At 39.7% G+C, this 72089-nt stretch overlaps 1 protein-coding gene across 1 annotated transcript; it reads right to left on the reverse strand.

Moving 5' to 3' along the window:
- Positions 1 to 21498: 21498 nt before the first annotated feature.
- On the reverse strand, positions 21499 to 58811 carry LOC124711775 (biogenesis of lysosome-related organelles complex 1 subunit 2). The gene is made up of 5 exons (XM_047241990.1): positions 58633 to 58811; positions 58426 to 58556; positions 58154 to 58265; positions 42733 to 42865; positions 21499 to 22020 (listed from the first exon to the last, which is right to left on the reverse strand). Exons 1-5 carry the CDS (start codon positions 58679 to 58681, stop codon positions 22017 to 22019), a joined length of 429 nt encoding a protein of 142 aa, XP_047097946.1. The 5' UTR covers positions 58682 to 58811; the 3' UTR covers positions 21499 to 22016.
- Between the last annotated feature and the right edge of the window lie 13278 nt (positions 58812 to 72089).

The following is a 72089-nucleotide window of genomic DNA, read 5'->3' on the forward strand; positions in this document are numbered from 1 at the left end:
TAGACATAAATTGAAATACATGCTACCTTGTCACCAACTCACAGTATATGAAAATACTCCATATTACATGGCTCTGAAGATCAGAAATACGATAAGATCAATATTTGGGGAATCCACATTGGAGACCATTGGCACAAACCTAAAAAGCAAATGTTATTATAGTCTAGAAGAATTTCTAAATGAATAAAAAGCAATGTTATAGTTTAGAAGAATTTATAAATAGGAATAGGGAGTAAAGATGAAGGTACAAATGGTATACTTTCGAAACCATATAGATACAAAGTATACACGTTCACTGTATATTCATGTTTATATATAGAATTACAGGGCGGTTTGTATCCTGTTCAGTACATCCCTACTTCATATAGGTGTGTGAAGGCTATAGTAATGATTCAATGAGTTACAAAAAGATTTAAAATATAATGTTGTATTTTTATTATAATAAGCAATGTATGTATGACATATTTCCTGTAGTATAAAAAAAAATACTGTAACAACTTAGGTTAAAGACTGACGAGTCACTAATGTTCTCAATCGAATGATTGTATAAAAACATGTTATGTGACAATAAAGTATCTTATCTTATCTTATCTTATTTACCTCTACACTTTTTGTTCCTACACTTCCCTCCATTACCAGACTGACTACTGTTTGATGCCATGTAATGTGTCCTATGAGGCTATCCTTTCTTTTCGTCAAGTTGTGCCGCAAAAATATTTTTTCCCCAGTCCAGTTAAGTATCTCCTCATTAATTAGCTGAGCTAACCATTTAATCATCGTCAGCATTTCTCTGCAGTATCGCGTATCAAAAGCTTCTATTCTCTACTCTGAACTGCTTATCGTCCACTCGTCCACATTTCACTGCCTTATAAGGCTACACTCCAAACAAGTATCTAAAAGAAAAAAAAAGAAAAGGTTCTAACACTTAAGTTTATATTATATTTTAACAAATTCTTCATTTGCAGAAATGCTTTTCTTGCTACTACTAATCCGCATTCAATATCATCTTCACTTTGTCCATGTTCAGTTATGTTGCTGCAGCAAAACTCATCTACAATTTTTAGTATCTCATTTCCTAATCTAATTCCCTCAGCTCATCTGATTTAATTCGACTGCATTCTGTTGCCCTTGTGTTACTTCTGTTGATGCTCATCTTATAATCATTTTACAAGACACTATCCCTTCTATCCAACTGCTCTTCAAAGTTAAACAATGCAAAATCAGGCATGGAATGTAACAGTATTATGAGAAGAAAAGTTGCTACTCACCATACAGCAGAGTTGCTGAGTAGCAACTTTCCTTCTGATAACATTGTTACATTCCATCCTGGATTTCCCATTGTCTGATTTTTGCCTGACGGCTTTTCTTCAATTCTAACCCAGTGCTGTTTCCTCTGTTACTATTTTCTAATGAATCATTATGCTATTCAAAGTTCTTTGATAGAATTACAATGTCATCAACAAGCTTCATATTTTTATTTCTTCTCCCTCAATTTTAACCCCATTTAAAAATTTCTTCCTGGTTTCCTTCACCCATTGCTCAGTGTAGAGACCGAATAATATCAGGGATAGGCTACAACTCTGTCGCATGGCCTTCTCAACTAGTGTTCCCCTATCGTAACTACAGTCTGGTTTCTATAAAAGTTGTAATGAACCTTTCATTCCCAGTATTTTATTCCTGCTACCTTCAGAAATTCGAGTGTACTCCAGTCAACATTCTCAATAGCTTTCTCAACTTTTCGAATGCTACAAATGTAGGTTTGCCTTTCCTTGACCTATCTTCTAAGCTAAGTCATAGTGTCAATATTGCCTTCTGTATTGCTACATTTCTCCAGAACCCAAATGAATCTTCCTCAAGGTCAGCTACTACCAGTTTTCCCACTGTTCAGTAAATATTTTGTGCTAGTATTTTGGAAGTATGACTTATTAAACTGATAGTTCAGCAATATTAACATCTGTCAGCACCTGCCTTCTTTGAAATTGGAATTATTACATTCTTCTTGAAGTCTGGGGGTATTTCTTTCACCTGTCTCATATATGCTGGAAATCAGGTGAAATAGTTTTGTCATGGCTGGTTCTCCCAAGGATCTCAATGGTGCTGAGGGAATATTGTGTACTCCAGGGACATCGTTTCAACTTACATTTTCATTGCTCTGTCAAATTCTTTTCTCAAAGACTCGTATCTCCCATCTTATCTTCATATACTTCTGCCGGGGGGGGGGCGGGGGGGGGGGGGGGGGGGGTGGGGGGGGGGGGGGGGGGGGGGGGGGGGGGGCATCTAAAAATAGACTAATCAGAAAATGAAAGATGTAGGAAATTAAAATGGAATAAAATGGAATGAAGAAAGGAGTAGTTACTGTGAAAAAATGCTGTGACAGAAAGAATTAATGTAAATTAAGACCAGGTGGGTGGCGAGAACCAAGAAAATGTTGTAATGTTAGTTTGTACCTGCAGAATTGTGAGAAACTGGAAGAATCCAGATGGTGCATGTGGTGAAATGGGCACTGAGGCCATGACTGTCATGTTGTACAGTGTGTTCTCCAACACGATGTGTGTTGCCTGTATACACCATCTCCCTATGACCATTCATCCTAACTGATCACTGGGTGTAGTCATGCTGATGTAGAAGGCCAAACAGTGTTTACATAACAGCTGGTATATAACATGTGTCGTTTCACAGGTGGCTAGCTCTCTCTTTGATAGTATATGTTTTGCAGTTACAGGGCAGGAATAGGTGGTGGTAGGAGGACGCATAGCGCAAGTCTTACAGCGGGGATGGTCACAGGGGTAGGAGCCATAGGGTAGGGAGATGGGTGCAGAAGGAGCATAGGGTCTGACAAGGATGTTGCAGAGTTTGGGAGGGTGATGAAAAGCTAGTCTAGCTGTGGTGGGCAAAATCTCAGACAGAATGGATCTCATTTCAGGTCATGAAACAGCTGATTGATACATTCAGGATCGGAATAATACTGGGTGACAGGTGGTGTGCTCCAAAGTTGTTTTTTGGATGGATCAGCAGTACCAGGATTGGATGTGATGGCCCGGGAAATCTGCTTTTGAACTAGGCTCTTGGGATAATTATGCCCACATTATGTTTCTTGAAACCTGCTTGTCCCTTGGAGTTACTCACAAAGGCATAACATTGAAAATCCCTGTTTCTGGATGTAATCCTACTCTACACCAGCTTCTTTTACGGTTTCAAATACAGCAATCTCCTACACTTGTCCGACTAACCTGTGACCTACATGCCTCATCTGCCAGTTTTCACTCCACCAGACTTCTCTCCTCCTACAAATTCATACAGTTATCTGCCCCCCGTGTTTCCTTGGATGCAACAACATGGCAAACTTCACCCCTAAAAGCCATCCTACCTTCTCCTGCCTCCCAGCTCATAATCAGTCACAACAGTATAGTGTTCTCAATCTCTCATCCAAAGCGCCCCCCCCTGCCCCCCTGAATTATCTGTATTATCCATGGGTCTCATTTTCAGCAGTAAACCTGCATTTAACCATGCTGCTTTGGTGAAGGACCTCCTTTCCTTTACATGTAATGTCAACTGGAAATATCCCTTTGCAACCCAATCCCAAAACCTTTCCAACAGCAAACCTGACATTGAACCATGCCTTGAACAGTTCTGACCATGATCCCGACTTCATCCACCACCAGTACCTCAGAATCATCCCTTACAAGCCTTCCAAGAATTCCTCACATCCAGCCCCTCATAAGGACTTACACCTCAATCCACAGAACATCTTACAACCCCCCCCCCCCCCCACCTTTACCTAAGGTCCACAAAACGTATCATCCTGGCCATCCTACAGTTGCTGGCTTCAAAGCACCAACCGAACATATATCTGCCTCAGTTGATCAACACCTTCAACCCAAGGTGCAAAGACTTCCCTCCTATATTAAAAATACCAACCATATCCTTGATCATCTGAAATCCATGCATCCCACTCCCACCACACACCTTGCTTGTCACCATTGATGCCATCTCCCTCTATACTAACATTCCCCAAGTACATGGTCTATCTGCTGCTAAACTTTTCCTCAGTCAACACCCACCTGATTACAAGGCTACGACATCCTTCCTGTTCACCTTAATCAACTTCATACTTACCAACAATTACTTTGCCTTTGAAGAGCATACGTACAAACAGATTAGTGGTACGGCCATGGGAACCAGGATGGCTCCTTCCTATGCCAACATTTTCATGGGTCAGTGGGAGGGGGCTTTCCTGGGATCCATAAATCTTCAGCCCCTTGTTTGGTTTGGATACATTGATAACATCTTTACCGAACGGACTCGTGGCGAGGCTGACCTGTTAAAATTCCTGGAATCTCAAAATCTCTCTCTCTCTCTCTATTCGTTTAGTCGGTTCCGACTCTTCGTGACCCCATGAACCAAATCACGCCACTTTTTCCTGTCTTGCACTTTCTCCCGTAGACCTTCCAGGTTGGAACACATTGCTTCTGTGATTCCATCGATCCATCTCATCCTCTGACGTCCTCTTCTTCTAGTTCCTTCAATCTTCCCCAGCATTAATGTTGTTTCCAGCGAGGCATGCCTTCGCATAGTGTGTCCAAAGTAGGTCAGGTTTTGTTTTAACATTAGACCTTCCAGGGAGAAATCTGGTTTTCTTAGTAAAACCAACTGACTTGTATATAAGTATAACATAACTTCTGCACAATTTCAGTGCAGTAATGTGTTCATTGAAAATTTGTGTGTGTGTGTGCGTGTGTGTGTGTGTGTGTGTGTGTGTGTGTGTGTGTGTGTGAGTGTAATCCAACTTCTGCACCATTTCAGTGCAGTAATGTGTTCATTGTAAATAAGTATTACAGTAGTTGTATTACATGTTTATTACCTTATAAATAAATAAAAAACTTTTTTATTTTAAATTCAGTGCATTAGTATTTGTAAAATGACTCTTAGTGTTCATTAAAAAATGATGATTATTCCACTTGGGGCCAGTGGAATGGTACATTAGCGTACTTGTTTTAGTTGTAAATATTTGTCGTGTATTGATGTTTTTCTGACATGTTCCACATCCTGGAGGACCTCCTCACTATGGATCAATTGGAATGAAAGTAAATATAATCTAATCTAATCTTTACTTGCTCCAATATTGATCTGTTGGTTCTCTTTGCAGTCCATGGAACTCTAAGAAGTTTCCTTCAACACCACAATTCGAAGGAGTCAATTCTTCGCCGTTCAGCCTTTCTAATGGTCCAGGTCTCACATCCATACATCACACCTGGAAAGACCATAGCCCTCAAAATATGGATCTTTGTTGCTAGTGTTATATCTCTGGACCTTATAACCTTGTCAAGGTTTGAAATCGCCTGTCTACCGAGCAACAGGCATCTCCGGATTTCATGGCTGCAGTCGCCATCAGCAGAGATCTGGGAACCGAGATAACTGAATGTGGTCACTACCTCCATGGTTTCTCCTGCTATATCCCATGAATTGGTAGATGTAGTTGCCATAATTTTCGTTTTCTTCACATTCAGCATAAGACCGGCCTTTTCACTTTCGTCTTTCACCTTCAGTAAGTGTGTTCTCAATTCTTCTTCACTTTCTGCCAACAGGATCGTATCATCCACGTACCTGAGGTTGTTTACATTTATTCCAGCTATTTTAATTCCTGTTTTTCCTTCATCTAGCCTTGCATTCCTCATAACATGTTCTGCATACAGATTGAATAAGTACGGTGACAGTATGCAGCCTTGCCGGACCCCTTTCTGAATCTTTATCCATGTTGTTGTTCCATACATAGTTCTCACCGTGGCTTCTTGGTCAAGCGAATCTCAAAATACCTTCTCGCAATTAAATTTCACATGGTCCTATTCTGAATCTCATGCCACTTACCTCAATGTTGATCTCATCCTAACCAAAGACCAGCTACACACTTCTGCCCACATCAAATCTACTAACAAACAACAGTACTTACATTTTGACAGTTGTCATCCTTTCCATGTCAAACATTCTCCCCCATACAGCCTTGGCATTCGAGGCAAACGAATTTGTTCAGATGCAGACTCTTTATAGCAATACACTGCGTGTAATTATCCCAACAGCCTAGTTCAAAAGCAGATTTCCCGGGCCATCACATCCAATCCTGGTACTGCTGATACCTCCAAAAAACAACTTTGGACCACACCACTTGTCACCCAGTATTATCCTGGTCTTGAATGAATCAATCAGTTATTTCAACAAGGCCATGACTTCCTAAAATGAGATCCATTCTGTCTGTGATTTTGCCCACCACACCTAGGCCAGCTTTTCGTCAACCCCCCATCCCACCCCAATCTCTGCAACACCCTTGTCAGACCCTCAGACACTATGCTCCTTCTGCACCCATCTCCCTACCCTATGGTTCCTACCCCTGTGACTGTCCCTGCTGCAAGACTTGCCCTATGTGTCCTCCTACCACCACCTATTCCAGCTCTGTAACTGGCAAAACATATACTATCAAAGCGAGAGCCACCTGTGAAACTACACATTGTATACCACCTGTTATGTAAACACTGTTCGGCCTTTTACATCAGCATGACTATGACCTAGTGATCAGTCAGGATGAATGGTCATAGGCAGAGGGTGTATACAGACAACACACATGCTGTTGCAGAGCACACTGTGTAACATGACAATCATGACCTCGGTGCTCCTTTCACCACATGCGCCATCTGGATTCCTACCCCAGACACCAGTTTCTCAGAACTCTGCAGGTGGGAACTAGCACTACAACATGTCCTTGGTTCTCGCCACCCACCTGGCCTTAATTTACATTAATCCCTTCCGTCACAGCATTTTTTCACAGTAACTACTCCTTTCTTCTTTCCATTTTAATTTCCTACAGCTTTCATTTTCTGACTAGTCTATTTTTCACTGCCCCCTCCCCCCCCCCATCTCCTCTCTGTTACATACAATGCACTTAGCTTTTTACTCATATTAACTAGTGCACAATGTTTTAGCAGTAATCTCTGTCTTGCATATTACCCTGTCTTCCACCTTTAAGCTCCCGGTTTTCAAATCTCACCCAGTGCAGTCCCCGGCAATGTCTCTCCTTCTCATCCCGTCCAAACCTCTCCTGTCCTTTTCCTTCACCCCTCTTCCTTCCACTTCATCTCATCTGCCAGAAGAAGTAGCCACTGGCTCCGAAAGCTTGTAATAGTTATATCCTTTTGTGTGTGTGTTCCCCTGCCACTGCTTAGTGAGTAGATTTTTTAATATAAAAAAAGGAAGGTTACATTTTCCTCTCTGGCTACACTGACCTGGTGCTGCAGCATGATTATAGTTAGGGGTTGTGCTGAGCAGAGTGGGTGAGGTGAGAAAGGAGGTGGAGAGGAGGAAGAGGAGGAGGGGGGGGGGGGTTGTAAAGGAGAGGCTGTGTGGGAACAGTAGGGAACAGGCAGGGGGAGTAGCGTGTGGCACAGGAAATGGAGAAGTAAGTTAGACAGTGAGATAGAAAATAGGAAGAGAATACTGTAGAAATGAAAATACACTCCTGGAAATTGAAATAAGAACACCGTGAATTCATTGTCCCAGGAAGGGGAAACTTTATTGACACATTCCTGGGGTCAGATACATCACATGATCACACTGACAGAACCACAGGCACATAGACACAGGCAACAGAGCATGCACAATGTCGGCACTAGTACAGTGTATATCCACCTTTCGCAGCAATGCAGGCTGCTATTCTCCCATGGAGACGATCGTAGAGATGCTGGATGTAGTCCTGTGGAACGGCTTGCCATGCCATTTCCACCTGGCGCCTCAGTTGGACCAGCGTTCGTGCTGGACGTGCAGACCGCGTGAGACGACGCTTCATCCAGTCCCAAACATGCTCAATGGGGGACAGATCCGGAGATCTTACTGGCCAGGGTAGTTGACTTACACCTTCTAGAGCACGTTGGGTGGCACGGGATACATGCGGACGTGCATTGTCCTGTTGGAACAGCAAGTTCCCTTGCCGGTCTAGGAATGGTAGAACGATGGGTTCGATGACGGTTTGGATGTACCGTGCACTATTCAGTGTCCCCTCGATGATCACCAGTGGTGTACAGCCAGTGTAGGAGATCGCTCCCCACACCATGATGCCGGGTGTTGGCCCTGTGTGCCTCGGTCGTATGCAGTCCTGATTGTGGCGCTCACCTGCACGGCGCCAAACACGCATACGACCATCATTGGCACCAAGGCAGAAGCAACTCTCATCGCTGAAGACGACACGTCTCCATTCGTCCCTCCATTCACGCCTGTCGCGACACCACTGGAGGCGGGCTGCACGATGTTGGGGCGTGAGCGGAAGACGGCCTAACGGTGTGCGGGACCGTAGCCCAGCTTCATGGAGACGGTTGCGAATGGTCCTCGCCGATACCCCAGGAGCAACAGTGTCCCTAATTTGCTGGGAAGTGGCGGTGCGGTCCCCTACGGCACTGCGTAGGATCCTACGGTCTTGGCGTTCATCCGTGCGTCGCTGCGGTCCGGTCCCAGGTCGACGGGCACGTGCACCTTCCGCCGACCACTGGCGACAACATCGATGTACTGTGGAGACCTCACGCCCCACGTGTTGAGCAATTCGGCGGTACGTCCACCCGGCCTCCCGCATGCCCACTATACGCCCTCGCTCAAAGTCCGTCAACTGCACATACGGTTCACGTCCACGCTGTCGCGGCATGCTACCAGTGTTAAAGACTGCGATGGAGCTCCGTATGCCACGGCAAACTGGCTGACACTGACGGCGGCGGTGCACAAATGCTGCGCAGCTAGCGCCATTCGACGGCCAACACCGCGGTTCCTGGTGTGTCCGCTGTGCCGTGCATGTGATCATTGCTTGTACAGCCCTCTCGCAGTGCCCGGAGCAAGTATGGCGGGTCTGACACACCGGTGTCAATGTGTTCTTTTTTCCATTTCCAGGAGTGTATGAATGTCTGTTGTGGGCTAAAGTGGCAGGCATGGCGAGAGAGGTGGAGACAGTTGTGGAACGAGGGAATGACTGCACAACTGAAGAATGCGTTGCAAGATGATTTCCATCTATGTACTCCTGAGATGCTGGTATGGGTGACTGGTCCAGATGGCATGTTTTGTGAAGCTCTCATTGAAATTGAGTACGTTGTGATCAGTGACACGAGGTTGCCTACTTTGCTCTAGGCCATAGTTTGGTGGTGGCCTTTAATTCATGTGAACTTTGTGCAGGTTGTTATGCCCATATAAATGGCTGTCAAAACAATAGCACCGTTATGCACCATGACAGCTTTCACAGGTGGCCCTGCTGCTGACAAAGTCCAATGTACTGAGAGGTTGCATAAGACAGATTGCACCTGGGTTTTCCAAGGGGAAATGACCCGTGTTGTAAAGGATTGGGAGAAGGTTTGGATTAGATTAGATTAATACAAGTTCCATGGATCATGAATACGATATTTCGTAATGATGTGGAACGAGTCAAATTTTCCAATTCATGACATAATTAAGTTAATTTTTTTTTCTTTCCTTAATTTATATCTCAAAATTCCTCTATGGAGTAGGAGTAGTTGTCATTCAGAAATTCTTTTAATTTCTTCTTAAATACTTGTTGGTTATCTGTCAGACTTTTGATACTATTTGGTAAGTGACCAAAGACTTTAGTGGCAGTATAATTCACCCCTTTCTGTGCCAAAGTTAGATTTAATCTTGAATAGTGAAGATCATCCTTTCTCCTAGTATTGTAGTTATGCACACTGCTATTACTTTTGAATTTGATTTGGTTGTTAATAACAAATTTCATAAGACAGTATATATACTGAGAAGCTACTGTGAATATCCCTAGATCCTTAAATAGATGTCTGCAGGATGATCTTGGGTGGACTCCAGCTATTATTCTGATTACATGCTTTTGTGCAATAAATACTTTATTCCTCAGTGATGAATTACCCTAAAATATGATGCCATACGCAAGCAATGAGTGAAAATAGGCGTAGTAAGCTAATTTACTAAGATGTTTATCACCAAAATTTGCAATGACCCTTATTGCATAAGTAGCTGAACTCAAACATTTCAGCAGATCGTCAATGATGGAAGTATGGATGAAGATATTTTGTAGGTTAGGTGGGCAGCGGAACACTACTCTCTGAGAGCAGTGAAAGGACTGAAGGATTATGGGAAGGATGTTCAACACTTCTGGACATGACAGTAGATGACCTCCTGGCAAAGAAAGCACAAAAATTGTTGGAAACAGTGCTCCTTTGCAGCTGATTGGTGGAGATGGTTGGAGAATTCAGGGCATGTGTGACTATGGCACTGGGGCTCTGTTTGCAGACCTGATTTGGTGGATAGTGCCCATCTGTGATGGCCTTTGTAACATCTTCAGCTTACTGGGCAAATGATAGCTAATCATTTCATATTGAGCATTCTTTGTAGGTCAAACTTTTTACTTTTGAAGCGATGGGAGCTATCAGACGGAGTTCTGTTGACATTTGGTGGGCTTAACATGGAGGCCATTGTCCAGGCTTTGGGTTGAGGAGGACCAGATGAAGTAAATAGGAAAGAAGGTTGAGGCTGTCGAGGAATGAGAATCAGAATCTTGGTCCTGAGACCCGATCATAAGGGTATCTTTAATGAACCTAAACCACACCAGTGGTTTTGGATCTTGGGTGGCTAGGAATGCTTCCTCCATTACCTTCATTTCTCTCCTATTCACAGTTTGATGGTCATTTCTCCCTATGTGCAAGTAGTTTGGCAGCAACAAAATATACAAGCATTCAGAGGAGAAAGTTGGTGATTGAAATTTCAAACAAAAGTCTTACCACAATAAACACACCTTTGTTTTAATGACTGCCATCCTAAGTTACTTATCATATCTGTGATACTCCCTCCCCTATTTTGTGTTTTGTGATAGTAAAAAGTGAGCTGCACTTCTTTGAATTATACACACCCGAAACAGGTGGTGTGTATACAAGGTGAACCCAAACTCCATGGAGAAAATTTCGAAGTTTGTTCAGCATTATTTTCTGAGTATTTTTGTACAAGGGACTTATGGTCTCAGGTGGCTCATTAAGCAGTAACTGCATTTTGTTTTGCTTCTTACCTGACTTTTATCTTAAAATGCACTGAAAATGTCTGCATAACACTTTAAATTCCAACATTATGTGCTGTCTATCTTGTTTTGATACATGCTTGTTCTCTTCACTCAAAATCATGCCTGACTGAAGTGAGTAGCAGTCTCAAGTGGGGGTACACAAGGTACATGAGGAGGCAGAGTAGGAGTGGGGGTGGGGGACAAGAGGCTGTAGTGCTGCCTGTGGTTGAGTGCAGGGATCAGGGTTATGGCAGGGTTAGTCACAGCATTGGGAGAACTGTGCTGGGAGAGGGAGGGGGTAGGAGAGAGGGAGGCAAGGTGAGAAGCTTGCTGGTGTGTCAGAGGGGAGGGAGGGAGGGAGGGGGAGAGAGGGAGGGAGGGAGGGAGGGAGGGAGGGGAGAGAGAGGGAGGGAGGGGGGAGAGAGAGGGAAAGGGGGAGAGAGAGAGAGAGAGAGAGAGAGAGAGAGAGAGAGAGAGAGAGAGCATGTGTGAGGCCGGAGTGGGATCAGGGAAGGACACAGAGGCAGGTGGAGGACAGGGACTAGCATACATTGAAAACAGAGGGCTTACAGGAACAAAGGATATGCCACAGGGAAAGTTCTCATATACACAGTTCAGAAAAGCTGGTGGTGTTGGGAAGAATCCAGATGACAGAGGCTGTGAAGTAGCCAAGTTAAAGACACCATGATGAGCAGCGAACTCGAAAACTGAGCTGTCCAGCTGTCTTTTGGCTACAGTTAAGCATTGGTTACTTGTGTGGACAGACAGCTTGTTAATGGTCATGATCATGCAGAATGTTCACAGTGGCCAGTAGACTATATGGTTGCTTTCACAGATGGCCCTGCCTCCGATGTAGGAAATGCTTGTGACAGGAATAGAGTAGGTGATACCAGGAGGATGTATGAGAGAGGTCTTCCATCTAGTTTGTGTACAGGAATATGAGCCATGGGGTAAGGGGTAAGAAGCTGGGGTAGAATAGGGACAGATATATTGCATAAATTGGGTAAAGATTGGGTAAGCAGTGGTGGACTACCACTGTGGGAGTAATGAGGAGGAAAGTAAGGAGAATCAGACAACAGATAGAGGTCAGATTTTTATGTGCCTAAGAGTATTTGATTTTCGTGTGTGTGTGTGTGTGTGTGTGTGTGTGTGTGTGTGTGTGTGTGTGTGTGTGTGTTTGTGTGTGTGCGCGCGCAGCGTGTGCGTGTGTGTGTACTATCAGTTGTTTTCAGTCCCATCTGTGTGTATCAAGTGCATCAAATTTAATGTGAATGATATGTATATTTATTTTTTCAGTATAACATAAAAATTTTAATTAAGTAAAATAAAGAACAAAAGGTTTAATAAAACACCTAAACAGACCATGAAATGAAATTACTTTTTTCTTATCTCCACTTGACTGGTTGCAATCTATGATTACACCACCATGAACCTGAAACCAATTGACATACCAGTATTTCTTATCTCCTGATGACAGTTTCTCCATTGATATGAACAGGTATTTCACATTTGAGAACCATTTCCCCAAATTTTAATATTATTGGGTGAATACCTAATGTAGCATGCTTTAAGTCATTGCCTCTTGTACTTGGAGGTATCTAAAGTTGTACAGAATGGTTGCCTGTAATGCATGAACAGTGTTTTGCTTAGGAATGACAAAGATCGAAACTGGAAAATAAGATAAAGAAATTTGCAGCCCAGAGCAGAAAATGAGGGTGTGGATCCTTGTATAAAGAAAACATTCAAACAATTTGACCTTCAGTAACATGCAAAAACAATTTTTTGGCTTTCTTTGTTAACCACAGTAACACTTAATCAAAGCTATATCACAACAAAGACTCTTAGATCTACAAACATTTAACAACTTAATCAGTTATATCTCATCTCATACACAAATCTTTTCAAATGTAGATGGTTTTAAAACATTACAAAAAGAAGCACTCTCTGTATTCCATGAAGCTTTGGGATTGCAGCCGTATTACGTTGACTTGACAACCATATAGCCATCTACAGGTGAATGTGCTGCACTGGAGATTACTAATTCACATCGCTAACTTTATACCAAAAACTGGCTTGGAGATGCACGCTCAAAGGCACCCGTTACATGAGTGACCTGTCAAGTTTCACACCCTCTCTGCTCTTCCTCCATTTGTGGTGCGCAGACACATGAATACTGCTAATACTGCATGCGTGTACTCTGTTGGACTGCACACACATGGACTTAAAATTCAGATGTCAAAATTAATAAAGTTAACAGTGCTGGACATGTCATTGGTCATAAAATGTTTTCTTTCTGAATAAATTAAAGAAATCACCAGATCCCACACCTGATATAGTTGAAAGCTGTCATCACAATTAATAAGATCTTCTGCTAAATGTATCCCCATTGATTCCTTAATAATTGACTTCCAGAAAGATCTTGTCAAGGCCAAGATTCCATGGCAGAATAATCCGTGGAATGCCCTGCGAGATACAATGCTCGGCTACGGCTAACTTACTGGGCTGCAAAAGACAAGTGTAGCAATCATGCTCAATGCATCTTTCATGCACTATGAGCATTGTTTGATTAATGTAGGCTTTAATACACTGGTGAGGTATTCTGTAGGTTCCAGCCCTCTGCAACCCCATCCTTTGTAGAATAGAGGGGAGCACCAGTCTTTTAAGGTGCAAATGGAGAAAGGCAGCTGTCTGCCACTTCTGGATATCTTAGTCAGTCAGAAAGTGGATGGATCATTGAGGTGTCCCAGTTTCTGTAAGCCCACACATACAGACTTGCATTTTCAGGCATCTAGCTGCCACCAGCCACCATAAGCTATGGGTGTCCTTCGAATGTTGGTGAGCCTTGCACATTTTGTGTCTGATAGAGACGGCCTTACAAAGGAGCTGAATCACCTGAATCAGTTTTCAAAGATAATGGATACTCATCACATCAGATCAGCACAGCTTTAAGGAAAAAGACACATAACCACCCACAATACCAAGAAGAGAGAGGACAGTGCAAATCCAAGGCATTCCTTCCATACATTTGCAATATTTCATCAAAATTAGACAGAATCATAAGGACGTGTTATGTTAAAGAAATATGCTGCCTACCTACAAAGACTTACGCTCTTCTCAGTTCGGCAAAAGGTGACTTGGGATTGAGGATGGCTGGAATCTACAGAATGCCTTGTCAGTGTGGCAAAGTTTACATTGGTCCAACAACATGCACAGTGCATGTTAGATACATCGGACATGATCACCACACTTGCCTTTTGCCCTGAAAGTCAGCCATAGCTGAACATTGTTCCTCCAGAGGCTGTTCCATGGATTATTCTGCCATGGAAAGCTTGGCCTTGATGTGGTGTTTCTGGGATTCAATAATTAAGGAATTCATGGAAATGCATTCTAGAAGGAGAACTTACCAATTGTGGCGATGGTTTTCAACAGGATAAGGCATGGGATTGTGTGATTTCTTTAATTTCTTCAGAAAAAAAATATGACCAGTGACATGTCCAGCACTGTTACTTTATAATTTTGACATCCGAATTTTAACTCCTTGAGTGTGCATGCACATAGTACCACCATTAAGCATGTTCCTGCTGACCACAAATGGAGTCACAGATCACGGTAGGGGTCACATGCAGGTGGGCTGTGACATCACGGTGAACCATGTCACACTGCATTGAAGCCTGTAGACACATGCCACACATATGTTTAACTCATATGCAGGTATGAAATCAGTTATACTATTTTTTCTGTGGTTGGTGAAAGGCTATTGTAAAGCCTCTGAAGGTCATCAATGAATGGTTCATTTCTGAGCAAACTACCAGTTTTTAGTTGACAACATTCACCAAGCAGATTACTTTAAGGCATGAGACACATCACAAATAACCCATACTTTACTGCTTTGACTTGATGGATTTTCAAATCCTGCGTTATCAAATATAGCCTTTGGACTCCCTGTAAGTTTTCTGTTTGATGGCCCCTAATCACACACATACACACACTTTATATTCAACATTTTCTATTACATGAATTGTTTCAGCCAACAGATTTTTAGAATAAACTGTATCAAAGTTATAATAAATGGGCTGCTTCCATTTTTGTAACAAATTTCTGATTAACATTACTTGAGTATTATTGTGTGTCTTTTAAATAACCACCTCTGGTCAAAACATAAACCAATTCTTACTTTCATTTCATCAAAGCTAACAACTACGTCTTTTTCAAATTTTGTTGATAACTTTGATTGCATTTCCAGAACACTAAGCCTTAAATCAACAAAACCTGGTGGAACAAGTGTGGCAGTCATGCTTTATCTGAAACCAAGTCCTATTTTAATAATGACTTCACTAGGAAGAGGATATTTCAATAGGTCCCTAACAAAAGATAACACTTTATAAGATAAGCAATGCAGAATCGTAGATTTTGGAGTACGTTGAGTCAGAAGAGACCCTTGAAACACATTTCGAACATGTTTTAATTTCAGTACCTCAGGTCTACATCCAGAGAGACAATCCTGTAAATCTGCATTCTGTTGTACAAGATTTTATTCCTGTTTCCATAGTTTCTAATTGTTGGCTTAAGCAAGCATAGTCACATTCACAGCTTTGTTTGTTTTCAAGATGAGCACTATGTCTAGTAGTAATCTCTTTATTAATCTGTAATATATTTACCTGTAAAATATCTTTTACATCTTTACAGCAGCTTCATTTTTGTGTCAAACATTTCTTTCATTATTAGAATGTCCACTACACCATAATCGGCACCGGAGGATGGTACATTTAGAGTTTGAACAGTATCAGTCTTCAGCTTGTGTTTTGAAGGAATATTCAACAGCTTATTTTTCAAATCCCTTACATAACCCAAGTCAGTAGAATGTGTTGAGCACACAAGCATTTTCAACTGAAAACAAATCTACACGTTTACAAGCATTTACCTATTTCCATTTTGTCTCATTGTTTTAGGAAATATATGAAAATTAATTCCTAACTTACTTCACTGCTGTGGTTAGTACAACTGGAAATTGCATACGAAACCATTATTTTTCACTTAAAAAAGTTACTCTGAAAAATCTCTCAACACATTGATAATTATGGTGTACCTCTGTACTCAATCGAAAGTCACCAATAAAAATTCATGCTGCCATAAACGACGTTGTTTGTGCTCATAAACACGATTACAACACATTATTCAATTGAGACTGACCTGGTAAAGGTAGCTTCAGCAACAAGACATACTGGTGTTGGGCTTCTGTCTGTTCTGTGGCGCCATGACCGGCCTCATTTAACCTCTTCTGTTAGGCGAGTTAATTTAGAGGTGGAACGGCTGCTTGGATCAGGTATGGGGTCTCATATCAGTGTGGTTCCTGTTGACTATCAGCAGGTGGGACTATACTAGACATGGCCTTCACCTCAACAGGAAAAGGGAAGGGAAAACTGTCTGGGCTAATAGCAAATATCTAAGGGAGGGGCACTGTCACAAGTGGTAAAGTACCAGTGGTTATAAGTGACAGTTCTGCAGTTTTTTTAGGGTAGGGGGGGCCAGAAACAAAAGATGTTCAGAGACAGGGTGAAAATGAGATTCACATTGATAAAACAAGCAGCCAGAAAGCAAATATTAATGTTCACAATTCATGCAGACAGCCTCGGATTGAAATTAGACACACTCAAAAATTGACAGAAAAATTAGGTTCATCCAGTTGTAATTCAGCCAGTGCACAGAACTGGCTATCCTTAATTGCATCAGAATATCTGAGAACCACAGGGTACGCTTAACGATTGCTTATTTGTGTTGAAGAATTAGAGTTGAGCAAACCAGTTGATATAATCTAATGCCCTGAACATCATGTGACTATTGGTATAGATACGATGGGTGTTTGAAAAGTCCTTGCAAAAATAAAAACTACATAGTGTTTGGGGTAAACCTTTTTTTATTTTTCAACATAGTCTCCTTTTAGACTTATACACTTTGTCAACACTGTTCTAATTTGTTGATCCCTTCCGAATAATAGGAATTGTCCAAGTCTGCAAAATAGCTATTAGTTGCTGCAATCACCTCCTTGTTTGAATAAAATCTTTGTCCCGCCAGCCATGTTCCATCCACAGTGACAAAACAACACTTAAAGTGCTGGGGATTCTTCCTGAACAGCTGCAAACCATCCTTGCAACACTTCAAACCATTCCACTTTTGGTCAAGCGTCAACAATCGCAGAACCCATCTTGCGGATAGCTTTCTCATGTCCAAATGTTTATGTAAAATATTATGTACGCATTCGTTTGAGATGCCCACAGCACTAGCAATCTCATGCACCTTAACTCTTCTGTCATCCATCACTATATAATGGATTTTATCAATGATTTCTGGGCATCCAGAATGTTCAGCATCACTCGTGCCCATATGGCCACTCCGAAAATTTTGAAACCACTTATAAACTGTTCTAATCGAAGGTGCAGAGTCACTGTAATGTTTATCAAGCTTCTCTTTAGTCTCCTGAGGCGTTTTGCCTTTCTCAAAGTAATGTTTAATCACCACATGAAATTCTTTTTCGTCCATTTTTTGACAATCACTCGACTTCCTTGATTTGCACGAATGCCAAACACAAAGGTGTGGTTCTTTCCAAAGATGCTAATAACTAAAAATGACCTAGATACGCACTGGTGATGCCATCTCTCGGACTTTGCACGGACTTTTCAAACGCCCCTCGTATGTTAAAGGTTACAGGATTCAAGTTTGCTTCTTACTTCTGTAGAGAAAATCTGGAGGAAGGAGGAGTGGTCACATTTGTCAGAAACTGTTCTGATTTCAAGAATATTGATATTAATAAATTTTGCTCAGAGCAGTACTTAGAAGCTTGTGCAACAGAAGAAGTGTTTCATAATAAGTCCTTTATAATAGTAGGTATATACAGATCACCTTCAGGAAATTTTAACTTCTTCATAAAAAATTTGGAAGCTCTGCTGTCCCATCTCATAGTAAAAATCAAGGAAATAGTGGTTGCTGGGGACTTTAATGTGGATTTATTGAAAAGCACTGTCAGTGAACAATTATTGCAGCCAGTAACACTATCACTCAATTTAGTTCCTACTGTGAACTTTGCTACTAGGACATGTAAATGCTCTGAGACTGCTATTGATAATATCTTTGTAGACAAATCTAGGGAAAAGAACCATATCACAAAACCAATAGTAAATGGGCTATCTGATCATGACATGCAGCATCTTGAGTTAAATGTTGAAACTCGCCAGGATTAAAAAAACTATTAAATCTGAGTACAGGAGGGTAATAAATAAATCAAAAAATGAGAAATTCAGGAAATTGCTCAAAGACATGAACTGGATAGATGTTTACCATACTTCTGACTCAAATGGAAAACACAAAGTATTCATTAATAAGGTTACCTTCACTTTTGAAATGTGTTTTCCCCTAAAGGTAACTGAGATTACACAGAAGTAAAAAAAAATAAACTGTGGATTACACAAGGAATAAAGATATCATGGGGGACAAAAAGGAGACTGTCTAGTATCTAGGAACAGCTCTGATGTAAAATTGTAATGCATTACAATGAATACTGCAAAATATTGAAGCAATTAATATAGAAATCAAAGCAGCTTTATTATGCAACAAAGATAATTACATCAGGCAACCAAATAAAAACTGTATGGGATATGGTGAAGACAGAGATAGGTGGAGCCAAAAAGGAAGAGGAACAGATAGCTCTAAAAATAAATGAGACTTTGGTAACAAGTACATGTAATGTTGCAAACCTCTTGAACAAGTACTTCATTTCTGTTACTGAGAGCTTGGGGTTATCAGGTTCAGTGAACAGTGCAATGGAGTATCTGAGACCAGTCTTTAAAAATAGCTTGAGTAAAATGCAAATGACACTCACGTCTCCCAGAGAAGTAGCATCCATTATAAAATCCTTAAAATCTAAGTATTTGAGTGGGTATGATAACATATCAACTAAGTTAATCGGAGAGTGCTCATGCGAGTTGAGTTCTATCTGAAGTTATTTGTGTAATCAATCTCTTATCAGCAGAACAATTCCAGACTGGCTAAATTATGCTGAAGTTAAGCCTCTTTACAACAAGGGGGATAAAGAGATACCATCAAACTATCGGCCAATTTCACTTTTGCTGGCTTTCTCAATATTATTTGTAAAGGTTGTGTTCAAGTGTCTCCTTAAGCATCTGACTGCAAATAATATATTGTCCAAGTAACAGTTTGGATTTATTAAGGGTTCTATTTACCCTTAGAGTGAGAATGTACTTTATTTATTAGATAATAAATTAGAGGCTACAGGCATTTTCGGTGACCTGTCAAAAAGCCTTTGATTGTGTGAATCACAGCATACTCTAGCAATGCACTCACCTAAAGATGGGTGAATGACATTCAGATGAAATATCTTGGCAAGAAGTTGATGTAAGCTGGATGCAATCCTGAAACTTCATGGAATACTCTTTACGCCATGAAAATTTGAAGAACCACTCTCGGTATTTTTCAGCTTCTCATGAAATAATTCAAAAGATTGGTTTTCTGTTTGTGTTTTCATCATTTTTGCAACTGTTTATAATTGATCAATTGCTTCACTATAAGTTTCATATACAAAAGTACAATTGAACATAGTAACTTTTAGGAGAAATTGAAATATAAAAACTGTTATTCTAAATAACCTAGTGAGAAAACAGTTTAATAATGAATGACAGGAGTAGATAATTTCAGTGGATGTTCAAGATTCACTGAACATAAGAATAACATGATTAAATTTCTTAAGATTTTTACATTACTTCAATAATTTAACATATCTTTGTTTACTGTAAACATGTAATTTTGTACACAAGACAAAATGTGAAACAAATACTTCTGATGATGCTATCACCATTCCACATTGTTTAAAAAAATGAAGAGAAATTTTATTATTTAGCAAAAATATTTACTATTTGAGAAACCTTTCTTTCAGGGCAACAGAAACTCTTCGTTATTTGGTCCACACAGACGAACGCTACCATTTAACGGGGCCATTACCATTCAGCAGGCACAACAAGCCAATATATTATTTACATTTGTAAGGATATTAATGTTAATTTAGAATCAGCACATAAATGAAAAATAAGTTTGAAATATATTTAGTAAGCTAAGAAAATAATTTTTGCTACTACTTAAGAAATATTCTGCTCATATAAGAAATAATCAATTTTATGATCACAGGCAAGCTGATAATCTATTAAGAAGAAATCCATAATTAAAGCCAAATGATTATATGTAATGTTAAAACAATAATAAATAGTATGATTAACAATAGTTTAGACTTGCAACAATATTATTACAAAGCTTTCATCATCAAACTCATCTCTAAGAGGGCATCATCTATGACAATGCTGATCTGTCACGCTCTGTTCCAAATATCCTGCACTACCAACAAAGGCCTGTAAAATTTATGTGACATAAAATAGTCAAATTGAAGAAAAAGAACATCTTGCGCCTCACTACAAAATTTTACTAGGCAGTCATGAATCAATAGTTGTAATTCCAGTACGTCCAATAAAGATAAATATCACTTCCAAAAAAGTATATGAACTTCACTTTCACAAAAGTGTATGAAATTTTACATTTGAAATACTGAAACTGATAATTTGCAAGATTCGACAATTATTATACCATTAACAGCTTGCATAAGCAGAAACAAAATTATGGTTCAAAAACAGCCAATCTTAATACAGCCTTTGCCATTAGTTTCTGATTAATACTACTCACTATATATTCAATTGCCCCAAATCTCTAATGGCTTTCCTTTGTAGTAGTACCTACAAAACTGATGAATTAATGTAAGAACGAATAAAAATCTCAGTTATCCCAAAAAATCAGCAGTTTTTAAGCCATGCATGTAAACAGCATATTGTCATGAATGAAACTATCTTAAAAGAGCTATACAGATGGTAGAGAAGGCTAATTTCATTTCTTATGTTACTGACGTATTTCAAATTTAAACATAAAATGTACAGAAAGAAGGAACCAAGTCAATAACAACTGATTGGGACAGTTACAAACATACAAAATATGAAGGGTAAATACCACAATACAAACAAATCACACAATGTAACATAAGATTGTTCTCATTTGTTGCAAAATTATCATACCTTTAATTCATCACAAAATTTTTAACAAAAATTTAATATGTGAAATAAAAGCAGAATGTGGTTTTTATAGTTGCAACAGGTATGCATATTCTTTCAGATGACACATCTACTTTTAAAAAAATTGGAAAGGTAAAAATCTCATCACATGAGATATTAAAACAAGAGTACAGGACAATTACTACAAAACACTTCGCAACAAAACAAAAGACTTACTAGAAACCCGTTAACTGAAATAATCAAAACAGTCATGCAAGTAATTTAATAATGGCATATATTCGGAGGTAAAAAGTGTGTGTGTGTGTGTGTGTGTGTGTGTGTGTGTGTGTGTGTGTGGCAGGGGGGGGGAGGGGGGGGGGGGGGAAGAAGCAAGGAATGCTAGTCGATAAAGTTCACTTTTCACTTCTGCCTTTTTCTGTAGTTCACTTCTGTATTCTACTGTGAGTAAATGTAACGGCCCACTTGTTGGGAAAAGTGACTAGAAATATTCATCTACTGCAGAAATTAGACTTATCTCAACTTCCTTCCAATAAATACAAATACTGAATATCAGCATAATCTGAATATCAGTGCTAAATGTCTTTGCGTACTTTATGCATCACAACAACAGATAGCCCCATTCTACACAGAACACATAAATAAGGTTACTACAGGGGCAATAATAATTTCAAACTTCATTAGTTCTACACAACTCATAATTCCATACAGTCACTGCAGAATTAATATTATACCATGTATCATGGTAGGTAATAGAACAGCACAAGTATCATGAACTGTATTCTGACAAGTAATTTTCACTGCCGTTTCTACTTCTCTGCTGCACTATTCATTTGAGTTATGCCACATTACCTGAAAAAAATTAAATATCAAAACTTTTACCCCAAAGTAAGAATTAGTGAGGATACATTTTTCAAATGCAAGGAAGAATAGAAACCAACAAACACAATCTACAGTGATTCTGATAACTTATGAAACACAAGATTACCACATGCAACAAATATTACACTAAAAATTCCACATACAACAGTTATCAATGATACATCACTCCATTACAAATGAAACAATTTTAATATGTAATGTTCCCCTTTATATGGTATACATACATTCAAGTTAACGAAAGTGTCTTTTTTCTTTAGTACCAAAATATATAAGTTACTACAGATTCATTCAAATATTACTATTAAAAATTACATATTAAGGCATTGATTTAAGATCTCAGTAGCTGTTCTCTCTCTTCTTTTCTTTTCTTTTCTTTTTTTTTTGTGGGGGGTGGAGGAGGTGGAGGGGGGGGGGGGGGGGCGGCAGTCATCTGACTGGTTAAATGTGGTCTGCTACGAATTCCTGTCTTCCACCAATATCTTTCTTGCAGAGTAGCACTTACACCCACTGCCCTCAATTAACCTGTTTTTCCTTACCCTTCTGACCCCATCCTCTGCCACCCACAGCTCCCTCAGGTAACACTGCAATTATTCCTTGACATCTTGAACAGATATGCTATCGTCCTCGCCCATGTTGCTCTCTTCATATATACTGAAGAGAATTTCTTTATCAAGCCATCTATTTCTGAACATCCTTCTACAGCACTGCATCTCAAATTCCTCGATTCTCTTCTGTTCCCCCACAGTTCATGATTCACTTCCATACAGCACAATGCTGTGCTCCAAACACAATTAGACTTCTTTTGGCCAGGAGTGCCCTCTCTGTGCTAGTCTACTTTTTTATGTCCTGCTTGCTTCATCAGTCATTGTTATTTTGCTTCCAAGGCGGCAGAATTCCTTCACTTTATGGTTCCCAATTACGAAGTTAAGTTTGCCGTTAATCTCATTTCTACTACTTTTTATTACTTTTGTCTTTCTCTAATTTACTTACAATACATAGAGCATTCTCATTATACTATTCATTCCATTCAACAGGTACTACGATTCTTCCTCACTTTCACTGAGAGCAGCAATGTCATCAACGACTCTTCTAATTGATATCCTTTTGCCCTGGTTTTAATCCAACTACAGAACATTTCTTTTATTTTCACCATTGCTTATTTGATGTATTATTTGAATAGTAGGGGTGAAGACTACATCTCTTCCTTATAACCTTTCTAATACAAACACTTCACTTGTGGTCTTCCATTCTTATTTTTCGCATTTGGTTCTGATACATAACAGTTCATTCTTATTTTCCTGAGAATTTTGAACATCCTGCATCATTTTACATTGTCAAATATTGTTTCTAGACTGGCAAGTCCTATGAACATATCTTTATTTTTCTTAACTCTTGCTTTCATTATCAAGTACAATGTCAGAACTGTCTCTCTGGTGCCTGTATCTTCCTTAAAACTGTGGTGTCACAGCCAGACACCACACTTGCAAGGTGGTAGCCTTTAAATCGGCCGCGGTCCATTAGTATACGCCGGACCTGCGTGTCGCCACTGTCAGTGATTGCAGACCGAGCGCCACCACACGGCACGTCTAGAGAGACTTCCTAGCACTCGGCCCAGTTGTACAGCCGACTTTGCTAGGAAAGGTTCACTGACAAATACGCTCTCATTTGCCGAGACGACAGCATAGCCTTCAGCTACGTCATTTGCTACGACCTAGCAAGGCGCCATTATCAATAGATATTTAACTTGTGATGCCTGTACCGTCAGACCGATGTTCTCCAATTATGGATTAAAGTTAAGTATTACATCAACTACGTACTTTATTTGCTACTATAAATTCCCTTAACTGTTCCAGATCTCACGCCAATCTGCGTGAGCTTAAAAGCGTGCATTTCGGCCTCCTCTAGCAACACGGTGTTGGCTCTTCTGCCAACACTTCAAAAACCAAACCGATTGTTATTCTCAGTTTTCTTAACTCATTATGAGGCAAAACTTTCTCTGCTATAATTCCACCCATTATCACTGAATGTGCCATTACCAGTTAGAACACTAGATACGTTAAATAGGTCCATCAGTTCAGGAACGGGGAAAGCAGCTGTGATCTTGTCAAGAGAATGATAAATTTTGCCACAAGATATTTGTAAAAGATAACTAAATAAGAATTTCTTTGAATCCATTTCTTGAGACATTAAAAATTATTATAAATTTCTTTTTTTCCCTACACCAATTCAGTTGTTGGAGATGATGTGTTGGAAAGTGTCATACACCAAGAACTATTTGTGTACCGGAAAAATGTACATTTATAAAATTCAGATCACAACTGGATATATGTAGAAACTCAATTTCAGCATTTAAAGAGAATTCCAATTATGACACATCAGCAATAATCCGGAAGGCACAAGAGACCTTGCAATAGAATATATTTTGACTGATATTAAAAAACTCCTAGCATCTCTTGCATAACAGACTATTACCTCTCCAAAATAACTGTCATCTCAGAAGTGAGGCTTACAGCTGTTTACTATACAACCAGAGAGAGAGAGAGAGAGAGAGAGAGAGAGAGAGAGAGAGAGAGTTTAGCATAAATCATGAGAGTAATCTAAATAAATAAATATTGAAAATCAAAGAATACTTGTTTTATAGAATGTGTTGAAGTGAGAAATGTAGTCTGCTGTTTTTCCAAAAGAATCAAAATCAAAGACAAAGTTGAAATAAAGATTTTAGCCACTGAAGGTCCACATGCATGGTATCAAAGTGCAGCGATTATATAAATCAGGTTTCTAAGTGTAACGTAATTAACTGTCGGAGATAAAGTTTCTCATGCGAAAATTACGATGCCCACAGTAAAGAGTTGAGGTCATTTCATTATGTTGCCAGAAAATGTGTTTAATTTATTTAATTATGAATATTTTTGTTTATGTTAAATAATGGATTCTTTTGAGATGTTAAATGTTGTATATTTATATGTATTTATTTATATGTATCTTTGGACTTTATTAAGGTCAGTAGACCAAAGAATCTGGAATGCAGGAATGTCTGCAACTTCCGGGCGCATGTTGGCTTGCCCCGCCACTTCTTTGTCGGTATTGGAGGGATATGGACATGTTTATGTGACCAGTACAGTATAATGCATTTAGAGTATCAATGTTCATAGTGAAAATGTTGTAGTTACTAAACAAAAAGTATGAATAAATATAATTTTTAGCTGAAAGTATTTCGGATCCGTTAGAGTTTATTTCAAACAAGAAGAAAACCCAGGCCATGCTTGTTGGAGTAATTATTTTGCAGACAAAACTTTGAAAACCCCTAGACAACCGAGATGTGCAGTGTGTAATCTTTCAGCAGCTACTAATACATACGTCATGCTGAAATTGTGCTGGAACTACTCGTATTATTCTCATTCAAAGACACGTGGTGAGAGTATGGTCCTACCACAATATACCACGTAAGATTCCACAATTGTTCGGTTGTGAAGAAACGAGATAGGTAACAACCAGTACAATATAGTGGCGTCATCCAGGATTATTGAAAATGTTACCGAAATAAACCACCACCGAGATTGCGAAGAAAACAACAGAATTCGTACATCCTAGATGAAAATGTTCAAGGAAGTCGTTTGCTGATACCTTCAAGACAAAGGAAGTCGTATGCTGATAGCTTCAAGACAACGGAATGCAGTTACTGGAGCAAGAATAACGGTGCAATAAGTCAAGAAAGAAGAAAAAAATAGTGTAAAGTGTTGTGCAACAAAAAGTGTAGTGTTTCAGTGTTGTGAATTCCATCACGCACCGATCAACAAAGATGTTATAAGATAAGAAAATCAGTAAACTGTTGTTGTTGTTGTTGTTGTTGTTGTTGTGGTCTTCAGTCCTGAGACTGATTTGATGCAGCTTTCCATGCTACCCTATCCTGTGCAAGTTTCTTCATCTCCCAGTACCTACTGCAACCTACATCCTTCTGAATCTGGTTAGTGTATTCATCTCTTGGTCTCCCTCTACGATTTTTACCCTCCACGCTGCCCTCGAATGCTAAATTTGTGATCCCTTGATGCCTCAGAACATGTCCTACCAACCGGTCTCTTCTTCTCGTCAAGTTGTGCCACAGATTCCTCTTCTCCCCAATTCTATTCAATACCTCCTCATTAGTTATGTGGTCTCCCCATCTAATCTTCAGCATTCTTCTGTAGCACCACATTTCGAAAGCTTCTATTCTCTTCCTGTCCAAACTATTTATCATCCATGTTTCACTTCCATACATGGCTACACTCCAGTAAACTGTGAGTAAGATAATTTAGTATCCCTTAGAAAAGATAAATTTATTGTATTTTGTTTATTCCTGCGTAAAAAGATGACTATTGTAAAAGAGGAAAGTATTGATGACGGTGTCGCCAACACTAGTACAGATGTAAATTTATCATACGAAAGTGAATGCAACAGTAATAGTCCGAATCCTGTAGACAAAGTTGAAAGTCGTACGGAAAGACAGGATGAAGTTAAAGACATGTTATCAACAATAATGAATTATATGGAGGGAAAATTTAAGGCAATTGATGACACTAACAGACAAAACGGACAGTGGTTAGGAAATATTAAAGACAGACTCGATGCTAATGAGATTCGTTTGGATCAAATGGAGCAAAACAACGCTGCTCAGTTAGACCAGACTCTTAAGCTCATGAGTGATAGATTAGAAAAACAGTTCAAAGAATATGAAAAGAAAAATGACGATCACTTTCAAAAAGTAGAAGCAAAACTTTCCAGTTTGAGTCGTAATATGGTTAAGATCACGGGTAAGGTCAATCATGTCGGGAGAAAAGTTAAAAATGTACATGCAAAAGTAAAAAATCTGAAAACTGAAGTTAGTACTGGTAGAGAGAAAATCCGTAATGCGTTTGAAGTTGTGCATTCAGATATCAAACATGTGGAAGAAACAGTATCTGATCATATTTCTCCTGTAGATGATAAAATTGTTAAAGTAGAAAGCAAATTTGAACAAAAGATAGGAATTATTACTGAAAAAATAGATGTAAATAATCAGATAAACAAAAATGAAGTCAAGAGTTTAGAAAGTAGTTTTAATGACATCACTAAGAAACTTGAAAGTGTTAGTAGCAATATGGTCACCAATAGTTTGCCATACAATATTGGCACTTTGTGGTGCAACATTCCAGTAAAAAACTTTGCAGATGAGAGCAGTATGCATCCGGTAGATTTCCTGCAGCATTGCAAAGATAACTTTTTTCCAAATATGAATGATAATTTGAAAATTAAATTTGTGAAAATATTTCTGGAAGGTGAAGCATTGTCATGGACTAATCATTATTGTATTGAGGAAATGGCTTTTGCAGAGTTTGAGGACAGGTTCTTAAGTAAATTCTGGTCAGAGACAGAACAAGCGAGAATAAAAAGTGAATTCTTGAATGGACCTGTTTATAAACATGAGTTTGGTAGCATGAAGCAGTTTTGCAGAAATCAGTTAAGGAAACTCACTCACCTAAGCAAACCTTTTGATGAACTCACTCAAATTGATGCACTTAAAAGGAGGCTATCGTGTGAACTACAGTGGGAGTTAGCTTATGGTCCATATGACACAATTGATCAGTTTTTGAAATATGTTGACAAACTAGACAGAATTATTGAGAAAACGGGTAAACCACCACACCATAGTCAAAACCATTTTCAAAATACAGGGCATACAAATTGGGGAAAAACACAACACGATAAAAAGGAACCACACAGTTTTGGAAGTAGTGATTCTCATCAGAGAAATCACCAGTACAACTTCAAGGGATCACAAGGACACAATTTCCATTACAAGGGTCAATATGGAAATAGTCATGATCAGTTTGGTAACAGGCACTTTGGAAATAAACCAGAGGAGTGGAATAGTCATAATGGTATGGGGAGAACTGAACAGGAGTTAAAAAACTGAATAGGGCTCCACTGGCAGTCCGCAAGGTAGGAGCTACTTATACACAAATGGAAAGGGCCAACCCAAACTGTCAAACTAAACAGAAAGATACCAGTGACATAATGAGTAATTATTTTAAAGAGAATTGTTATCCCATTAATGTAGTATCTGTTACAAATAATATATGTCATACAAATAAACCAGAAACAAAAGATAAGTTATTTAAAGGCACTGCTTGCTTAGAAAACTGTGAAGAATTAAACTTAGTGGGCTGAGAGGGGCACCTTGCTGGAAAATAGTTGTTCAAATGATCAAAGTGTAATAGGAATTAGAGAACTTATGGAAGAGTCTGGTGGGCTAGGAATGAAAATAGCACCTAGTAAAGATGATTTAAATGTGCATCTGCATACTGAAGGTAAGGGTGCAGAGGATAATTTTTGTGATGTTGATTGGGAAGAAAAGGAGATTGAGGATAGTAGTGAAGAAAGATTTTTTTTTTTTTTTTTTTGGTGTAAGTGAGGAGTTAGAAGCTTTAGGGATTACTAATATAAAAGAGGATAGTAATGAAATTAGCGAGGTACACATGAACACAGTTGACAATTTGAATGATAAGGATGCCAGAATTTTAGTCAGTGAGTTATTTGATCTTGATATATGTAAGAAAAATGAGAAGGAATTGACAGCAGGTAATCTTAACAGCATTAGGAGAGTAGATGATGAAATGTCAGATAGTGGGCAATTTTTGTTTAACTTATGGGTTAACAGTAGTGCCATTAAGGATGATGAAAATTTCAGAAAGGTAACACTTGATATATGTGAAACTTTGTATCCCGATTGGTGGCATAGACTTAAGTATCACATTGCACAAATGTTAAGAGATAAATATAAAGAGGAGACACACAATAGCACAAATGAATGTAGTTGGATTAATGAAATATTCAGGAATAGTAATCAGGCCAAAGAAAATGCAATTAGGGTAATAACAGCATATAACTCTGGTAGTAATGATACAGGTAAGGACACTGGAAAGGGATATGGATTTAGTGAAATTGAAGATGACTTATTACATGAGAATATTAACAAAAAATTTGACTTTGATGTAAGCAGTCCGTTTATTGATGTACAGGTAGGATCATGGAAAGGAAAGTGTTTAGTGGACACAGGAAGTCAAGTATCTGGGATATCAGAATCATTAAGTAAAAAACTGAAAACTAATAAGGATTATGTCAAGTTACCTGTGGTAGGAATTAAAATAAGAGGGGCTACTGGGAAGCACAGTAAATCAATAAGGAGTCAGGCTTTTATTACTTTTGAAATTGAAGGAGTATCATGGTCACATGGGTGTCTCGTCATTCCTGATTTCACAGAGGATCTTATCCTAGGAATGTCTTGGATAACAAAAGTAAGTGCAGCATTTGATTGGGCAGGACAGAAATTAATGATGACTCTACCAAGTGGTGAAGTCATCACTACGAAACTTCTTACTTCAAATGTGTTTTGTATGAATAAAACTGAACAGTATTGAATTTACAAAAGAAGGTAAGTACATTGAAAGCTATGTCACAGATTTTGATACAGATGAGATAGAGTTTGAAAAGTTGGTAAATGAAAAAGTAGCCGAAGCTAGAGAACTAACTGAGAACCAAAAACAAGATTTGAAATTATTTTTGTGGGAATATAGTGATGTATTTAGCAACATACAAGGTAAAGTAATTGGATACCAATGTACTTTACAGTTGAAGCCACATGAACCTTTCTTTACAAAACTGTACAGTATTCCAATCCCGAAAAGGGCAGCAGTGGAGAAAGAATTGCAAGAGATGGGAGTGTGTGAAATCACTGAGAGGAGTATAAGCCCTTATAATAATCCCTTAGTTATTGTAAATAAACCTAATGGGCAAGTCAGATTAGTACCAGATTCCAGACAGTTAAAAAAATGTTTATACAGAGATACTGACCACCCAGGGAACATCGATGAGTTGTTATACAAATTTAAAAATATGCAAATTATGTCAAGCCTTGACCTAACTTCAGGTTTTCATCAAATACCTCTTGCAATTAGTTCTAGAAAGTACACTGCTTTCTTATAAAATGGGAGATGTTACCAGTATTGTGTAGTGCCATTCAGACTAAACTCATCAGTCACTGAATTTATAAGGGCACTAGACTATGTACTTGGCCAAGAAGTTGTGTCAGAATTAACAATTTATGTAGACGATATATTAGTGTCAAATCAAAGTTGGGAGGATCATTTGAAGTTATTGAAAAAGGTATGTGAGAAACTCAGAAGAGGTGGTATGACATTAAAACTGGAAAAATGTAAATTTGGTGTGTCAGAACTCAAATTTTTAGGTCATGTCATTACTAAGGAAGGGACAAGTGCAGATCCTGAGAAAATAAAATCTATCATAAACTTTCCATCTCCTAGAAACCGAAAACAATTAAAATCTACCTACAGACTCTGTTGATTCTATTGAAAATATATAAATGGACAATGCCTTAATGTAACATGTTTAAGCAACTTACTTAGAAAAAATGCTACATGGAATTGGTCTGAAGAGTGTCAGAAAGCATTTGATAAAATTAAGAATGAACTTTGTAAGAACAGTCTTTTACACAGACCAGATTTTAGTTTGCCATTTTGTCTTCACACTGACAGTCGTGATTATGGACTAGGAGCAGAACTATTTCAGGAGAAAGTTGTGAATGGAAAAAAAATATTCATTGTACCATTGCATTTGCCAGCAGAATGTTACTTAAACATGAGAGAACTTACACTGCCACAGAAAAAGAATTACTTGCAGTACACTGGGCGTTTACAAAATTTAAAACATACCTGTTAGGAGACAAGATAAAAGTGTATTCAGACCACAAAGCCTTAAGTTACTTGCAGGAGTGTAGACTATATCACAGTAGATTAACCAGGTGGGCAATGTTCATGCAACAGTTTGACTACGAAATTGTGTATATTAAGGGGTCAGAAAATGTAGTAGCTGATGCTTTCCAGAATGAGATTTTCACTCTGCAGCGGAGTGTACGCTGATATGAAACTTCCTGGCAGATTAAAACTTTGTGCCTGACCGAGACTCGAACTCGGGACCTTTACCTTTCGCGGGCAAGTGCTCTACCATCTGAGCTACCAAAGCACGACTCACGCCCGGTACTCACAGCTTTACTTCTGCCAGTATCTCGTCTCCTACCTTCCAAACTTTACAGAAGCTCTTGCCCGCGAATAGGCAAAGGTCCCGAGTTCGAGTCTCGGTCGGGTACACAGTTTTAATCTGCCAGGAAGTTTCAGCTGATGCTTTATCCAGGTTACCAGTAGGAGAAGATCAGGAAATGTTTGATCACGAGGAAGAAAAGGAATTTAAAATAAGATACATGAAGGGAATCCAAGATGAAAAGCTCATAAAGACACTTTGCAATAACATCAGGAGGGGACAGAATAACAATCCTAATTGGAAATTGGTTAAGGCCTGTTTAGGCAAAAGGGGGTATGATAAACTTGACAAGTACTATAAGATCTTTAAGGGAACACTCTTTAGAAGAACAGATGTGGACTCTGGCAATTGGAAGCTATGTTGGCCAGAGTGTGAGGCAGACAAGTTAATAAAGTACACCCATGAGAGTTATGGTCACTGTGGAATACAGAAATGTGTAAAAAAGTTACAAGAAAATGTCTACTTTTATAACATGGTAAAGAAGGTGAGGAACGAAATATCAACATGCAACAAGTGTCAAAGAGTAAAAGTAGGCAACAGAACATGTCAGGGAGAAATGCAGAACATTATTCCAGATAAGCCATTAGATTTAGTAGCTGTAGACGTTTATGGTCCTTTACCTAAAGGCAAAGGTGGCCATTGTTTTATATTCGTCACGGTTGATGTATTTTCCAAACTAATTAAACTTTATTCTGTTCGAAAAGCTACAAGTAAGGAGATCATTACAAAGATTGAGAGAGATTACTTCAAGAGTGTAGGTAAACCTAAAGCTATACTATCTGATAATGGTTCACAATTTGTTTCAGAAAACTGGAAAGCATTCATGGAAAAAAACTAACACAAAACACATCTTGATATCTGTGTACAACCCATCTTCAAACCCAGCAGAAAGGTACATGAGAGAAATAAGGAGACTTTGTAGGACGTATTGTAGTCACAAACACCCTAGTTGGTCCGACCATGTAAACAACTTTGAAGACATCATGAATAGCTTGCAGCATAGCTCTACTGGTTTTTCACCGTATGAAATTATGTTTCATCTCAGACCAGCGAATCTTATTTCTGAATTAACAGACTTTCCACAATGTAGCTTAATATCAATGAAAGAACGTGAAGAGATTGTAAAGAAAACCATGAAGAAACTAGGTGAAGCTAGGAAAAACAGACACGATAGGAAAATAAAGGCTACTACATTCAGAGTAGGTGACCCTGTCTTAGTGAAATCCCATGAACGATCGAAGTTACTAACAGCAGAACTCAAGAAGTTCTTTGATATTTACATTGGGTCATTTGAGATTATTGAGAACCCCCACCCAAATGCGTAACGATTAGTATATCCCAAGTCTAGAAAGCTGTTTGGCCTTAGGAATGTTGTTTCTTTGAAGCCGTATATTGAGAAAAGAACAAATTGAGCCTACAAACATGCCTTTATCTGGAAAGAATTTTACTGGAAGAATAAAAAAAATAAATAAATAAATTGTAGTCACCATACTATGCCATGTAACATATCTCATGCAAAACGATGTTGAAGCTAGACTGATTGTCACTTAATTCTGTTATAAGTTTAGATTTCATGATTTCTATGTGCTTGTTTAAATAATTGTACAGTATTTAATGAATTGCAAAATATGTAGACTTGATAAATGAGGGATTTTATTTTACTGATGATGCTAGGAGACAAGGCATGTCACCCACCCCCCACAGTTTGAGAATAGCAAATATCATAATTTTTTAAATCTTGTTCATTCACTTAAATAGACCATGATGCTTATAAAAAAAATGTTCTATAGTTAATAGACTATATTTTCTTGTATATGCAAGTGTGCTTTTATTTTACATCATGCTCACCATGATAACTGTTTTTATTCAGCTGTGTTTATAACACAACACAGATACTTTATGTTGGCTTATTTTGCCTCTTAATTTTGATATCACATAATTTACAAGGCTCATAAGAGAATAGTGTTGTTGAATTGAAATACTTTTGCAACCTCACTGATGATATAGGAGTTAGTGCTATGTTTGTTCTAATATGAGAAAATGTTTTAACTTTAGTATTATTTTATAGTAAATTTCTGGGCAATATATGTGTTTATGTAATTTATGTTGTGAGACAAAGGAGGAAGTCAATGGTTGATGAAAGAATAAACAGTTTACTACAGTTGTGATAAAAAGTTTTATACAAGCCAAGACAATGATGCAATTTCTGTATCGGACTGACAAGTGGACCAGGGTACACTTGTAAGTCCTGGTGGGCTATTGTAACGTAATTAACTGTCGGAGATAAAGTTTCTCATGCGAAAAGTGCGATGCCCACAGTAAAGAGTTGAGGTCATTTCATTATGTTGCCAGAAAATGTGTTTAATATATTTAATTATGAATATTTTTGTTTATGTTAAATAATGGATTCTTTTGAGATGTTAAATGTTGTATACTTATATGTATTTATTTATATGTATCTTTGGAATTTATTAAGGTCAGTAGACCAAAGAATCTGGAATGCAGGAATGTCTGCAACTTCCGGGCGCATGTTGGCTTGCCCGCCACTTCTTTGTCGGTATTGGAGGGAGATGGACGTGTTTATGTGACCAGTTCACCACAGCTATTCAACATATGTGGGGAAGAAACAATAAGTGAGGCATAGAGGATGCAAGGGGCATTGTAATTGGAGGAGACAGGATAAAAACTATAAAATACATGGATGATCAAGTAGTGCTGGCAGAATCAGAAGAGGCACTAAAGTAGATTTTCAAGAGTGTTACCAGAAAGAGCAAGGAGTGTGCAATGAAGATAAATATAGAAAAGACAAAAATGATGAGAATAAGCAAGAAGAAGGTGCCAATTAACGTATGGAGAAAAGATAGAACAAGTAAAATCTTTTCTGCACCTGTGTTGTTTGGTGACTTGGAATGGAAGCTGTACAAGAAATAAGGAGGAGGGTATCTTCAGGAAAGAGAGCTTTTGAAAAGATGAAGTAGTTTCTATCAGCTACAAGAATTCCAATTCAACTGAGGAAAATATTCAGTAAGTGTTATGTTTGGAGTGTAGTGTTACATAGCAGTGATTAAAAAGAGAGAAGTGAAAATTCTATGCCTACCACCAAAGTAAAGATTAAATCAATGATCAGATAACCAGCAGACAATTAACACAACCATTTACCTGAACCCAAGTGAAGTCAACCTGGCCCTCAGACCAGCAAAAACAGGTAAGCAGCTTTCCTCAACAATCATCACTTGGAGAAAATTAAGACCCTTTTGTCATTGAGAAAGTTTTGAAATATTGCTATGGAGAAGAATGGTTAAGGTGAAGTGGACTGACAGACTTAAAAATGAAGAAGTAATGAAGGAAAAGGAAATAGGGGAGGAAAGAAGATTACTGGAAAAGATCAGAAAGTGGCAACTGTCCTGGCTGGGACACATACCACATATGAATTGTCTGCAGCAAAAAGACACAGAGGGAAAAGTGGAAGGAATGAGAAGAAGGGTAGAAAGAGAAATGGAACAAGAGACAGCACCACAAGTTCAAAGAAGAAGAAGAAGAAGAAGAAGAAGAAGAAGAAGTGAACAAATGCACACTTCACATCATTAGAGTACATAAACAGCTTCACAGCGCACTTCTGTGTGAGGATAAAGAAACATGGCAGCCATTAAGTGACCCTAATTCACAACTCTTGTGCTCTCCTTACACCAGCAGTAGATGACAAAGACAATTCAATCCAAATATCATATTTGTAATGGTTTTGTGCACCAATGTTACAAATCAGAGGAGCACCACTACCATACAGACATCACTGGCTGGCAAACTGTCTCCTTTTCCAATGATGCAGTCACAGGAAGTCAATTTCAGATGAAGCATCCAGTTCACAAAATCAACTTGTTCTACGTTCTTTTCTATGATGGATAACAAGATTATTACAGTTGTTCTTATTTTTGATGAGTACAACTTTTTATTTTCTTTTTTTAAAGATTTAGTGAAAAACTTGTTCATGTGATGCTACATAAGATGTTACAGTATATATTACTGGAAGGGTATTATCTCTGAATGGCTCCTCATTGGAGTGTTACTATAAGGTAAATGACAAATACCAATTTACAAAGCCAAGCTGAAAACAAACTATTCGAGAAGCATCCCGAAGGTCTTCTGGCTTTAAGGACACCTTTGTAACAATCCTTACCAAATTATCACACACTAATAAAGTCAGATTAAATAGCAAATCACTTTCAACAAGTGAAAATTCTGTGATTACTACCACAGTAAAGATTAAATCAATAATCAGATAACCAGAGGACAATTAACACAACCATTTATCTAAACTTGAATGAAGTCAACCTGGCCCTCAGACCAGCAAAAACAGGTAAGCACCTGTCCTCAACAGTAATCACTTGGAGAAAATTAAGACCCTTTTCTCCTTGAGCAAGTTGGCGGTTCCAGAATTCTGATGCAGACTGGGTCCACTTCCTTAACATAATTCTTGAACAACAGTCATTCTACATACATGCAGAATGACTACTTTTAATAAATTGGTGTTTGTTTGCATGCAAATATGTGTATATGCTCATGCTCCCTAATGGTATTTGTGATTTATAATAATAATAATAAAAGCAATTATGATTAATTCTGCATTTCACAACCGGTACGGTAAGTCTTCCCTGACCCACTGTTCTGGGTGACTTTCCCAAAATCTACCCCTTTTCCTAGACTTCTCCATTCTTTTTCCTTCACCCTTCTTCCTTCCCCTTCAACCCTTCTACCTGAAGGAGCCACTGGCTCCAAAAGCTTGCCCAATCACAACAGTTGTTAGATCTTGATTTTGGCAGCATATGTAGGTAGTTTGTAGTGCTCAGTGTAAAATAAATGCTTTGTCTGAAGTATCACACCAAAACAACAGCTGAGTAATATAAGAGAAGGGACAATTGTTTCCCCAAAGCAGCTGTTTTTCTACTAATATACTTAGTAAAGCAATCTAGAAGTATATCCCATAATTATCAGTAGATAATCACTAGTCATAACTTTCCGGTAAACTTTACAGAAGTATCCACAAGTGGCCACTCCTGTCTCTTAATGTAAGAGTGTGACTCATTTCACATTGCTGAAATCTTTCCTTCACGATGTGATTTATGTAACATGACACGCACATGAATGAATGAAACCACCTTGAAGTGACATTTTTAAAGTTCTTATCTGGCACAGGATCAAGGACAAAACAGACATTTATGATTCCACAGCAAAATGGATTTGGAACAGAGAAAGTTATGCTTCACTAACACTATAACTAACTTGCCATACACACAGTGGCTTTCAAAGGCATCAATGGGATCATTTTCTTTGACCTTCCAGTAACTTATGAAACTATATCATTACCTCCTCTTGGAGCAAGATATTATTTCAGTCAATTACTGTGTTACTTGCTTCTTTAATTCGGTTTCTCTGTTCAGTCTGAAAGACAAAGAAGCAGACTGCAAATGAGGTAGGAAGGCTTGACAAATGAAAGTGTTGTAAGCACTCTGTACTTCTTTTAATAGTATACACAGTTTATTTATTAGATTTATTATTAGTTTATGAGATTTGGGTGTCTTCTCCATTTACTTTATTGTTTCTGTTTTAATGTGCAACTTCAGTATTTGAGAAGGTCTATATTATTTAGCTGTTTTGGGTTTCAGTTTTTATATGGTATAATAATGGAAAAGTATGCTGCTAATTTTAGTGTGTCTATTGCGGATTGCCAAAATGGACATGTGTGTGAATGAGAGAACAAACAAACAAGAAGCAGTGGAGTTAAAAATATTAATTAAAATAAATAAAGTAATTGGACATAAATAAAAGTGTGGCTCTTCCGGAGTTTATAATGTCAACATTAATTAGATAAAATAAGGTGACTCTATATCCCAAAACTATTTTCAGCATTCCTAGAAAAAGCAATGTCTAAGCTGGATTGGATAACAAAGGGAATACTAATTCTGGTAAAGAAATTACATAACCTGAGGTTTGTTGTTGATATTGTTCTATTTGCAAATAGTATAGAAGAACTTTATATTGGTTCATAAACTCATGTTTGTCTGCTCTGAAGTTGGTCTAAAAATGAACTATGATAAAACCAAGATCGTGATAAAGAATTGACACTGGGATTATATCTGTTGGTAGTACACTTCTGCAATGGGTCACAGAAAATGTCCATCTGGGTCAACTTGTAAATATGAAAGGAGGCTTAAAACCAGAAATAGTTCACATATAAAATTGAGCTGGCAAGCTTATGAAACATACTCCTCAGTTTTAGTTTTGAAGTCTAACATGTTGTCTGAGATGAAGAAAATAGTTTTTGACCAACATATACTGCCAACAATAGCTGATGGCTGTGACTCATGGCATTAAATGAATTCACTGTCTGAAAACCAGCAATGACCCAAAAAGGAATGGAAACATCAATTTTGAGCTACACAAAGAAAAGACAGAAAGGAAGTAGCTGACATCAAATGGACAACAAAGATCAGTGAGATAATGGAAAGAGTGGATACTTTGAAATCACAGTGGGCTGGTCATGTCACTGGAAGAAAAGATGGCAGGTGGTCAAAACAAGTGCTAGATTGGACCACAAATTACTAAAACAGACCAAGGGGAAGACCACAGGACACGCGGGGCATAGACTTACGAAAGGCAGCTGGACTGAATTGGCAGCAGGAAGCTCAAAATATGTAGAAATGACAGAACCTGCAGGGATCCTATGTTGTACTCCAGTCAAAGACACCACGTCACCAAGTAATCGAACTGGCTGACGACGATGATGACAACTTAAGTAACACAAGAAATGAGGGAGGTCCTCCTCGGTATAAGGGAGAACATCAGATGTGGAAAACACTGACCAGCTGAAGGGATAGAATGTGTTAAAACATCTGGGAATAACTTCCTCAGCATTAAAGGGAGCTGCAAAGGGCAAAAACTGCAAAGGGGAGGGTGGAGGAGATTGGATTATGAAACAAATATTCAAAAATCTGGGTATAAATGCAGTTCTGAGCTGAAGATGTTACAAAAGGAAAGAAGAAGTGTGATCATGATTAGGGATTAGCTTGCTGTTACTAAAGTGAATAAACAATACAAAACTGTTAATGACTCTGATGTCTTCTTATTTAAAATTAGTCAAGACAGGAAAGAACATGTGAACCGTTAGTCTTAGAATAAGCTTTACTATATCGCCTGTGGTCAAAATTCAACCAAGTGAGTTAGAGGACCCAACCTGTGATTAAAAAAAACCTGTCTCTTAAAGTAATACACTCCACGTACAACTGTGACCAAAACTTTAGCCTCAGAACTGACCCACAGCAGATGTTGCATTGTAGCTATGAGTATTCTTGAAATAATTCTTTGATTTATCTTTAATTGTTTAAACATTTGAAGTGAGTCCTTGGTACAGTGCGCTGAAAAACAAATTTTGTGTTAATGGTTGCAAATCAACTTTCTTCCTATGACAACATGAAGTAAAGTAACCTCAAATGTGAAATGACTTGCAATAAAAAATTTGGACAGCTAATTCATCAAACTGTGATTATAGGTCTCAAATTTGGAATTATGTTCAATGAGCATTTAATGTATCTTGCAAGAGAATGATAGAATTACCATTATCAACATCCACATTATTCCTATTACTTTGTCTTTACAAAGTTCTCTCTCCAGCTCTTCATCTTTCAGTACCATCCATTACAGTCCTTCTTTGAGGCATAGCCAATAACAAATATAGTTTCTGTATTATAAGGAAAGCCATAGCTATTCAAAATATGATTCTAACAAATATTGCTTCTTGCTCTCATGGCTCCATTACTAAATTTCATTTTCCACCGCTGACAACATCAACGAAATAGGACTTGTAGCATTGCAGTTGCCCATTATGCGAGTGTTACTGCAAATGAATCATCAGCTACACTTAAACATGAATGTCCCTACAATGCAATTTGATGAAACATTGTTTCTTTGTTATGTCATTTCTACCACAGCTTGTGAAAAGTAAATGTGTAGAAGTTAGTAGCACCTCTACAGCAAGGTACCTTTTGAATTATATATGCTTCATTGGCCTCGTTGTATAATTAATTTTAAAAATTGGTACTTCAGTTTTCAGTATTCATGTATTAATATTTTGATCATTGAATACAACAGATGTATTTTCATTATCAATGGCCAAGTCCCTACTACTGTCTCTAAGCAAAAATTGTCTTCCTAGTTCCTCGTCTTTCACTCTGACCTCTTAGCATTTTCCTTCTACACATAGACTTAAATAAAACTAGTTTCCATATAATAAGGGAAGTCTGAAGTTATAGTTATTCGAAATGCAGAAATTAAAAATTAGGAACTTACTTCAGATTTTCTGGTAATAACGGAAAATAATCACAAAGTTACTCTTACACACACACACACACACACACACACACACACACACACACACACAAAGCCAATATACAACATTATTTACAGACTATATAACTATAATATTTTGATTTCCACTGTTGACAACATTTCTGACCTAGCTGTTGTTGCATTGTAGCTGCATGGAATTCCTGTATTACTGCAAATGAACCAGGTAAACATGAACATCCATAGAATGCAATTTCATGAAACGTTGTTACTTCTGTGTGTAATTTCTATCATACCACTTGATCAATAAGCAGGACAGAAGTTGGTAAGCACTTCAAGTTTTCAATATTCACATACTGGAGATTTTAATTTGTGATAGAGAAGGTATCATCAAAGTTATGAGTATGAAAGCATCATCTTCTTTTTATCACTGGTAGTGGCTACTTACACAAGATTTTTTTTTTCTTTTCTTTGTGCACATCAATGGAAAATTACCTTTCAAATTACATAAGTTTTATTGGCCTCATTGGATAATTAATGTTTAAAAATTGGTACTTCAATTTTCATGTTCATGTATTAATATTACGATTACCGTGACAGTTGAGAATAAAAGCAGTAAGCATGCAAAATTGTATGGTATCGACCACAAAAACCTGGTACTCTTATGATGTGTGGATCCTGTCTGTGTTCAACATTGATGCAAATAAGCAGTCTCTGCCATATGAACCAATTGCAACTGCTTCATCACCATTCAAACAGCATTACATTTGCCAAACAGTAGCTCTTTGATATATTCGAGAAGAATGCTGTTCAATACAGGAAGAATCACCTGGCACCAAATCCATTTAAAACACAGATCTGTGGCTTGTGGCTTCTGCCTTCAGGAAAGAGAAGCATTCTGAGCTCTAAGGCTCATCAGAATACTGAAGTATGCCTAAATACTGGGTGTTACTTTGGACTACACGCTGACTTACAATGGGCGCAGCTCAAGAAGCAAAAACTGTATCTCTGAAATAACATCACACAATAACTGACATACTGTCCAGAAGACATAACTAGTGAATGTGATGACATCTGTCCCCATTTGGTATTCTTTTGCAGCCAAATATACAAGGTGTATAAAAAAATATCATCCGATTAAAAAAAAATCTTAACTATCGCGTTATCCGAGATACATACGTGAACAACGTATTGTTGGAAAGAGAAAACTCTCAAGTTTTACATGTTTCCCACTAGGTAGAGCAGTTGTGCCCACTTCAGTTCTAATAAAAATGGTGTTGGGATAACAGAAAGCATTCTGCATTCTAAGTTTTGCGCAGTGCAATTCAGTAATAACTGTTTAGTGTGACTTTCGTACTAAGTATGGTGTGGATCCTCCTACAGCACAGGAGATGATAGCATGAACAGTTCTGAGAAACAGGTTTGTGTAAAGGCAAATCGCCGGACCATCCCCAAGTGTCCGACACAGATGAACACATCCACCAGTTTCACAAGGAGTCCGCAGAAATCTGTTCGCCATGCAGCTCAACATGCCCCTGATGTCTGTCTGGCATGTGTTGCATCGATGTTTACACATGAAACCATACAAAATTCAGCTACTGTAAGCACTCTGTGAAGTGACAATCAACAACATTTGGAGTTCTGTAATTTTGTACTTGGCAAGATGGAGGATGAAAGTTTTCTTCCACATTTAGCATTTAGTGATGAAGCAACATTCCATTTAAATGGAAAGGTGAACTGTCATAATGTGAGAATATGGGGTATGGAACAACTACATGAAGTTGTACAAATTTGATGTGTTTTGTGCAGCTTCACGGGAAAAGGTGTATGGCACATTTTTCTTTGCCAAGAACATTGTTATAGGGAGCACATATCTCGATATGCTTGAGAACTTTCTTTTCCCAAAGTTGGAGACTGATTTGAGAGACTTCATTTACCAACAGTATGGGGTACCACCACACTGGCATCTGAAAGTGCAGGAATTTTTAAATCAAAGAATTACTGAATGATGGATCAGTCACACTGGACCAAATGATTCAGCCTTACATTACTGGCCTCCAAGGTCACCAGACCTGACTGTATGTGACTATTTCTTGCAAGGGGTTTATAAAAGACTATGTTTATGAGCCTCTGTTATAAAAAACAATGAATGAACTGAGACATTGCATAACAGCAGCTGTGGAAACTGTTATTCAAGAGGTGTTCGCTGCAGTGTGAGAACATTCTGAATACCGCATTGATATATGCCATGCATCTCAAGGGAGGCATATTGAACACCTATGAAAAAGGTATGGAAGAAAAAGCTTTTAAGTTTTCCATTCATCAAAACCCAAAATTCATTGTATATGTGTATTAGTTCCAGAAATACAGACATGCCAAATTGGATGATTCTTTTTGATACACCCTGTATATGCTCAGCACAAGCTACACCCAATGTGAACGCTGTGGATGTTGCCCTCCAAGACATTGTCTCATTCTGTTTTATGCCACTACACCACTGGAGAAACTGCACTGACTACCTATGTAGTACCACCTGAAACCTACCAGGAAATAGCAGCCAGTAGAGAAAAGGCCGCAGTTAAAACACTCAGACCCATCCCTCATTCAGATGCCAGCCAGCACTGTCACATTTCAGAAAAAGGAATAGTTTCCTAAAATCATCAAAGCACTTGTAACAAGATAGAGACCAAAAGTGGCTTGCTATGGATCAGAAACCTCACTAGTGTCTGATATCAATGCACAAGCTTCCTTCCAAGTACAAGCAACATTGGGTGACCTCAAGCTCCCTTGACAGACTGCAGTCAATCATCACAAGAGATAGCGCCAAGTTCAAAAAGTACGGCTTCAATGTAGAGTTCACACCACTAGAGAATGGAGAGGAGCAGACCACATACTGCAATGTTGTTCATGTACTGCTTCATACATAATAAAGAACCTCCTCACAGCGACACAAAAAGATGCCCTTGAAGCAACCAGGTTCAAGTACTAAGACAAAAATTTTGTTTAATGGTAATTTTCTTTTCCTTGCATGCTTGCTGTAGATGTTTTTAATATACTGTAGGTATTAAATTGCTTCTGATGAATAAACTATAATCTTAATTGATAAAATAAATAGCTGTTGAGAAAAAGCTACCAGATCAGAATAATTTGCTAGTGATATGGAAATGACAAGAAGGAGCAAAGAGTCTGACAAATATTCATACTATGTGTATATACCTCTTTTCCAAATTTTTAAACTTTGCTTCAAGTCGCTTAGAGTAGGCATCTAACTTATAGGCAGCCTGTTCCAGTTTAGTAACACTGTCTTCTATTTGATCAATCTGCTCAAGGTATGGCTGCAGGCTCTTATCTGCAAACAATGGTAACAAAATATATTACACTTCTAGAATTTTCTGGAAAGTTTCCCAACAAATTGAAGTTTAATTTACTTGCAACTCCACTTTTCTTAACATATTTGAAATATTGAATAATATTTTTTTTCAGCGATACATAACAAAAAACCAAAAGAGGAAATTTAACTGAAGCAAAATTCTGAGCAGTAAATTACACCTCAAAAAATGTATGGCAAATAATAGCAACTTCACTATTAAATACAGGATATCTTCTTGTCACACACACGTCCATATATCTGTGTGTGTGTGTGTGTGTGTGTGTGTGTGTGGCGGGGGGGGGGGGGGGGGGGGGGGGAGTGGGGGAGAACACGCACAAGCGAACTATCTTCCCCTCCCACCCCAGTCCCCTCTCGCTTGGAACAGCTACAGAAGAAGGGCCAATTTCAATTCCGTAGTCATTTCTTTCCTTTTCTCCAGCACTGTCATCTGTTCAATACATTTTTTCCTTATTGTTTTTGGACCATTTCAGACCAATTTTTCCCACTCTCCTGACTTAGAATCCTCCTATATTCAATAATTTCCCCCTAAACACTTCTCTGACAGTTGTTTCTACTGTCTTGCATAAATATAATGTCAAAAAACCAGTCTTCCTTGTCTCATTATTTCTAGTACATTTTCTACATTCTGATAAATTTCATCATTACTTTGTAATTTCCAACCTTCAACAGTTTTCCATGGACCTAACATTTTCCTAATGATTCACCTTTCCCGTATTTTTAATATATCTAAATTATAGTTTTATATCTAAAAACAAAGATGATGTGACTTACCAAATGAAAGTGCTGGCAGGTCGACAGACACACAAACAAACACAAACATACACACAAAATTCAAGCTTTCGCAACAAACTGTTGCCTCATCAGGAAAGAGGGAAGGAGAGGGAAAGACGAAAGAATGTGGGTTTTAAGGGAGAGGGTAAGGAGTCATTCCAATCCCGGGAGCGGAAAGACTTACCTTAGGGGGAAAAAAGGACGGGTATACACTCGCACACACACACATATCCATCCACACATATACAGACACAAGCAGACATATTTGAAGACAAAGAGTTTGGGCAGAGATGTCAGTCGAGGCAGGAGTGCATGGGCAAAGATGTTGTTGAATGACAGGTGAGGTATGAGTGGCGGCAACTTGAAATTAGCAGAGATTGAGGACTGGTGGATAACGGGAAGAGAGGGTATATTGAAGAGCAAGTTCCCATCTCCGGAGTTTGGATAGGTTGGTGTTAGTGGGAAGTATCCAGATAACCCGGACGGTGCAACACTGTGCCAAGATGTGCTGGCCGTGCACCAAGGCATGTTTAGCCACAGGGTGATCCTCATTACCAACAAACACTGTCTGCCTGTGTCCATTCATGCGAATGGACAGTTTGTTACTGGTCATTCCCACATAGAATGTGTCACAGTGTAGGCAGGTCAGTTGGTAAATCACGTGGGTGCTCTCACACATGGCTCTGCCTTTGATCGTGTACACCTTCCGGGTTACAGGACTGGAGTAGGTGGTGGTGGGAGGGTGCATGGGACAGGTTTTACACCGGGGGCAGTTACAAGGATAGGAGCCAGAGGGTAGGGAGAGTGGTTTGGGGATTTCATAGGGATGAACTAACAGGTTACGAAGGTTAGGTGGACGGCGGAAAGACACTCTTGGTGGAGTGGGGAGGATTTCATGAAGGATGGATCTCATTTCAGGGCAGGATTTGAGGAAGTCGTATCCCTGCTGGAGAGCCACATTCAGAGTCTGGTCCAGTCCCGGAAAGTATCCCGTCACAAGTGGGGCACTTTTGTGGTTCTTCTGTGGGGGATTCTGGGTTCGAGGGGCGAGGAAGTGGCTTTGGTTATTTGCTTCTGTACCAGGTCGGGAGGGTAGTTGCGAGATGCGAAAGCTGTTGTCAGGTTGTTGGAGTAATGGTTCAGGGATTCCGGACTGGAGCAGATTCGTTTGCCACGAAGACCTAGGCTGTAGGGAAGGGACTGTTTGATGTGGAATGGGTGGCAGCTGTCATAATGGAGGTACTGTTGCTTGTTGGTGGGTTTGATGTGGACGGACGTGTGAAGCTGGCCATTGGACAGGTGGAGGTCAACGTCAAGGAAAGTGGCATGGGATTTGGAGTAGGACCAGGTGAATCTGATGGAACCAAAGGAGTTGAGGTTGGAGAGGAAATTCTGAAGTTCTTCTTCACTGTGAGTCCAGATCATGAAGATGTCATCAATAAATCTGTACCAAACTTTGGGTTGGCAGGCCTGGGTAACCAAGAAGGCTTCCTCTAAGCGACCCATGAATAGGTTGGCATACGAGGGGGCCATCCTGGTACCCATGGCTGTTCCCTTTAATTGTTGGTATGTCTGGCCTTCAAAAGTGAAGAAGTTGTGGGTCAGGATGAAGCTGGCTAAGGTGATGAGGAAAGAGGTTTTAGGTAGGGTGGCAGGTGATCGGCGTGAAAGGAAGTGCTCCATCGCAGCGAGGCCCTGGACGTGTGGAATATTTGTGTATAAGGAAGTGGCATCAATGGTTACAAGGATGGTTTGCGGGGGTAACAGGTTGGGTAAGGATTCCAGGCGTTCGAGAAAGTGGTTGGTGTCTTTGATGAAGGATGGGAGACTGCATGTAATGGGTTGAAGGTGTTGATCTACGTAGGCAGAGATGCGTTCTGTGGGGGCTTGGTAACCAGCTACAATGGGGCGGCCGGGATGATTGGGTTTGTGGATTTTAGAAAGAAGGTAGAAGGTAGGGGTGCGGGGTGTCGGTGGGGTCAGGAGGTTGATGGAGTCAGGTGAAAGGTTTTGCAGGGGGCCTAAGGTTCTGAGGATTCCTTGAAGCTCCGCCTGGACATCGGGAATGGGGTTACCTTGGCAAACTTTGTATGTGGTGTTGTCTGAAAGCTGACGCAGTCCCTCAGCCACATACTCCCGACGATCAAGTACCACGGTTGTGGAACCCTTGTCCGCCGGAAGAATGACGACGGATCGGTCAGCCTTCAGATCACGGATAGCCTGGGCTTCAGCATGGTGATGTTGGGAGTAGGATTAAGGTTTTTTAAGAAGGATTGAGATGCAAGGCTGGAAGTCAGAAATTCCTGGAAGGTTTGGAGAGGGTGATTTTGAGGAAGAGGAGGTGGGTCCCGCTGTGACGGAGGACGGAACTGTTCCAGGCAGGGTTCAATTTGGATGGTGTCTTGGGGAGTTGGATCATTAGGAGTAGGATTAGGATCATTTTTCTTCGTGGCAAAGTGATATTTCCAGCAGAGAGTACGGGTGTAGGACAGTAAATCTTTGACGAGGGCTGTTTGGTTGAATCTGAGAGTGGGGCTGAAGGTGAGGCCTTTGGATAGGACAGAGGTTTCAGACTGGGAGAGAGGTTTGGAGGAAAGGTTAACTACTGAATTAGGGTGTTGTGGTTCCAGGTTGTGTTGATTGGAATTTTGAGGTTTTGGAGGGAGTGGAGCTGGAAGTGGGAGATTGAGTAGATGGGAGAGACTGGGTTGGTGTGCAATGAGAGGAGGTTGAGGTTTACTGGAAAGGTTGTGAAGGGTGAGCGAGTTGCCTTTCCGGAGGTGGGAAACCAGGAGATTGGATAGTTTTTTGAGGTGGAGGGTGGCATGCTGTTCTAATTTACGGTTGGCCTGTAGGAGGATGCTCTGAACAGCCGGTGTGGACGTGGGAGAGGAAAGATTAAGGACTTTTATTAAGGATAGGAGTTGACGGGTGTGTTCATTGGCTGAGTTGATGTGTAGGTGAAGGATTAGGTGGGTGAGGGCAATGGATTGTTCAGTTTGGAACTGGTATAGGAACTGATGGAAAGAAGGGTTGCAGCCAGAGTTTTAATTTATTTACTGCCATATTCTGTTGATCCTTTTGTGCATGTGAGATTCTTGGATGTGGACCAACTTAAATAATATCCAAATGTAAATTACACAGAAAAGGTAACAAGGAGAAATACAGTCAACTTACAAAAACAGTTGCAGGAAAAATAAAAACACAAAATTAGAAGTTTAAATTAAACAATGGAAAATTCAGGTTGGGATGTAACAATATTATAAGAGGGAAAGATGCCACTCACCATATAGTGGAGATGCTGAGTCGCAGATGACAACAAAAAGATTTTCATATTTAAAACTTTCGGCCAGTGGCCTTTGTCAACAACACACGCACACACGCATGCACACACGCAACTAACACACACACTACTGCAGTCCCAGGCAACTGAAACCAAACTGTGAGCAGCAGCATCAGTGCATGATGGGAGTGGCGACTGTGTGGGGGAAAGGAGGAGGAAGGGGGCGGAGAGGGGAAGGGATGTATGGTAGGGATGGCAGACAGTGAAGTACTGCAGGTTGGGCGGCGTGCAAGGGAGAGGTGGTGGTGGGGGGAGGGGAGTAGTGGTAAAGGAGAGACACACAGAGAAATAGAAAAAAATAAAGAAACCAGAGAAAAGAAAAAAACTAGAAGTTTCTGTGCCTGCCTTCTGTCACATAGAACGCATCTATTCAGCAGTCCAATTCTGTCCATACCCAACACGGCATATCAAGAGTGGCAGTAAGCACAGCAGCAACAATGTGGTGTCACAAATCTCCAAGATTCTGTGGCAGAGGTGCAACATAAATGCTATCCCTGATGTAACTCAATAATAAAAAATTGTAAGGCATCAAGTGCAGGGACCATGGTAGTCATTCAAGTAGCACAACACAACCTATCCAGCGATGTGGCAACCTCTCATTTTGGTAATCTTCATACATAATGATGGGTATGTGGAGGAACAAAATCCTGTTGAAAGCTGAAATCCCTGCTATCGGTTTTAAGATGTGGCATGAACTGCAGCAGTTGTGTCAGCAAAGAAGAACTGTTGGACACGGCAAAGAACACTTCAACTTTCTCAGACTCCCGGACATGTTCAACAGCTGCATGTAGATTCTGTGTCCACCACATACCTATGGTGTTGGCTAACCTTTCTCGAAAGATGAAAAATAGCTTGATCACTGAATGTAAAATTGCTTACGAAGTCATTTTTTTTCAAGATGGTTCTGCATATCAATGCAGAACTGCACATGACGCAGTTGGTCATCGTGGCTTATAGCTTGCAGGAGCCACAATTTGTATGGCTTCACTCTTAATTGTTTATGAACTATTTTTTGCACTGTTGGCCAAGGGATGTTCAATTCTGCACTAGCTGGAGAGGTAGACATGGGATTTTGCAACATCATGTCCCTCACATGGTTCACTATCTGTTATGACTTGCCCAGTCAGCCCCAACATTCACTAGGCTGTTGTAAACTGGTGGTGTCTTGTGAAACATGTCACAGAAAGCTCTTTGCACACTCAACAAATTGGCACTAAGCAAATTTGAACACATAAAATGCTTTCACTGCCTTGTTTGCGGCTGTTTTCAGTGGTGTCCATGTCCGGTTTTCCAAACTAACTTACTGGCACCATCTAAAAAGGAAAAGAACAACACACAGAGTTCCTCTTTCACAAACTGTAGCATTTGTTACACTCTGTTTAGCCATTTACCAATACAATTTATTAAAAATGTTTTATAGAATGATAATAGTAAGTAAACTGCTATGACAGATAAAAAATTGATGAGTCAGCCACTGTTCAATAAAATAAAAAACTGTACAATAAACTTTATTCTGGAACATTGAGAAGAGACAAGACTTCAAAACAACTCATTCTCAACTAAAACAGAAGTAAAGTTTCCAGAAATTTAAGACTAACTACTTCTCAGAATATAAAATTCCTGCCACTAAAATCAGAAACACTAAAAAATATATGCCACAGGCATGACAAAAAGGTGTATCTTCCTGCTGGAGTGAGTCTGTTGTGTTACATTGGAACTACAATATTTAAAAATAAAACTGCGTCAATGCCACTATTCTGCCTCTATGGATGAAAAGAGGAATATCTCAGAAGGGAAACTGCTTCCACAATAAGCAGCTAGTTTTCCCTTACCTCCTGTCTCCTGTGATGAATTGCTTTCTTATGCAATATTCAAATTAGGGTTGTAGCAAAACAGCACATTTCTGAGCTGTGTATTCCTCACAAACCTCTTTGACTGCTGTAACAAGCTGCTTGTTTTCCTGGGCCCCCTGTGGCCTGGTACTTACCAGAAAACTGTAACTTTCCTAGTGGGAGAATTAATTGTAAATTATTTGTATCTTTTCTCTACTGTATAGATGTCTTTACTCTGGGGAAGACCCTTAACCAGTATGAAGACAACAAACAAAAAATAGGAAGGGCTACAACTTGCCTACAGCTCACTGATGGATGAAGCATAAAAATGTTTAACAGCCCAAAAAATTAGGAGCTCAAAAAATCAGGGCATCTCTTCAGCCATCTCCACTTTTTATACACAAATCAAAAAAAGTTTTGCATCACCTCAGTTCTGAAAGTTACGGAACCTGTACAGAAAATTGGAATAAAGATCAACATAAACATCATTTCCGCCTTTTTTATTGTCCATGAAAAAAAAAAAAAAAAAACACTACACATTGCATGTTGTACCACCATACAGCGAAACCTTTAGAGGTGGTGATCCAGATTGCTGTACACATTGGTACCTCTAATACCCAATAGCAGGTCCTCTTGCATTGATGCATGCCTGTATTTGTGTGGCATACTATCCACAAGTTCATCAAGGCACTGTTGGTCCATATTGTCCCACTCCTCAACGGTGATTTGGCGTAGTTCGCTCAGAATGGTTGGTGAGTCACGTCGTCCATAAACAGCCCTTTTCAATGTATCCCTGGCGTGTTCAATAGGGCTCATGTCTGGAGAACATGTTGGTCACTAGTCGAGCGATGTCATTATCCTGAAGGAAGCCATTCACAAGACGTGCATGATGGGGGTGTGTATTGTCGTCCACGAAGACGAATGCCTCGCCAATATAGTGCCGATATGGTTGCACTGTCGGTCGGAGGATGGCATTCATGTATCTTACAGCCATTATGGGGTGTTCCATGACCACCAGTGGCGTATGTCGGCCCAACGTAATGGCACCCCAAAACAGTAGGGAACTTCCACCTTGCTGCACTCACTGGACATTGTGTCTAAGGCGTTCAGCCTGACCGGGTTACCTCCAAACATGTCTCCGATGATTGTCTGGTCTTGCGACACTCATTGGTGAGGAGAACATGATGCCAATCCTGAATGGTCTATTCAGCATGTTGTTGGGCCCATCTGTACCGTGCTGCATGGTGTCATCGTTGCAAAGATGGACCTCGCCATGGACATCAGGAGTGAAGTTTTGCATATTGCAGCCTATTGCTCACAGTTTAAGTTGTAACTCAATGTTCTGTGGCTGCACAAAAAGCATTATTCAACATGGTGGCATTTCTGTCAGCGTTCCTCTGAGCCATAATCCATAGATAGCAGTCATCCACTACAGTAGTAGCCCTTGGGCAGCCTGAGCAAGGCATGTAATCGACAGTTCCTGTCTCTCTGTATCTCCATGTCTGAAGAACATCGCTTTGGTTCATTCCAAGATGCCTGGACACTTCCTTTGTTAGGAGCCCTTCTTGGCACAAATTAACAATGCAGATGCAATCAAACCGCGGTATTGACTATCTAGGCATGGTTGAACTACAGACACAAGCCAGTTTTCTCCTTCCTGGTGGAATAACTGGAACTGATTGGCTATCAGACCCTCTCTGTCTAATAGGCGCTGCTCGTGCTTGGTTGTTTACATCTTTGGGTGGGCTTGGTAACATCTCTGAACAATCAAAGGGACTGTGTCTGTGATACAATATCCACAGTCAACGTCTATCTTCAGAAGTTCTCGGAACCGGGGTGATGGACAACTTTTTTTGCTGTGTGTAATGAAACTGAACGCAGGAACGCACACGAACACACACGAACACACACGAACACACACACACACACACACACATGAACACATGAACACACACGAACACACACACACACACACACACACACACACACACACACACACGCGCGCGCAAGATGAGGATATTTTATGTCTCATCAATGATGGTCATTAAAGATTGTAGCCACAGATGGGTAAGGAAACCAGTCACTTTCATTTCAAAGGAAACATCCTGCATTGATCAAGACTGAATAATAACAGAGCATTATAGTACAAAGTGCAGAGATATACTACAAATCGTAGACCTTGCCAAGGTGGGGTGGACACATGCATCAACTACACAGACAGCGATGTCATGAGTGATACCACATCAGAGGGTTATCTGTGGAGAACTCAGACTAACACAGTCCCTGAAGAGAGACAGCAACCTCTTCAGTGGTTACTGGAGCAACAGTCTGTATTATTAACTCATCTGGCTTTGTAATATTAGCCAGCATGGCCTCATTATGATGGTACTGCCAATGCCTGAAACTAAGGAGAAACTACAGCTATTATATTTCTCCATGAAATGCAGCTCTACCGTATGGCTTAATGATGAGAGCATCCACGTGAGTCAAATTTTCCAGAGGTAAAATAGTCCCCCATTCAGATCTCCAAGAGGATGTTGTCTGCAGGAGATAGACAAAAAAAAAAATAAAAATAAAAACTGGCAGGTCAGAGCATGAGATTTTAGATTATTAACCCAGCAGATAAGTGAGAGAGCTTAAAAAGAAAAATGGATAGCTTGAAGTTAGATATAGTGGGACCTAGGCAAGTGCAGTAGCAGGAAGAACAGTACATCTAGTCTTATGAGTACAGGGTTATCATCACAAAGTTAAATAAGGGTAATGCAGAAGTAGTTCTAATAATGAATAATAAAATAAGACTGTGGGTAAGCTGCTCTAACAGCATGCAGTATTAGTTGGAGATGACTTTAATTTCCTGAGCACAGACTGGGATGTCTGTGGATTCACTGCATATGGTATGGACAGTCAGTCTTGTGAAGTACTTTTAAACATGTTTTCCAAAAACTGCCTTAACAACTAGATCGACAGCCCACATGCAGTGTAAATATTGTAGGCCTTGTACCTACAAACAGGACTGACTTTATCGACAGTGTCAGTGTAGAGGCAGGGAATAGTGATCAAGATACCACAGTGACAACAGTTAATAAAGTTAAATAAGTCCATCAGTAAGCTAGGAGTGTATTTATGCTAGAAAAAGTGGCTAAGCTGTTATTAGCATCCCACTTAACCAATGAATGGACAGACGTCAAGGAATTGTGGTCAAAATTTACACCGATTTTTAATGATGCTCTGGTGATGTACATGCCAAGTTACAGGATTAAGGATGGAAAAGATCCTCCATGGTTTAATAATCAGATTTGGGAAATGCTGGGGAAACAGAAACTGTTGCACTCTTGATTCAAAGAACTTGCAAATGTTGACAGGTAAACATTAGCATAAATTTGTGTGTCAATATCAATGTGAATGCATACAACTTCCACCGCCATACCTTAGCAAAAGATCTTGCTGAGAACACAAGAAAATTGTGGTTGTATGTAAAATCACTAAGCAGGTTGACAGTATCTAACCAGTCACTCATCAACCAGACTGGTGTGGCAACAGAAGACAGCAAAGGGAAAGCTGAAGTTTTAAAATCATCATTTAACAAATCATTCATCCAGGGGAATCACACAAACATACCATCATTTGCCTGTCGCTAAGACTCCCTCTTGGAGGACATAGAAACAGGTGTACCTGGCATAGAGAAGCAACTGAAAAAGTTGAAAACAAGTAAGTCGTCAAGTCCAGATGAAATTCCAATTCAGGTTTACAGAGAGTAGTCTGCGACGCTGGCCCCTTAGTTAGCTTGCATTTATCACAACTGTCTTGCCCAGGGCAAAGTCCCAAAAGACTGAAAAAAAAACCAACACAGTTGACTTCTGTATATAAGACGGGTAAAAGAACTGACCCAAAAATTATAGACCAATATCCTTAATATCAGTTTCTACTGGAATTCTAGAACATATTCCGAGTTCAAACACAATAAATTTCCAAGAGACTGAAGAGTTTATGTCAACAAATCACCATAATTTTAAAAGCACCGGTCATGTGAAATACAGCTTGTTCTTTTCTCACATGATATGCTGCAAAATGTGGATCAAAGGAAACAGGCAAATTTCACATTTCTAGATTCCAAAAAACTTTTGAGATGGTACCCCCACTACAGACTGTTTAGGAAGGTACAAGCATACACAATAGTTTCACCACATATGTGAGTGGCTCAAAGACTTCTTAAGTCATAAAACCCATTACATAGTTCTTGATGGTCAGTGTTCATCAGAGACAAGGATATTATCAAGAGTGCCCCAGGGAAGTGTGATAGGGACACATTTTCACGAGATAGAACCACTATTATTTTCTATATACTTCAGTGGTACAGCAGATAGGGTGGTCAGCAATCTGTGGTTATATGCTGATGAAGCTGTGGTGTACGGGAAGGTGTCAAAGATGAGTGACTGTTGGATGAGACAAGGTGCCTTAGAAAAAATTTCTAGTTGGTGTGATGACTGGCAGCTGGGTCAACATATAGAAAAATCTAAGTTAATATGGAGTGGGAAAAGCATACTCACCATGTTCAGATACAGCATTGGCAGTGTCCTGCTTGACAATGTCACATAATTTAAATATCTGTGCATAGTGTTGCAAAGCGATATGAAATGGAACAAGCAGATGAGGATTGTGGCAGGGAAGGCAAACGTCAACTTTGATTTATGGGGAGAATTTTAGGAAAGCGTGCTTCATCGGTAAAGAAGACCCATACAGGGTGCTAATGTGACCTATTGTTAAGTACTGCTCAAGTGTTCGGGATCTGCACCATGTCGGATTAAAGTAAGACTTTGAAGTAATTACGAGTCAGGCAGCTAGATTTGTTGCTGGTAGGTCTGAACAACACACAACTGTTACAGAGATGCTTTAGGAACTTAAATGGGAATCCCTGAAGGGAAGGCGATGTTCTTTTTGAGGAACACTATTGAGAAAATTCAGAGAACCAGAGTTTGAAGCTGTCTGTAGATAACTCCTACTGCTGCCATAATACATTTCATGTAAGGACCACAAAGGTAAGATATGCAAAATTGGGGCTCATTCGGAGGCATATAGCAATTAGTTTTCCTTTGCTCTATCTGCAAGTGGAACAGGAAAGGGAATGACTAGTAGTAGTACAGGATATCCTCTGCCATGCAACGTATGGTCGCCTACAGAATATATATGTAGACGAACAACAACTTAGGCTGTTTGCAGCTGATGCTGGGGTATATGGTGGGGGATGGGGTGTTGTCCTTGAATGACTATACGAGGATACAAAATGTCTTTGACAGAATTTCTAGTCAGTGTGATGTAGGGGCAGCTTGCTCTGAATGAAGAAAAATGAAAGTTAATGTGGATAAGAAGGAAAAACAATCATATAATGTTCGAATACAGCATTAGCAACGTGTTGCTTAACACAGTCACACTGATTAAATATCTATGCGTAACACTACAAAGTGGTATGAAATGGAATGAGTATGTCACATTGGTGGTCAGGAAGGCAAATGTTCGACTTGGTTTTATTGCAAGACTTTTGGGAAAGTGTAGCTCATTTATAGATAAGATGGTCTATAGAATGCTAGTGCAACCCATTCTTGAATTCTGCTCGAGTGTATGTGATCCCACCAGGTATGATTAAAGGAAGATTTCTCTCAGATAGTGGCACGTGAAGTGCCCTCTGCCACACACCGTTTGGTGGCTTGCGGAGTATAAATGTAGATGTAGATGTAAAGGAAGATATCTAAACAATTCACAAGCATTCTGCTAGATTTGTTACTAGTAGGTTCAATCAGCACGAAAGTATTACGAAAATGCTTTATGAAATCAAATCAGAATCCATGGACAGAAGTTAACATTCTTTTTGTGAGGCACTATTGTAAAAATTTAAAGAACCAGCATTTGAGGCCAACTGCAGATCTATTCTACTGCCACCAATGTACATTTTGCATAAGGACCACAAAGATAAGACAAGAGCAATTAGGGCTTGTATGGAAATTAGGGCTCGTATGGAAGCATATAGACAGCCAGTTTTTCCCTGGTCTACTTGTGAGTGAAAGAAGAAAGGAAATGATTCATAGTGATATGTGGTAGCCTCCAATATGCACCTTACAGCGGGTTGCGGAGTATCTATGTAGATGTAGATAGCGGGCACATTATTGCAACCCAGATAGATACGAAACCAAAACCCACAACATTATTACAAGCTTATACACCTACTAGTTCTTCAGATGATGATGGGATTGAAAGAATTTATGATGAGATCCAGGCAGATAGTTAAGAGGCAGACAAAAATAAGAGAGAAGGAAAAATAAGCATAGTGGTCAAAATATTTGTCTTCCTCAGGAGAAATCCCGCCTTAATAATGGCCTCAATTCAGCAAGGAAGGGAGCCTACATGTTTCTTCAATTAAGCTGTATCCCGCTGAAGATATGTATTGATGAATGAGCTAAAAATTTGTGTTGATGCTGATTACTATGTTTCACTTGCTGTTTCAAATAATCTCAGATAGTTTCTATGGGGATTGAGACTGGGTGATTTAGCAAGCTAGTCAAGGTATGATAAGAGTGCCTGATTTTTTGCCAAACCAGAAGTGTATGTGTACAGCCCTGTGAATACAATTGTTGTCATCTTGGAAGACAGGAATGTCCACAGCACATTCATCATGAAGATGTGGAAGACAGGGCAGGACTTTGTCAACAATGTTGAAATAAGAACCTCTTAAATGTTGAAATAAGACTCCTTGGGTGTCAATGGAAGCATCCGACTCCACCAGTCTGCTTTTACCCATGACGTAATGGAGTGGTGTGTGATGTCATTGTGGCATGGAGTTTTTGGGTAGGTTATGTTTGTAGATGTGTTGTACTTGACAGTGGCCTCTGGTGGTGGAAGTGGATGTGCCGAGTTTAACTTGTGGTATTGGATTCATTTGAGTTTTGGTTGTCATCATGCTAATGTGGTTTTGAGTTTAGGTAATTGGCGCGGTAATGTGAGTTGTGGAATTGTTTTCAGTGAGTGATTAAGGTTCTTTTTGTTCATGTGTTTGGTATTTTTGTTAGGTGTGATTAGTTTGGTGTTTGTTGTGTAGAAACAAGTCTAATTTCTTTTTATTGTTTTTTCATTTGGTATGGATCTGATGTGAAGTTTCAGCCTTTGTTGGTAAGTAATTTTTGTTTTGGTTTTATTGTATAGTAATTATTATTGTATAGTAATTATTTTTTTTTGGGATGGTACAGATTTTCTTTTATTGTTGTATACTTAGCTTGTCCTGCCCTAAACCCCCCATTTTCCGTGATTGTCCCATTGGTTTCATTTTATTTTTGGAGTGAAATGTTACTGTGTCATTTTTGTTTTTGTTCACATTTGTTGGCATTGGTCTGTAGCGACGTCATTGTCATCATTTTGTATAAGCTGGAAGTAGCTGTATCTGTCATACTGATGACTTCATGGGTCAAAGCAGACAAGTGGAATTGGATGCTTCTGAAAAGCCAAATCCTTGTTTGTGCTCACTGTAACCTGATGGAGTAGGCCTAAGTCATGTTGTAAAAAACATTCACAGAACCTCACAGAACTGCCTCTAGGCTGAACTATATCCTCCACACATTGTGGTTTAAGGATCTCATTGGCCTGTCAATGCACTGAACATTTTGCATTATTTAAAAAGGCAAAATTGTAAAGTCAGACAACACTACATGCCTCCAATGAGTCAGTGTTTGTCCTATTTCTATGCTGTTTGAAGATGTGCAGCTTTATTTACCATTGTGTGTAATGGCCTTTTGTGAGGTACCCAACTTCAAATGTTCACTGCACGCCGTTCCCTTCTCAATGTTCATTCATAAGCAGCTGAGATGGATTCACTGACAGAAGAAATTCGTGCTGGGTATCAAACCATTTGTCACTGACAGAGAGTTTAACACTTGTCTCTGATCCTTGATGGTTACGAACATAATATTATCACTACTCTTACGTTGTGTTATGTGGCTGCAAGGGCTACGCCTTTCCTTTTAGACACTTTGGAGGGTCCAGTTTGATACATCAACACAGGGGATAACTTCAATCATAGTGTGGTCATACGCTTGTCCAAAGATGACGGTGCACTTCTGCTGTTCTGTCACGTTGCCATGTCAACCAGTCTTACTGTTTTGATTCCATACAACCGACTGGCTTACACACACAACACTTCATGGCAATGACTTAAGTCAGCAGTGGATGGTTACATAATCATCTAGTATTAGTTCTTCACCAGCTACAGTGCTCCAAAATGATCAGTGCACTCTTTTTAAGGATGTGACTAACATTTAATGAGATGATTTTAATACAAGAACATGGACTGAGGAAAAGCAACGAAAGAGGAAGCTGCCTGGTACACATTTACACAGAGCATATTTTAATGGTGGGAAAAGCATTTCTGGAAAATATATATATATATAAAAATTGATAACACAAAATATAAATTTAAATGTTAAGATGTGCTTTTTGAAGCCAACTGTTTAGACTGTCCAGCCTTGTACAAAAGTGAAACATGGGTGGTAAAAAATTCACACAAGAAGAGAACAGAAGCTTTTAAAATGTTGTGCTACAACAGAATGTTGAACATTAGACAATCATACTGGATAACTTATGAGAGATTTGAACTAAAAAGAAAAGAAATTTATGCCGCAAAATTACTAAAAGAAGGAATCATAACAATAGTGGAAATCTCTGCATGGAAAGTATGTAAAATAAGGGAAAGGCAACAACTTACCTATAGAGGATTGGTGCACGGTGCTCAGAAAGAAGTAATAGAAGACAATTAGGGGGCCTAACACTAGCTTCCGAGCTATTGTTCTTTTCCTTTTAAGCAGGTATACATTCACACAACACAACCACACAGACACCCAAGAGGGTGAGGTAAAAATGGTACATGAACGTCATGGCTCAACTACAGTACACCGATTGAAATGGATGTGGGTTGCAGTAGTTATGTAGAGCTGAAGAATCTTGTGTAGGATAGACTAGCATGGCGAGCTGCATCATACAAGTCTTCAGACTCAAGATGACAACGACAGTGCACACTTAACATAATAATCCTCTCACTGTACAACAGCTACACTTTTATCACATCCAAGAGAGATAGAGATTATAGCCAAAATATGTAATCAATAAACGATTTAATGTTGAACAAGTGCAACAACGGGTGACGTACCACTGGTCAAAACACAAAAATCGCAAAACTGTTATCTGTTGCACAGGAGAAGTTGGCAAATTAGTCTCTGACATCAAGCAATGACAGCTTAATATATTACAGCATTATCTGCTTACGTTTCTCATTCAGTTCCGCCATAGTCTTCGAAACACTTCCAGCAATCTGCTTCATGTCAGCATATTTTGTTATCGTAGCACGATTCATCGCTTCCAGCAAACGATAATCGTCCTAAGAACATAACATAAATCAACCCTCAAGTTAAACAAGTGTATAAGGAATATAATGAACATATCGCACGTAATTTAACACTGCTATAAAGGCGAGTACATCGACGATCGAACATCGTTGTCACATGTATCACAACCTAGTGTATAAGAACACTACCTACCAATGTGGCTGTCAGCTCTCCATACAAATAATCTGCCGTTTTCTGGAACATGTTTGTGGCAAGGCGGCTTAAGTTCGGATCGTGTGGGTCGAGGGCTTCAAAGCTACTTGTGCTTGTTGACAAAGTTGGCCCTGAAACACAATATTTATTAGGTAGGCTTACTTCCTTATTGTCACACGGCGCAAAAGTTTATTTACTGTATCGTACCTCTTCTGGGTGAGTCTGTAACACCTTCACTATCACCTTCGTCAGTCATATTCAAAATAGCGCAGATTTTCTATTATTTATTTCTGCAACACTACTCGTACTCTCCCGAACATATTTCTACCTTTATGCCATATAAACAAACAATTGACCAGCTGGAAAGTGACGTCAGGTGACGTAAAGAGGGGCCAACGTGCATTTATTTACCAGAGATCACCGTTCGCTTCACACACTGCGATGTACAAAAAACATCTCTGCAAACGACTGAGGGATCCTGTCACGTTGTTACAGAAATTTTTGTGGAGTCTAAAAGCCTTCGTTTACCACTCGTAATGGAAGAAAGGATGAGAAGCAGACTTGATAAGCCTGTAACTTTGCATTTTGGTCCCTATTGGGCTTGGGGCACGATGAAACATCGGATACAACGTCTCTACGGTCTAATAAGTAATTACTAATTATTCATTCTCGTGACACTGGAATGTTATGTATATCTGCCACAGTGAACGTTTTATTTTTATTAAGTAGTTGACACGTGCAGAGCTGGTTGTGTGCGTAGATTCAATAGGATTACAAGGGATTAGCGAAATGTGCGGAGCGGCCAAATTATACGGCAAAGGGTGCACAATTACAAAATGTTAAAGTTCACTGTTATTAGAATATTTTGAGATACTACGCTGCAGTTGAACGAATGTTTTGGAAAAACCCAACTTCGCCCCATCTGCGAAAGCCATCTTAGGGGAATGTAGCTTATAAATGATGATACGTGTTTGGAGAGAGAGAGAGAGAGAGAGAAGAAAATATTGTATGCATGTGACATGATAGTACTGGAAAGCGACCAACATGGGGAACAGCTTGAGAGAAAAATAGATATTTCTGCAAACGTCATGCGCAATACTCCCAGAAAAATAGACTGGTTTTCCCTACTCTCTCATGTAGGTGAGGAATGGTCTCCAGTAGATGTAGACGTAGGCAAAGCATAGCAGGCTTTCAATAGGAAACCAAGGATTTCAGAAAACGCATCAAAGAGGGGAAACACTTTTTGTTAGGTAGTAGTCATGTAAGAGATGTAGGCCAGTTGTTACAGGAAGAACTAGGAAACAGCTATCAAGTCACAATTTTTTTCAAGTCAACAGCGAGATTTAGCTAAATGATGGAGAATATAAATTCTTTTTGCAAAGATTTTGGAAAGGAAGACGATGTAATAGTGGGTGGAGGAGGGAACAGTATGGACAGGAACAATGACTACAGTATTGAGAGTGACCTGATAAAGATAGCTTCAGCTACAAGCCATACAAATGTAGAGGTTGTTCCTTTTCTAGGCTCCTGTTGAACATCTCTGAGTTTAGCTAACATGGTTCAGCTTAAGTTGTGACATAGTCATGCAGGAAGCGTGTGACCAATACTTGTTAAAAACATCACACATCGAAAGATATAAAAAGTAATTTTTAACATCAAGAAATGTGTTAATTTTAGTGACCTAATAAAGCAGTGATATAAAATGTGTTTATGGGTAACATAGATTTAAATCAACTGCTCATGCCAGGTGCTGACTCAAACAAAGATTTTGTTTGTTTTGATGCTGTTGAGAGGTGGGCTTTTACAAGACATGGGCAGTGTCTCAACAGGAATGGGAAAGGGTTGAGTTGAGTTGACAGCAGATTCAATAAGGGGAAACACTTACACTCATGGGCATATCCCTGTAGCAACTAGTATGAAGGCAGTATCTTTTTCAGGGTAAATATAGAATTCAGGCTATCATTATTAACAGAGGTAAAATCAACTGAAAATTTTGGGCCTAAAATGCATGGAGAAAGGAAGAGTTGCCACTTACATTATGAAGGGATGTAAACACTAAAATACTGATACCCATAGTTTTGCAGTGATCAGCCTTTTGAAGCACGTGCTGCAGTAGAATATTTTCATGGAAGTCAACAATAATAATGATAGTAATAATAATAGTCACAATATACTGTGCTTCTTCTGGTGATTTTGAATTTTTTATGGAACACCTTGATGCTTTAATGAAATTGTTGACTTCCAAGCAGAATGGGGTAATATCAACTAAAAGAGCTTAATTTAAAATACCTATTCTAAAGTTATATTTGAGTCCCTTGCCAATTCATATAGTCTAGTTCCTCCGACATTGTTATAGATGCATCAAACTGCAAACCCATAGTGTAGTTTCTATGGTTAATGACCTCTCACAGTGCTGTGGTCAATTACTGATGTTCATTATTATGGCGTAAATAAGAATAATTGGAAAACTACAATTGGTATAAACTTCTCATAATACTTGGATACACACCGCAGCATCAGGCTGCTGACATGCAGCACTTTGAATATTCCCCCAACTGCAACTACGTGGGCCAGCCACCTTCAGTGGGCCACATGACTTACGCATATTGCATGGCATCCACCGTGCTGTCCACGGGAGTCTTCCTCTTTAGGAGCACAGTGCAGCAGTCACTCGCCCTCATATAGTGTTCTTATTTATTGTCAGCAACTGCTTGTATAAGTACCTGGATTGTTGCTTTGTTTGTGTCTGTGTTGTCAACTGTTGTTTACTTTTATGTGGAAGAAGAATAAACTGTGGTTCGTTGTGGCCATTTGTGTCTTACAGTACGAAACAACTGGTAATCAGTGTGGTGTTCACCTCCATGTGCTCGGTCTGTTTGGTTGTTTTGTTTTGTTTCTTTTTTTTCCTTTTTTCTCAGTTTTTGATGGAGGCAGTGCTCCAATCTCTCCTCGAGCAGCAGCAGGTTCTTAAATTTGCTATGATGAACTTGTCAGCCACATTGACTATGCAGGCTTCCACGCTGTCAGTGTATCTGCTGCCCATTCCCCCTTACGACGGTGCAGCCACAAACTGGAAGGCTTATGAAAAGTGGCTTCATTAACACTTCCTCGCTTTTGGTGTCACTGACACAAACATATGCAGGGCTTTGTCCTTTCTTGATTTCTTCTCGGATCCACCAGTTGTTGTGCCAGTGACCGCCACTCCAGGAACCTGCGTCATTTTTGTTTGATGAAATGTGTATGTTGTCATCAGTTATCATTGTCATTGCAGTGCATGTAGAGTTCTATCATTGTCATAAAAAATCCCCACCAGGCCTAGCGGGCTTGCGCGGCTGAACTCCATGGCCTCAGTCATATGATTCCTATACTCTTTTTTTTAGGTCTGTGACACCATCATTCAGCTGGCTCTGACAGTGAGGTATGTCAGCATGCACTACAGTGAAAGAATCTTTGGCTGAAGTGTTAAATAATGCTCAGTCTTTCAAGGTATCTCGTGCTGCTGGCAATCAGATTGAAGCTTGATGTGATATCGCTGTGGTGGTTCCTGTTCCTGGTCATCAGATATCGATCAGTCCTCAGGGGGCAGAAAATGTAGTAGCCATACAAACACAGCACACCATGCTGGACAGTGATGTGCCAAACAACAGCAGCAGCAACCACAACAATGATACGAGGATGGTTCTGAACGGCCAATAGCTTACACATCGAAAATGCTCAACTTTGCGCAGCAGTGATACTCCAAAGTTAAATGAAAGCGCTTGCTATCATCTATGCCCCCAAAAATTGTGTTCTTCTTTGGGTCTAAGTTCCCTCTCATTACTGACCTCCAGCCCTTGGTTTCATTCTTTAATGCTTCTGCTTCATTGACCGACAAATCAACACATCGCCTCCAGTGTTGGGCCTTGTTTCTGTCTCACTGCAACTATAAAATACATTTTTGGTCTACCGTGCAATATGCAAATACTGATATGCTGTCCCAGCTTCTGATGGGGTTGGATCGTACTTTTGATCAGGATGAACTCCTTTGTTTTCACGATTAAGGCACAACATATGGTGGATGGATTTTTTCCTACGGTCTCCCAGGTCACAGCTGCTGTTGCTGCCGATCCGGTTCTGTGGCAAGTTGTTCACCTCATTCAGCATGGTGTCCCAGTCAGGCCTCCACACAGGGTATCTGATTTCTGGTCCTGTGCGGAGCTATTTTGCTCTCTGTCATTGCCTTTCAGTAATTAGTGGTGGTGTTCTCTCAGCTATGAATAAGCTGTCACCCAGGGTTGTGATTCCAGCACAGCAGTATGTACTCCAGCTCCTACAACAGGGACATTGGGGGTCTCACATACCCATCAGCATTTGTTTTGGCCCAGCTTTGATGGTGACATTGTGCATCTTGTCACAATTTGCTATCCAACAGGCAGTGCCGTGGGTGATGATCTCTCTGTAGCCCACACTGCAGCATCCGTGGGAAAGCATCCATGATTTTGTGGGACCCTTCCCTAATTATTTCTGGTTGTTGGTTGTTGCTTTCTCTAAATTTATTTATATGTTATATGCTGTCTTTCACCGTCAACCACAACTATGATTCATGCCCCCTCAAACTTTTTGTTCTATTGAAGGATTGCCGTATATGCTTGTGATGGATAATCATCCACAGTTTGTGTCCCAGAACTTCCAAAATTTTTGTGCCCGTCAAGGTGTTTGCTAGTTGACTCCTCCTTTTCGTTCTCAATCTGAGGCGAAACATCTCATCTGCAAATCAAGGGTCCTCCAAGCATGCATTTACACACTTCTTGGATTCATACAGGTTCATATTTGTGGAGGAGCTGAGACCAGCCAAGATGCTCCATAGTCACCAGCCACGCACCCTCCTGCATGTGCTTATGTCGCCCCACCAATGACCCTCTTCGCAGTTCCCTTCTGGCTCCACGGTCTGAACTTGTGGGTTCAGCTACTGACTGACATGGTTTCTGGTCATGGTCCACAGATGCTGAGGCTACTGCCTCTGTATGATACACGCCAGTGATGGGCTGGTGACATGGCACCACAACCAGCTGCATCTCACGCCATGGCGAGGACCGCAGGTCTGCTGCCACCAACTTCACCTCCTGCCTCTGTGCCTGTCCCAGTCTTGTGGGGCATCCCTGCTGCAAGTGTGTACCCACCCTCCTCACAGATATGGCCGCCTCGTGCCTCTTCTCTAGGGTCCAGCTCCCCGTGCCTGTCCCAGGCCTTCTCACAATACCGTAAAATGAGTTGAATCCGACAAGGTGGTGTCAATCCAATCATTTACCAGTTTTCCCACATTTGGATAATTGAGCATAGAATTTTAACAATTACATTGCAGCTGGCCGTTGTCGTGAATTCTTGACTAATCTATCAACAACAATAGCATATTGGAGTGTGTGCTACCAGCAAATCACATTGTCAGTGGGTGTGTGATTCTTGTGCTGCACCTATGTAGTCAACACAACAGTGTGAAAACTTCTGCTGACGCCTGTTATTTCTTAAGTGTAACTGGTAAGTTACAATGTTATTGCTTGCATCTGCCTAGTCACTATGCAGGCCTAATTACAAAATTGCATTTTTGTAGAGTGAATCCGATCATGCGATTATACCGAAAGGCTCTGGGACCAACATGGAAATCTTAACTACAAACCAGAATTTCTTCTAAATGTGGTGAAAGCTGTCAAATCAGCAAAATTAAGCGCCCGGAAAGCTTCAGAGCAATACACAGTTCCATATACAACATTAAATGACAAACTCAAGGAAAGGTACAAATACAAAATAGGCGGCCAACCAGCATTGACCAATAGTGAGGAAAAAAAGCCTGGTTAATTGATTATTGTGTTGTGCGAAGGGGTGGTTTCCTTCAAGAAATAATGATGTTAGGAACATTGTACAGGCATATCTCAATCAAGCAGGGGGAACTGAAAAAGGATTTCATGATAATCGACCTGGACACAAGTGGGTAAAATCTTTTCTGAAAATATTTAATGAACTAACTGTTAGAGTAAGTGGAAAATGTTAAGAGGGCAAAGGCAGCAGTTACCTGAGAAACAGTGATTGATTGTTTTAAAAACCTTGAAGTGACCTTGAGTGGTGTCCCTCCCTCCAAAATTATAAACTGTGATGAGACAAGCTTTTGTGACGATCTTGGATAAGTGAAAGTAATAATGAAGCAAGGCACAAGACAGCAGCTGCAGACAGCTCAGTCCTCCCACCGTGCACAGTTTACAGGGCAAAACACCTCTACGATACTTGGACTGAAGGAGGCATAACTGGTGCAGGTTATAATAGGAATCAAAGTGGTTGGTTTGACCTAACAATGTTTGAATCATGGTTTGTTCAAATTGTCTTTCCTTATGCCTGGCAATTGGAGGGACCTAAAGTGATTATAGGTGACAATTTCTCGAGTAATCTGTCATATAATGTTATTAAACTGTGCCAGGAACAGGACATTAAATTTGTACTTCTACCACCTAATTCCACTCATTTGTGTCAGCCAGTTGATGTGACATTTTTTAGACCTTTAAAACTTGCTTGGAGAAATGTGCTAAATTATTGGAAAAGGAAGAATAGAGGAGTGGTGCCAAAATCTGAAAAAAAACCTTGGAAATATACCTATCATGTCCAAATCAAAGTAATATCTGGGTTCAGAAAAGCAGGAATTTTTCCTTTCTGTTCTGATAAAGTCATTTCACAGATTCTAGAAGCAACCGATAACAATGCACATGGCACAAGCTCATCAGAAGTTTCTTGGGCAGCAGCCTTCGAAATGCAGTTGAAACAGGTTTTCTCTCATGAAACAAAAGGAAAGCTGCACCAAACAAAGCATTTAGCATTAACTCCAGGAAAAGGAATTGTTATCAATGACTTCAGTGAAAATTACAGTGACGGGGCTGCAAGCAGGGAGTCCCTATGTAACAGTGATCCAGAACAGTACGAGTCAAATGAAAGTGAAGATATGGACAAGGAGACGGATAAAGATTGGCATGAATTTAAAGAAAAGGATTTCACTATAGTAAAATTTCCTATGAAAAAAAGTTTCAGGTTTTTTTTATTGGTAAAGTTGACAGCATCCCTAATGACATTTTTGAGAAAGAAAGTGCTTGATGGTAATGTTTATTTTGTCTTTCCGGAAATTGATGATGCAACTGAGCCCAAATTATTAAAAAAATTGTTCCAGAATGCAGAAGGTGAAGTAAATTTATTTTTGAAGGGATAGATGATGATGACATTGAGTAAATACTTTTCACATTGATTATGACACACAATAACTAAAAATTAATATTTGTTTGTCAAATTTCGTAAATGCTAGTGGTTTTATAGCATAAATGTCAAGTTTAATGTCCATTTGTTTAGTCTAGAAATTGTAAAATTTTGTTGCAAATACAGTAATATATTTTTTTTAAATCGTAATAGCGATCTGTTTCGCTCCACTGGAAGTCCGATTTTGTTCCTACATACAAAATACGATGGTGATTGGATTTGCCCCAACTGAGGTGGCGAAACCGATCAACAATTAACTTGAAGTAATAACTGCTGTTATAAACTAAAAATAATGTAATACATGAATATATCATTAGGAAGGTTGTGAAAGTAACATATGAACTTTTATTCTGATATTGCAACAGTAAATGGACAAAATTAAAAAAAAGAACTGCCATTTTTGATTGGATTCAGATCATTGTATGGTATTTTGCTGCCACTGGTGATTCTCCTGACACCTGGGCCAGTGCCTTCAGGCACTACAACACCAGAACCCAAACTGGGCAGCCGCCACCTTCCCTGTGACACAGTTCCACCAGGTCGAGGAACTGGACATTGAGATGCAACCAGCACTCTTGTCGCTGGTCCTCTATTGTGGTACTATACAGGGGAGAGGCCACCGGATATGTCCGCAACCCTTCCATCCCTACTCACCAGTTCCAGCCTTGAATCTCCTCCTGCTGCCACCATAATCACCTGTGGCATCTGCTGCACAGGCCATGGTTATTTCAACTGTTGCCCCAACACCCACATCAGCAGAGCACCCTTTCCCTGAGGGAGTAGGGGTGCTACAATCCTGTATGTGATACTTGGATACGTCCCACAGCACACTACACTTCGATTTGAATGTTCCGCTAATGGCATTTGCTTGGGCTGGCCATGAGAGTTCACCTGCAGTGGGCCTTATAAACAAAATATGAGGGCGAGTGTCTGCTGCACTGCTCTTATAAAGAAGAGGTCTCTGGTAGACAGCATGGGAGATGCCTTCATATTTGGTTCATTCTTATTGTAAGCAACTGCTTCTATCAGTACCTAGATTGTTTCTTTGTGTGTGTCTACATTCTCCACTGTTGTTCGAATGTATAAGCTCTGGGTCCTTGTGGCCATGCTATAGTTTGCATCTTACAGTATGAAACAACAAGGATATTAAATGGAATTGAGAATTTCAAGAAGAATTTGTGAGATATAGACTGGGAAGATGTGCATGACACCCCTGGTATAAATGAAAAATACAATGTATCCTGTAACATAGTCATAGGCTACACACATCAAACAACATTTTGCATCACCCCGGTTCCCAGAACTCCTGAAGATAGACATTGACTGTGGATATTGTATCACAGACAAAGCCCCTTTGACGGTTCAGAGATGTCACTAAACCCGCCCAAAGGTGTAAACAGCCATGCATGAGCAGCGCCTATTAGATGGAGGGGGTCTGACAGCCGATTAGTTCCATTCATTCCACCAGGAAGGAGGTACATGGCTCATGTTGACTGTAGTTCAACCATGCCTAGACAGTCAATGCCTCGGTTCATTCGCATCTTCATTGGTACTTTGTGTCAGGAAGGGCTATCAACAAGGGAAGTGTCCAGGTATCTCGGAGTGAACCAAAGTGATGTTTGGACATGGAAGAGATACAGAGAGACAGGAACCGTCGATAACATGCCTCGCTCAGGCTGCCCAAGGGCTACTACTGCAGTGGATGACCGCTATCTACGGATTATGGCTCGGAGGAACTGTGACAGCATATTGAATGATGCTTTTCGTGCAACCACAGGACATCATGTTCTGGCTCAAATTGTGCACAATAGGCTACATTACGCAAAACTTCACTCCCGACATCCATGGCGAGGTCCATCTTTGCAACCACGACACCATGCAGCTCAGTACAGATGGGCCCAACAGCATGCCGAACGGACCTCTCAGGATTGTAATCTTGTTCTCTTCACCGATGAGTGTCACATATGCCTTCAAGCAGACAATCATCTGAGACGTGTTAGGAGGCAACCCAGTCAGGCTGAATGCCTTAGACACAATGTCCAGCGAGTGCAGCAAGGTGGAGGTTCCCTGCTGTTTCGGGATGACATTACATGGGGCCGACATACACTGCTGGTAGTCATGGAAGGTGCCATAATGGCTGTACAATATATGAATGCCATCCTCCGGCCGATAATGGAACCACATCGGCAGCTAATGGAACCACATCGGCAGCTTATTGGTGAGGCATTCGTTTTCATGGACAACAATTCGCACCTCCATCATGCACATCTTGTGAATAACTTCCTTCAGGATAATGACATCGCTTGACTGCAGTGGCCAGGGACATGAACCCTATCGAACATGCCTGGGATAGATTGAAAAGGACTGTTTATGGAAGATGTGACCCACCAACCACTCTGAGGTATCTACGCTGAATCATCGTTGAGGAGTGGGACAATCTCGACCAACAGTGCCTTGATGAACTTATGGACAGTATGCCACGACAAATACAGGCATGCATCAATGCAAGAGGGCATGCTACTGAGTATTAGAGGTCCCGGTGTGTACAGCAATTTGGAGGTCAGAAAGTATAACATAAAAACATAAAACGTTTGAATGTAATATTTGCCACACTGATCATTTGTCAGAAGATAGTCGGAATAGGTTAATACAATGCAGTAAACCGGAACAGCTAATATTTACAGAATTAACACACTGTCAGAATGAAACATTGTTATGCATTATTAATAAATTTATCATACACAAAATACCTAAGCTTGACTGTGGTGACCAAGTCTTGTCAAAACTGAAATCTAACAGATATTTTTACTTAAGCTGGCTTAGCAATCTCTGTTAAGATATTCGTCTATGGAATAGAATTTGCTTATCAAAAAGTCTTTCAAACTCTGTTTAAACTGTACTTCATCTGAAACCAAGTTTTTAATGATTGCTGGCAATTTATTGAAAATGTGTGTTCCTGAATATTGGACTCCTTTTTGGTCCAAGGTAAGTGATTTTAGGTCTTTATGTAGATTGTTCTTATTCCTAATATTGATACTATGTATTGAGCTATTTGTTAGAAATAGAGATATATTACATGCAACAAATTTTATTAAGGAATAAGTATACTGAGAAGCAGTGGTTAGAATGCAAAGTTCCTTGAACAGGTTTGTACATGATGTTCTTGAATTTACACCACATGCTTTTCGTATCACATGCTTTTGCACCCTAAAAACATTTGCTGGGTTTGATGAGTTACCCCAGAATATGATCCCATATGACATACTAGAATGAAAGTAAGCAAAGTATGCAAGATTTTTCTATTTATATCTCCTACATCTGATATCATTCTCACAGCAAATACAGACTTGTTTAGGCATTTAAGCAGTTCTGTGGTATGCCCTTCCCAACTGAATTTATTATTGAGTTGTAATCGCAGAAATTTAACACTGTCAACCTCTTTGATTTGCATGTCTTCATATGTTATACTCATGCTGGAAGGAAATCTCTTACAGTTTCTGAACTGCATGTAGTGTGTCTTCTCAAAGTTTAATGACAGTGAATTAGCTTTAAACCGCTTATTAATGTCAGTGAAAATTTGATTAGCAGCTGTTTCTAAACCTGTACTTGACTTGCTACTTATTGCAATGTTTGTATCATTTGCAAACAAAACAATCATATGATCTGTCAGTGTAACAGATGAGAGGTCGTTAATGTACACAAGAAAAAGCAATGGACCCAAGATGGAATCTTGAGGAACACCGCATGTAATTAATTCCCAGTCAGATGAAGACTGCTTACTGTGCAGGTATTTTGCAACGACACCCTTTGTTTTCTGTTAGACAGAAAAGACTCAAACCATTTCGCAGCATTGCCAGTGACACCATAATATTCTAGTTTACTTAATAGTATTCTGTGGTTCACACAGTCAAAGGCTTTTGACAGGTCACAGATAATGCCAGTAGCCTCTAATTTATTATGTAATGAGTTAAGTACATTCTCACTGTAAGTGTCAATACCTTTCTCTATATCAGAACCCTTAAGAAACCCAAACTGTGATTTGATTTGATTTGATTTTAACACGGAAGCTAAAGCAGCTTAGCTCTAACCTGCCACTGCCCGCACCAAAACAGAGTTTATTGTGTGGTATCGCTCCCTGTATATCTAGTAAAGCCAACCAGTGTCCTTAAATAGTGCAAGGAGTCCCTTTACCAGGTCTAGTTGTTCCAAAGATTTTGTATCTTTTGCTCTCCAGTGCCATGCATTCGAAGATTAGGTGTGATGCAGTTTCTTCACCCCCATCACAGATCCTACATTTAGGGTCTTCTTTCATTATACTCATTGTGTGTAGGTGTTTTTTGAAATTCCCAAGGGCCATCATGAGTCCAGTCATGAGTCTGATCTCTTTCCCGATCAATCTCAGGTTTACAGAGCTTCTTTTAAAACATGGCTTGGGCATGTTGTTGTTTATGGACCTCGGTGCAATATTCTGTGTGCTGTTTCCTGAGCCAGTTCCGTAGTTCTAGTTTGATCATAGCCTTGGTGATTGTCAGGACAGGTTCTGCTCCAATAAATGGAGTCGTTGCTCCCATCCTGGCCAATCTGTCAGCTCGTTCATTGCCACAGATCCCTGAGTGGCCAGGGACTCTCACTAGGTTTACCCTATTGCTTCCCCCCTAGCTCCACCAGAGCCCTGTGGCATTCTGCAACAATCTTAGATCTTGCTGCAGGAGCTGCCTGTGATTTCAGGGCTGCCTGGCTGTCTGAATAGATGTAGATGCTACAGTCATTGTAGCACCTATGCATGTTCTCCTCCACACATGCCCTGATTGCAGTAATTTCAACTTGTATTACAGAGGCCAGTTTTCTTAGAGAGATGATGCCCTCCAGTCTTGGCTGAACTCCGTACACCCCTACCCCAATGCCTTGGTCTGATTTCGACCCATCGGTGAACCAAACAATGTCCTCTGTACGGTGTCGAACTGTTTTTTCCCACTGCTCCCTGTTTCCAATTATTATATTGTAAGGCTTGTTGAAGCAGTTGGGAGTTGTTATATAGTCAGCAGGCATTTCCCCTGCCATTCCTATGTTTACCTCACTCACTATGTTGGTGTATGATTCTGGATATCCTGATGAGATCCAGTTTTTGCCAGTTTTAAGTCTGTATGCCCCAGCTGCTGCCACTATCTTGACCTAAAGGTTTAGTGGACGCATGTCCAGCATAGCTTCCATCCCAGCGGTTGGTGTGCTGCTAATTCCACCTGTTATGCCTAAGCAGATCAGTCTCTGCACCTTAGCAAGCTCCTTAGCTGCAACCCACTGTTCTACCTTCTTCCTCCACACTACGGCCCCATAGGAAGTCCTAGGTCTAGCCACTGTGGTGTATATCCAGAGCATATCTCTGGGGGCTTAGGCCCCTGTTTTTACCACAAGCCCTTCTGATACTCACTAGGGTACTTTTTGCCTTGGAGCAGATACTCTTAATGTGAGGGGTCCATGTTAGTTTGTCATCTAAGGTTACCCCTAGATATTTCACTATCCCCCTTCACCGGTAGAGTTTCATCGAAGAACTTTAGATTCCAACTCGCGTGTTGGATATGCCAGTTTGTAAATGGCACCACAACAATCTTCTTAGAATTAACCCTCAGATCCTGTTTAATGCACTAAACTGTGACTTGGACAGTATATTATTTGCAGTCAGATGCTTAAGGAGATGCTTGAACACAACCTTTTCAAATATTTTTGAGAAAGTCAGCAAAAGTGAAATTGGTCAATAGTTTGATGGTATCTTTTTATCCCCCTTCTTGTAAAGAGGCTTAACTTCGGCATATTTTAGCCATTCTGTAAATGTTCTGCTGATAAGAGATTGATTACACAAATAACTTAAGATAGAACTCAACTCCTATGAGCACTCTTTGATTAACTTTGTTGATATGTTACCATACCCACTGGAATACTTAGATTTTAAGGATTTTATGATGGATGCTACTTCTTTGGGAGACGTGAATGCCATTTCCATTTTACCAAAGTTATTTTTTAAAGACTGGTCTCAGATACTCCATTGCACTGTTCACCGAACCTGATAACCCCAAGCTCTCAGTAACAGAAATGAAGTACTTGTTTAAGAGGTTTGCAACATTACATGTACTTGTTACCAAAGTCTCATTTATTTTTAGAGCTATCTGTTCCTTTTCCTTTTTGACACCACCTGTCTCTGCCTTCACAATATCCCATACAGTTTTTATTTTGTTACCTGATATAATTATCGTTTTCTCATAATAAAGCTGCTTTGATTTCTATTTATTTATTTATCTTACAGCTTGAAACATGTATTTAACATGCATGGGCAATGTTACAATAATTACATTTAGATTATTGATACACCTACCCCCATGAACCATGGACCTTGCCATTGGTGG

This window comes from Schistocerca piceifrons, chromosome 8, assembly GCF_021461385.2.
Source record: "Schistocerca piceifrons isolate TAMUIC-IGC-003096 chromosome 8, iqSchPice1.1, whole genome shotgun sequence".
In the NCBI taxonomy this organism is placed as follows: Eukaryota; Metazoa; Arthropoda; class Insecta; order Orthoptera; family Acrididae; genus Schistocerca; species Schistocerca piceifrons.

Excerpts from the sequence above, each read along its gene's own strand:
- LOC124711775 (XM_047241990.1), bottom strand. The coding sequence starts at position 58,681 with ATGACTGACGAAGGTGATAGTGAAGGTGTTACAGACTCACCCAGAAGA. Across the intron at positions 58,557-58,632 it reads TACAGACTCACCCAGAAGAG|GGCCAACTTTGTCAACAAGC; the intron begins GTACGATACAGT and ends ATTGTGTTTCAG. Across the intron at positions 42,866-58,153 it reads GGCGGAACTGAATGAGAAAC|ATAAGAGCCTGCAGCCATAC; the intron begins GTAAGCAGATAA and ends CATTGTTTGCAG.